This window comes from Zalophus californianus, chromosome 14 (assembly GCF_009762305.2).
Source record: "Zalophus californianus isolate mZalCal1 chromosome 14, mZalCal1.pri.v2, whole genome shotgun sequence".
NCBI lineage: Eukaryota > Metazoa > Chordata > Mammalia > Carnivora > Otariidae > Zalophus > Zalophus californianus.
The window spans coordinates 26491972-26552919 of NC_045608.1; the positions used below are offsets into that span (position 1 = coordinate 26491972).

General features: G+C 51.8%; 2 protein-coding genes, 1 non-coding gene and 1 pseudogene across 3 annotated transcripts; 2 read left to right on the forward strand and 2 right to left on the reverse strand.

The window, feature by feature from the left end:
• The first annotated feature begins 16261 nt into the window (after positions 1-16261).
• TRNAE-CUC lies at positions 16262-16334 on the forward strand. The gene has a single exon. It is a non-coding gene; the product is annotated as a tRNA-Glu (tRNA).
• Positions 16335-22292: 5958 nt separating this feature from the next.
• On the reverse strand, positions 22293-23174 carry MIF (macrophage migration inhibitory factor). The gene is made up of 3 exons (XM_027577268.2): positions 22919-23174; positions 22570-22742; positions 22293-22481 (listed from the first exon to the last, which is right to left on the reverse strand). The coding sequence occupies exons 1-3, from the start codon at positions 23024-23026 to the stop codon at positions 22415-22417; spliced, it is 348 nt and encodes a 115-aa protein (XP_027433069.1). The 5' UTR covers positions 23027-23174; the 3' UTR covers positions 22293-22414.
• An 11500-nt stretch (positions 23175-34674) lies between these two features.
• LOC113913065 lies at positions 34675-36215 on the forward strand (annotated as a pseudogene).
• A 2286-nt stretch (positions 36216-38501) lies between these two features.
• SLC2A11 (solute carrier family 2 member 11) lies at positions 38502-55988 on the reverse strand. The gene is made up of 12 exons (XM_027577269.2): positions 55795-55988; positions 51331-51429; positions 48889-49049; positions 45575-45699; positions 44883-45012; positions 44169-44317; positions 40777-40964; positions 40574-40684; positions 39902-40003; positions 39744-39819; positions 39365-39492; positions 38502-39150 (listed from the first exon to the last, which is right to left on the reverse strand). Exons 1-12 carry the CDS (start codon positions 55813-55815, stop codon positions 38950-38952), a joined length of 1491 nt encoding a protein of 496 aa, XP_027433070.2. The 5' UTR covers positions 55816-55988; the 3' UTR covers positions 38502-38949.
• Between the last annotated feature and the right edge of the window lie 4960 nt (positions 55989-60948).

Genomic DNA, 60948 nt, shown 5'->3' on the forward strand with positions numbered 1-60948 from the left:
GTAAAGATTAAGAGGAGTAATCCTCCGTGGTGTCTATGGATCAAGGACAAGGGACGAAAACATAGAAATGGACTAAGTACTTTGATAAGATAGGGTGCACACATTGTAAGCTGCCTTTGGAGAAAGAATAAACTTTAGATAAACCTTTGAGCAAGAGTAAAAATATAACTTTTTCGCTTTAGCACACAATAGCAGATAGGTCACGCTTTGTCCCGCACTGTCCCGCTCTGTTTAGCACCTTTGTTTTTAAATCCAAAATGGTTGCGATCAAATGTAAAAAACAAAATCACCTGTTATGAAAGAATGCAAAACCAAGGAGATATTCTAATGAATAAATAAAGTCCCTCCGAGGCTATCAGGAGGAGATGCTTACAACCTGATCCTGTGTCCGTGTCTCCTCGCTCGCCGACGCCGTCCTTTCCTTCAAGGACCCTTCCCCTGCTGGAGCTGGACTCCGGCAGGAAGCAGCTCAGACCAGCTGTTCGGCAAAGTGCGGAAAGGGAACCCAAACCACCGTTACCTAAGAAAATTCCACCAAGGAAATTTGGAGCTCTAATTGGCTTTATTCAACGACTCATGAATGGGCAGCATCCCATCTGAGGAAGTAGACAGGTGCTCCAAGGGGTTGTACAAAATGGAAGGTTTTTATACAAGGACAGTAGGGGCAAGAAAAGTTCTCAGCAAAAGAAAAGTCTTGTTCCAGACGAGGCCGCTTTCTAGGGGGAAAAGCAAGTTGTCTTATGCAGATTACCTCATCTTTCTTTGGAGGGTAGAGAGGACCCAGGTGGCCAAGTCACTGATAATGATTGAAAGATTATACTCGATTACTAACTGACCAATTTAAGGCTACATTTCTGGGGGGGGGGGGGGGTTGACATTGCCATTAGAATATGTGTTAAGCCCCCAGTTTGGGAAGTCGTTCTAAATGGGGCCTGTGGGTTTGTGTGTGTGTGTGTTTTAAGATTTTATTTTCAAGTAATCTCTACACCCAACATGGGTGAGCCCAAGATCCAGTCAAATGCTCTATTGGCATTCCCCCACCCTCACGTTTCTGGAGTTTTTTGTTGTTTTTTTTTAATACCATGTAGGAGAGGCAGAATTTTACCTCTACCCTCTTAGAGTTTTTTCAGGAGAAAAGTAAATGACATAAGGTCAACAGGAGAAAAGCATACAGATGTATTTAATACAAGTTTCATGTGACATGGAAGCCTTCAGACCCAAAGAAATGGCAGAATCTACATGCTTTTATATTAGTTTGAGCACAGTGAAACAATTGTGGGAAAGTAAACTATGTGGGGAGGCTTAAGGAAGATAACTGTTTTAACAAGGTCTATTTATACAGAGTTCCCAACTATTTTAACAAGGCCTAATACAGAATTTTCTTGGTCTGAACTTCTCCATAAGAATGTTATTTCCCTTCTGCTCCAGGGAGGTTATCTTCTGCATGGAATTTCATCTCCTGTTTTGTTTTTCTTTGTTTTTTGTTTGTTGTTTTTTGTTTGTTTGTTTGTTTTGAGATAGAGTGAGCATGAGCTGGAGGGAGAAGTAAGACTTCCCGCTGGGCAGGGAACCCAATGCAGGGCTCGATCCCAGGACCCCGGGATCGTGACCTGAGCTCAAAGGCAGATGCGTAACCGACTGAGCCACCCCCATGCCCCCATCTCCTGCTTTTGATGGAGGTAGTTACACAGGAACTGGAGGCAAGGACGGTGATAAATAGTGACACATTAGAAGCCTGAGGGCAGGGCGCCTGGGTGGCTCAGTCCTTAAGCATCTGCCTTCAGCTCAGGTCATGATCCCAGGGTCCTGGGATGGAGCCCCATGTCGGGTTCCAGCTCAGCGGGGAGCCTGCTTCTCCCTCTCCCTCTCCCACTCCCCCTGCCTGTGTTCCTCCTCTTGCTATCTCTCTCTGTCAAATAAATAAAATCTTAAAAAAAAAAAAAAAGGAAGAAGCCTGAGAGCACAACATCCTGACGTGGCTTCCGACACCTGGGGACTGACGGACCGAGAGCCACAGGTGCAGAATATGCAGTCTCTGATTCAACCTCTGCCCCAGGGTAAGCTATAGCTTCTTTATATTTACATTGCGGTTCACACACACACACCCCATGGGGGAAGATGGCCATGACTGTTAGGGCAAGAACCTTTTAGGGCCAAAAACTCCCCCTTCCGACTGGTAAAAGGAATCCCTCAGATGATTGTCAACAACTTCCCGCCCACTGTCCATCTTGAGAGTGTACTGTCCTTAATAAACTGCTTTGTGCTTGCTCCTTTCCTTCTGGCTGACTTTATTCCAGCGCAATCCTCATGTAAATCTTGCGGTAAATCTTCCGTGGGGAATCCAAGATCTGAGACCTCCATTCACATGACGCAGACTCTCCCACCTGTAGCTTTTAAGAAAAAGGAAAGTCAGAGTGGTTTTTGGAGAGAACCAAGGCAAAAGAAATGTAGATAAAATTGAATTTCCTTACAACTTGCAGCCCTTTGATAGATACCTGAGACAGGCAGAGTGTGACATTCCTCCAAGAATTCACAGCTGCCTTAATGTTAATGCTTCATTAGAGGCAAAAAGCAACCTTAGCTCGACAATAGCCAGACCTCCAGGATCCTGTTAATCCTCTCTGATATGAAAATCCTTCTGGGGACACCTGGCCAGCTCAGTCCGAGATTACACGACTCTTGATCTTGGGGTTGTGAGTTCGAGCCCCACTGTTGGTGTAGAGATTGCTTAAAAATAAAATCTAAGTACAAAAAATACTTTTGGAAACTTCCTCTATTTCTATCCACCCCCCAACTCAAAAGTAATCAATTGCTCCTCAAAATCTGTACTATATGGATGGAGGTTACTGTGATGTATCCTGCATAACTGACCACCCGGAACTGCATGGGCACAGGCAGGCTAAGGAATGTTGTTTGTGAGACTTGTGCTGCGTGAATGACCTCGGGAGCCTGGTTATTTGAAATATATTAGCTGGCCTCCAGGTCAGAACTGACCCTTCTGTTCTGGACACCGAGAGCTATAAATCTTCCTTCATATCCCCTCCTGCTCCAAGCTGGTCTGGCCCCTGGGAATGGAACCCGGAAGGGGAGGCAGGTTCCCATAGCCCAGTCTCCTTGAAAAAGTAAAAACATGATAACATAGAAATGCAGTTCGCTCCAAACACGTAGGGGAACAAATGTTTAACTTCAAACACCGTCATTTGCCCTCTAAGTAGGGCCTTTATGGGGATGGTCCCTCTGCCCAGGTCTCTCCGTTGGACCTCCTGCCCAGCTGTTTCCACTGGGGCTTCCCCAGCTAATGAGGTTGGATGTTGTTAGGTACACGATTTGATGTAACTTTGTCCCGTTCTCATTTACTGATATTACCCTCATCTATGTGCAGATTTCCCTTTCTGTTTCTATCAGATTTTTATATCAATAAAGTGTTTTTCCCTTTCCAAATCGAAAGTACCGCTGCCGTGAATCTTTTTTTTAGAACACAATCCCAGGGGCGCCTGAGTGGCTCAGTCGGTTGGGCGTCTGCCTTGGGCTTAGGGTCCAGATTCTGGGGTTCTGGGATCCAGTCCCACATCCAGCTCCTTACTCAGCGGGGAGCCTGATTCTCACTCTGCTTGTGCTCTGTCAAAGAAATAAATATTTTTAAAAAGAGAGAGTATTTTTTTTAAAGATTTTATTTATTCATGGGGCGCCTGGGTGGCTCAGTTGTTAAGCGTCTGCCTTCCGCTCAGGTCGTGATCCCAGGGTCCTGGGATAGAGCCTCACACCGGGCTCCCTGCTCCGCGGGGAAGCCTGCTTCTCCCTCTCCCAATCCCACTCCGCCTGCTTGTGTTCCCTCTCTCGCTATGTCTCTCTCTGTTATTCATTTGACAGAGCGAGCACAAGCAGGCAGAGCAGCAGGCAGAGGGAGAAGCAGGCTCCCCGCGGAGCAGGGAGCCTGACGCGGGGCTGGAGCCTGACGCGGGGCTCGATCCCAGGAGCCTGGGATCATGACCTGAGCTGAAGGCAGATGCCTAACGACCGAGCCGCCCAGGTGCCCCAAAGAAACAGAATTTAGAACACAATCCCAGTACAGCTCTTTCTGCCTTTGGACCCTGTCGCCCACTGTACTTTAATAAAAACACCTGTTGGGGTGCCTGGGTGGCTCCGTAGGTTAAGCGCCTACCTTTGGTTCCTGGTATCTAGCCCCGAGTGGGGCTCCCTGCTCAGTGCGGAGTCTGCTTCTCCCTCTCCCTCTGCCCCCCTCCCCCGTGCTCGTTGGCTCCCCCCCTCAAATAAAATCATATTTTTTTTAAAAAGATTTAAAAAAATTTTTTTAAGATTTTGTTTGAGAGAGGGCGCCTGGGTGGCTCAGATGGTTAAGCGTCTGCCTTCGGCTCAGGTCATGATCCCAGGGTCCTGGGATCGAGTCCCGCATCGGGCTCCGTGCTCCTTGGGAGCCTGCTTCTCCCTCTGCCTCTCTCTCTCTCTCTCTCTGTCTCTCATGAATAAATAAATAAAATCTTTAAAAAAAAAAGATTTTGTTTGAGAGAGAGAGCACAAGCAGGGGGACTGGCAGGCAGAAGGAGAAGCAGGCTCCCCTCTGAGCAAGGAGTTCAAATGCAGGGACTCGATCCCAGGATCCCAGGATCGTGACCGCAACTGGAGGCAGACGCTTAACCTACTGAGCCACCCAGGCGTCCCTTGTACATTATTCTTTCATAACAAATTTAAATCAGGATGCTAACAAGAAGGTCACTGTAAAAATAAAAATTAAGTCAGATAAGCTTCCTCTCTGGGCGCCTGCCTCACTCCCGGCCCCCCAGCGTAGCACCGTGTTAGCCACCACTTTGCCCGCTGGGCTGGCGTGGCCAAGGCACCCGACCACCGGGGAGGCTTGGGAAGCTGACCACGCTGGTCCCGCTTCGGCCCCGCCCCGCGCGGAGCATACTGGGAGCGACGCGACCGCCTCACCACGCCCGCCCGCGTCCTGCGCCCTGCTTGGTGCGCGGAGCCTGCTGGGAGGTGGGGGGCGGGTGGGGGCGGTAGTGGGCGGGTTGCCGTGGCAACAGGCGCCGCTAGCAACGGGCGGCCAGGGGCGCAGGGGCAGTTAGGCTTGAGTGATCGGACACTGCCACTGTGCCCAGCGCCTTCTTAGGGCGCCGAGTGTCTCGGTTATTGCCCGGCGGCCCCCGAGACTGGAGGGAAGGGGCGGGAAAAGCACCCGAGACTGAGGAACATGCCTAGTGCTGGGGCCTCTGAGGCAGGAAGGGAAGGGTCTGGGGGCCCCAGACTGTTTCAGACCCTGGGCAGAAGGCCGGGGTAGGAGACTCCCGCTGTGCCCACCGGGCGAGGGAAAGTATCCCCGCCAGGCCTTCAGCTGGAGGCCAGAACCTCAGGTCGAGCGAGTGTGGCGTGGAGAGAACTGCGCAGGGTCCCAGAAAGAAGGAAAGAGAAGGGAGGACAGGAAAGCTTGAGGAGGGGTGGACTCAATAAAAAAGTGGAGGGGGAAAGGGGGCGATGGAAGAGACTGAGCTGGGGAGGTCTCCCGGCAAAGATGAGCCTATGGCATCATTCCCCAGCCTCATAAACCCAGTCATTGAACAAACCCTGAAAGACTCCCTACTGATTTTTGGAAGGGGTAGGGTCAGGGGAAGGGGGGGAGGGGCATATAGGAGAAAATTTTTAAAAAGCTCTTTTGACCTGAATCAAGAGCCTAGTTCTGGAACAGGAAGAGACCTCACAGGTTGCTTTCACGTGTAGTTGGAAGTCTGACCACAGCTCTTTCTGGTGCCTAAATCTCCTTCTTACCCACCCTGAGACTTACCTTTACCTTTGGGAGACTTCCTTTCCCGTGTGAGGAAGAGGAAGGGTCAGATGGACAGTGGCAATGCAAAGAAGGGATGCCAATGGGAGGTGAGGGCGAGAACGCCATGGGGACCAAGCCTGGTGACAACTAGACACTGAGAAATCTGTGTCATGAATACCCCTTCCCATTTCAGGGATTCTGAGTGTGGTGGACCAAGTGGACCAAGACGAGGAGCTCAGGAGAAGACTCCTCTGGCGTAATTCTTGTCAACAGGGAGACTTCACATGGGACCCACTTCTTGGGCGTGGCCTCCCCCTCCGCCCTTCATTTGCTCATGCTTTGTTCATCCTTTGCCAGGGTGCCCTGGGGTCTCAGCCCTCCTCCCTCAGGGAGGATGATGGTGGGCATTTCCCTACGGAATCTGCTAGGATATTAAGTGAATGGCCCCTGTGCTTGTGTCCCATTACTGCTGATTACACTAGGGAACATCCAGATTGGGGAGGTTATTGAGCTCCCAAAGTTTTCGGAGGCTCCTTTGTCATCTGTAAAATAATCACGGCTCTGCCCCCTCCTAGATTGTTATAGAGACCTAGTGAGACACCGAAAGTGCCGTTAAAGGGTGGGGGGCCCTCAAATGCCAGGATGTGGTACCAGAAAGTTCCAGCCACATGGCTGGGGAGCCACTGAGGAAAGAAGGGGCTGGAAACAACCTGTTCAGGCTGTGGCCTGCTGTCCCATTTGCCAGGAGGGCCAGCTCAGCTTCATCGGCTGCCAATCTGTTTGCCCTCATTCTCCCTGGCCCTGCTGAGTCCAGAGATCTGGATTTGAAACCTGGATCTGTCACTTACTAGCTGAGTGATCTTGGGCAAGTCATTTCAGCTTCCCTGGTTACGTAGAGCTAAGATGGCCTGTGAATGAAACCATAGAAACCAAGGCATTTCTGGCTCCTGAAGGATGTCCCTGCTGTGGGGGAGGGAGCCCTGCTGGCTGGGAATCTGTTAGAGACAGTTATTTTGTCACCAGTTGGAATGGCCCTGGGACAAAGCACCGCAGCTGGCCGTCTTGACCCCCTTTAGCCTTAGCATTGGCCTTGGCCTCAATTTCCTCACGTGTGACTTAGGGCTGATGATCTGGAGGAATCAGTAAGCTTAGGATAAGGAAGCTTTTCGGTCACGTTCCAGTTTAAATGCGTTAAGTGGGCTGTTCCGTTCCAGAGAGCAGCAGATGGCATGACATGGGAACAGAGCCACGCAGGAAGTTTGGGGCCTCCTGAATAGTTGGCCAATAAACACTGGGGGACATTGAGTCATAAGTGAAGAGGTGGTTGGAACAGGAGGCTGAACAGATAACCGGTTGGCACACTCAAAATGCTAAGTGATTCTTGTTTATGTAAAGCAATTACGAATTTTAGAAACAAATACAAATATCACAAAGTCAAGAACATCCTGACATTTTTATTAACTGCCAGACACAGCTTCACCTTGAAAATATTCCCTACTCCCATATCTTTTGACTGCTGATCACCTTTATGTGACAACGATATTGTAATATTTCCTACAGAGTGATTAGAAAGATAATTCCATCTTTCCTTTGGCAAAAAATGTCCCTGGAAGCCATTTATGAGCTAAGATAGCTGTAATTAAGTAGACCCACGAGTGACTTCAAAGCACATAAATAATCCCACTCAACCCATTAAGGACCCACCCAGTTTTATCTCCCTCCCCCTCCCCTGCCCTAGCCACACCCAAAACCCCCCGCAGCTCCTCCCACAGGACGTGTGTGACAGAATTTGCAACGGAAAGAGTGAGTGGCCCTCCACCAACTTGGAAAAATTAACTTCTGCAAATTTCCCCAACACATGTGACAACTGAAAGTATTGCTGGGGCCCCTCAGCGGGCAAACAGAGGCCCTGACCTTTACCACCTCTGCTCCAAATAACTGCAGCTGTGCATGGCTCAAGGTTAGCCCCTGGAGAGTTCAAGAGAAGCTAGCACAAGCCTTTGAACAATCCTGGGAGCTGGCTGGTTCACTCTTAATTTTGGCTAATTTTGCATTGACATACAAGCTACCTCACCCCACTCACCTGCCACACACACAGCAGGGAAGTTCCTGGGATTGGACCCCCCCACACACACACACCTCAAAGAACCATCCTCTGGACAGGAAGAGGGTCCTTATCTCTGAGCAGGGTTCTCCCTGCTGAGCCCACCCTGCTCTCTCTCTCTCTCTCTCTCTCTCTCTCTCACACAGGGAGGTAGTCAAGCTGACCTTTGAACCACAGGAGCTCTTCCTGAAAGGGCAAAGGGCGGGGGCCAGAAAAGCCAGTTAGGGTCCCAGAGGGTCCTTTCGGATCCCCGTGCCAGCTCCCTTGTCCCCGGCCTGTTCTGAAACAGGACTGTCGAATGAAGCTGTAGACCACTCATCCGCAAGTATAAAAAATACATAGCAGCAGGGGAAGGAAAACAGCTGAGAGAAAGCGTAGAAGAAGAGGAATTGGAAAAAAGGAAAAGGTGGTGGCTTGGAAGGGGCAGTGGGAGGAGAGTGCAAAGCTGTGGGGGCCTGAGGGCGGGCTCGCTCCCTGCTGCTGGGCCTGAGGGCAGTACTGCCCAGCACTGTCCGGTTCATTTGCTGTGTGACCCTGGGAGAAGCCTCCTACTTGACCTCTCTGGGCCCCAGTTTCCCCTTTAAAGTAGAGCTGCTAAGACCTACCTCACAGGGTTGTTGTGAGGATAACAGGAGGTGATGTGGGGGAAATTGCTGGGGAAATTGCTGGGGAATTTGGGAAAGGCCACTCACACAGGACCCTCTTGCAATCCTTTTGGCCAAAGGGGGAAAGTAGAGTCAGCGGCCCTGAACCCAGGCCTGGGCCTTGCCTCTTTGGGAAAATCACCCTAGCCTTTACTCAAAGCTGACCCTGCCTTAGGAGGAGTGGCCCTGCTTGACAACCTTCCACACCCTGGTGCAGGTGGGTGCTCCCCGAGAGAGCACTGACAGCGAAGTCAGAAACTCTGAGCTGTTTGTGGGCACTCCAGGACCCAAGCCCCGACTGGCCAAGGCCCATTGGAGAAGCCTGGAAAACTGAGGAGTTGCTGTTCTGGTCTAGCCAGATCCCAGCTGTTTGGGGTAGCCCAGCTTGCTTCTGCAAGGGGCTCCAGGGAAAGGGACCAGGATGAGGAACCCTCCCCCCCAAAAAAAGTGCATGCAGGAGGACAGTCAACAGAGACCGTGACAGGGAGGCCGTACGGCTGGACCAGGCATCGAGGAGCCAAGGGGTCCAATTCAACAGGGGATTGTAAAGCCGAAGGTTCATTTCAGGCTCAAGGCCCACAGATCAAGATGTCGCCACTGCCCAAGGACCCAGCTGCAGGGTGGCTCCAAGGCACCCTAGGCCCTTGGCACCTTGGCCCATGGCAAGGCAGGCCAGACCCCAAGAGGGGACCCGAAGAAGATGAATTGAACTGGTCCACTTTCTTTTCCCAAACTCGTGGGTCCGTGATACGGCTGCTGCTTGCTGAGCAGAGTGGAGGGTGAGGCTGGATGGGGAATGAAAAGGTCCCCTAGGGACGGGGAGGCCGTGACCCATTCCATCCACTCCTGATTTGGGGGTTTAGTTTAGATCCCCCCTCCTAGGCCTTAAGATGGGTGAGAACCCAGCGTTATTGGACCCCAAACTAAAAATTCTCTCCCTACTCTTTCCCATCCTAAATTAGGTCCAACCTCAAAGACCAAATGTGGCTCAGAGGTTGTGCAAAGAGATAAAATGACAAAGATACACTAGTAAGAAAGTCAACGTAGAAATGCCCTCTCTCATTATGAATTTCCTAGGGTGAAATTCAAATAAAAAAAAATTCCCTGCCCTTTTAGGTTCAAGTTCAAAGAAATAAAAACTGAAGTCTTAAGGGCAAAGGATGAAAGCCTGAAGCAATTCACAAAGAGCCTCGCTGGCTAGAGAAGCCCAGGGGTGTTAACTGCCTGAGGCTCCGTGCCCAGCCTCACCCCCCACCCCAGCAGGCACACAAGGGGTGGGTGGCTCCAGGAATAGGGTCCTTCTCCACATCCCCACATTTTAATTAGACTCTGTCCTGTGCTGAGCTTTTAAAAGACCCTGAGTTACTAGGATGAAGTAGATGGTGACACCCTCATAGGCCTGCCTGCCACAGGGACATCCCTAGGGCGGGCTGCAGGCTGCCGGCTGTCCCCAGAATCCAGTGATCAGCCCCACGTAGGCACCTCTTCCCACTGCCTCCAGGCCCTGGTAGAAATGCCCCAGCAAATGATGGAAAATGGACAGAAAAGAGTGATAGCCCAGACACCACGGCCTGGAGAGGTAGCTTTAGCCCCCTCCACCGTGTTAGGTGGGGCAGGCGACAACCTCCACCCTCCTCCTCCTCCGAGGCGTATCTTCTTTCTACCAGTATATTCGAAACTTTGTCATTTCCGTTTCCCTGTGTGCCCAGCGCTGAGCTCTGCCCCATGACACGGTTTCTGAGTCTGGGCTCGGCCCAGTGCTGAACTCCCTGCCCATGTGGGCAATGTCCCACGTGGAGCAGGTTCCAGAACCAAGGGCCAGGGATCTGCCGCTCTGCCCCATTGGTTCTCAGGACACTAGCTGTCCTCCATTTGGGACGCTTCTGGCCTTGAGTGGCATTTATTTTTGCAACACAGTTTCCAGGGAGCCAGGATCTGTCTCCACTGTGTGCTTCCTCACACTCACACTGTTTACGGCTGGCGGCTCCAGGATGGTTCGGCTGAGCCTCTAGCAGTTGCATTGTGCTGGCTCCTGGCATTGGTTTAAAATCCCTTTTCTTGGGCACCTGGGTGGCTCAGTCGTTAAGTGTCTGCCTTCCACTCAGGCCATGATCCCAGGGTCCTGGGATCAAGTCCCACATCGGGCTCCCTCCTGGGCGGGAAGCCTGCTCTCCCTCTCCCACTCCCACTGCTTGTGTTCCTGCTCTCGCTGTCGCTGTCTCTCCCTCTGTCAAATAAATAAATAAAATCTTTAAAAAAAATAAAATAAAATAAAATCCCTTTTCTTCACCACACAGAGGGCTAACTGCTTTGGTTGGCTTCCGGTGCCTTCCCTCCTTTTCCTTTTTGCTCTCTGGCCCAAACTTGTACTTTTTTCCTGACCTATTCCTCTAGACTTTGTCTCTTGGGGTCTCCTATGGCAATAGAAAAAAAAAAGTCAATCTCGAGTTCGTCACAAGTATCCACCGTTGAGACACTCTCATGGCTCCACCCAGGGGATGCCAGCCAGTGGCCACTCAGCTAGTCTCTGACGCCTAGGTCTGCCCTCCCCCGGGCAGGAGGGCTCGGCAGAACCTTCCTTGAGCCTACCCCATACATTTTAAAACATACTCCCTAAAGGTCTGAGCAGTCCCCAGACCCCCACCCAAAACGCATGCCAAATCTCAGTATTTGATGTTGATCTTCTGTCCTTGAATTTGCTCAGATCCTCCGTGGCCTCTTCAGAGCTGCCAGGCTCATGGGATGGCTTCTAGATCTTAACAGAGTTCCTGCCTGCGGCATGGGCCAACCCCTCAAGAGTGTTCTGGGTCACTTGGCTCCCAGGTGGCTGTGTGTTGGGTTAGGGCAGGGGGAGGGCAGGGGAGGGGGATGCCAGGGGGAGGGGGAGGGAGGTCTTGCCTCTTCCCCAAACCTCCACCCTCCCTTTTCAGCAGGGGACTTGCCAGTCTCCTGACACCTCACACCCTGAGGACATTCCTCTTCCACAGCTGGTCTCTCTCATTTCCCACTGCTCCTGTTCTGAGAGTAAGATTGTGGCATGTTTTTCAAACCATTCCAGTTCCTTCTGGATCTTCTGAGAAACCCTGACTGCCTGGGACAGACAGCCCCCAGCACAAGGTTTTGCACGGCCTTGCTAGCTTTGGGGTGTGCAGTGATTTCACTGAGCTGTCTTTCTATCTCAATGCAAGAAAGTGGTATATTCTCTGAAGGGCCCTGATTCCTTTGAATGCGTCCGTCCATGAACAAACCACCACCCTTCAGTGGGTGCATCCGGGCCTTCAGTCTCCCAGTTCCAGGGGACTAATCCTCCAGAGCTTCTGATGTACTTGGAGGATGCAGGAGGGACCCTCCATAGCCCCTGTGCTAGCAGAACTCATCGGTTACCAGGCTACCGCCTCCCTTTGTGTGGCCCAAGATTCCCACCCAGGTGCACTATGCAGTTGAAAGTGCCTACACGTGACCTACCTGAGAACACCCCGCCCCTACCCCAGCCCAGCCTCAGCAAGCCCCCTGGACCTGCCTCTGGAACAGGTCAAGGTTCTCTGGAGGCCTGCCTCTGCTCACCAAACCCCAACGGCCAAGGCTTGCTGAGGCCTTGCTAATTAAAGCACACAGCTGTGAGCTTGTGACTGCCCCCAAAGCACCAGACCCTGACATGGGACCCTGCTCATGCGGTCGGGGAGGGCCTCTCACCAGGAATTCGACGCCAACCCCTGGACCACTTCCAGCACCAGAGACTGTGGGGAACAACCAAGGCCAGAAGCCGGTGTGGTCCGTAGGAAGCTCCCACGAACACACCAGGCAACTCCCACGACTTCACTGGTGTGGACTCAAAGCTCAAAGCCAGTGCACAAGATGTTGGGCTTAAGGGGGCCTAAACAGAACACTGTCTTCTTCCAAGTCCCACCTCGGGGCCTCTCTGCGGCGCGGCAGCTGGGGGAGTCCTGGCATGTGCCGGAGGGCAGGCACACTGCGGAGCAGGCCCAGGAGGGCCAAGCCGGGCAGTTCAGGGGTGCAGAGGGGGTCCTGGAGGGTTTCTCCAAGGATGGAAAAAGCTCACAGGGAAACGTGAGGAGACGAGGGGGAAGACCCCCTGAACCCTAGCAGGAACACCAGTAGCAAGAAGCTCAGGGAGGCTGGGGGAGGGCCGGGGAGACGGCAGCGAAGTGGGGGCAGCCCTTGGCATGGCACGCAGTGGGGACAAGGTCTCAGAGGGATGCAGCTGTTGGGCGGCACCTCTGTCTGGTATGCTGGCCGTGTTCTTCCCTCTGTTCTGTGTGTGTGCGCAATGATCGAAGTACAACATACACACAGAAAAATGCATAACAGTTTAACAAATGCAACACAGACGCTTGTGAGAATGAGAACAGCAAGGAAAAAAATACCGCCGCGCATGCGCCCGCGCCAGTCTCCGCCCTCCCTCCTCCTCGGGGACACCACCGTCCTTGACTGTGACGGGGACGGTCTCCTGACCTCCATCACAGCTTCACCCACAAGGCGCCGACGTCTGAACCACGAAGTCTGGCATTCCCTATTTTTGAACTTTAAATAAATGAGCTCGTATTAACTGTATCTTGCATCTTTTGCTCAACATCCTATGCTTGTGAGACTCATCCATGGTGATATGTGTAACAATAGCTTACCCGTTTCACTGCTGCGTCGTATTCCGGCACATAAATATACCACAACTTATTTATCCATTCTATTCTTGGTGGACATCTGGTGTCCAGATACGAGTTTCTTTACAGTATATATACCCAGGAGTGGGACTGTGGGCGTATTAATTATAGCCACCGTGATGGGTGGTTAGTGGTATCTTGCAGTGGCCTCCATCACATGTCCCTGTCTTCTACTGAGGTCAAGCACCTTTTCCATTTGGATATTCTGCTTTGTGAAGTGACCGCTAAAGTCTTTTGCTAATTTTTTATTGGGTTGTCTATTGTAGGAGTTTAAAAAAATATCTTCTGGCTATGAGCCCTTTGTCAATCACATGAGTTGCAAAAGCTGGCGTGGCTTTTCCTTCTGTTCATGGTGTTTTACTAATATAAGGTCAAAGGTGTCCGTCTTTTCCTTAATCACGCGTGCTTTGTGTATCTCATTTAAGGAATCAGTAAGATGATGTTCTCTTATACGATCCTTTAAGGTTGTTGTGATCTTTTCTTTATGGCTTTTATTTCACGGAGAGCTGATTTGTGTGTGGATGTGAAATAGGTAGGATCCAGTCTGATCTTTCTGCCCGTGTGGTGTGGCAGTCACCTGCCAAGCCCCCATAATTGAACAATGCTTCCCTTCACATAGACCTCAGTGCGGCCTTGATCACGTATCGGGTCCTTATATGTGTGGAGAGCTCTGCTTCTGGGATTTCTCTTCTTTCCATTGGTTGGTTGTCTGCCCCCATGCTGATTTCACTTTGCCTTGATTACAGAACTCTGGAACTCGATAACAAACCTTGTTATGGGGAAAGCAAGTCCTCCCACCTTGTCTTCTTCAAGAAAATGTTTTGGCTCCTATTGGTCCCTTGAATTCACATGTAAATGGTAGAATTGGGTTCTCAAATTCCATTGAAATGTGAGCATTTCTAGTGGGACTGTGAGTCATAAACCAGACTGGGGAGAAGTCACATCGTTACAATAAATGGTCCCTCCATTTTATTTAGCCCTTCAGTGACCCCCAGTGTGTCTGTTTTCTAGAAATCTGTACATCTGGGGTTTATTCCTAGGGACAGGGCAACTTATTCGCTAATTGTTCACGTGTTTCCTTTACCCCACCCCCAACCCATCTTCTTTCTATGTATGAAGTCCTATTCTCTCTGATATCTGTAAAGTCGTATCTTATTCTGAAAAATGTCCGTTTCTGCATCAATACTCAATGCACATATTCTAAATATTCTTTGTCTTGCTTGTCTGGTAAATACGTTATTATAGTGACTCCTCGTGGGCTCAAGATGTTAAACTTGTATAAATTCACACCCTTCTCTCATGTCCTTCTTTGGCTTTTTTTAAATCCACTCATGATCACCGGCATCCTTCAGTCAACACACAGGTGATCCTTCTCTACACTTTGAAATGGCAATAGAGGGACTGTAAGGACTGAACTTTCTGCCTCGTATAGCTATGTTTTGTTTTGACTGGCGGCAACTCACTAAAGAATCACCCCAACACTGAAGGATTTATTCCTGGAAACAGGGCTGGCTCCTTTCCAGAACCTTTCTTGGTACACAACTCTCATTCGTACTTTGCTGTTAGAGGAGAAGCCTTGTGGATGGATGGGGTTCAAAGGCTCAGAGCCACTCACCTCTTGTCATAAAGCTTTATGGCCCTGCTTGTGTGTTGTCCCCTGTTTGTGTGTTGTCCGAGAGGGCTAGGCATTCCAAGTTACGGTCTGAATGTAGAAGGTTGAGGGGAAGCTTCGTCCACCTCTTATCTGGCTGCTTCCTCTTGTCTTTTCTCTTCAGTCTGGCTCCCCAAACAGGACGCTCAGGAGCAATGTCACCTGATCTTCATCAGCCCCACCTTCTGGCTGGTGGATTCAGTCACATTCTTCTCCAAAGCTCAGTGCTCCCTGGAAGGGGTCTGGCTCCGGGTTCCCCTTTCCCTCCAGACCCAATGTTGGAGTGGAAGTCTGGGTATTCGCCAGAATTTTAAGAGTCGAAAGGAATTCAATCCAAAGGGTCTTTTCAATTCTCTCTGAACAAGATGGAAATGGCCTTATTTTATAAGCCAAGAATATTATCTTCTGAGTTCTCAGAGAGCAAAAGAGGACACTCACTACCTGAAGTCAAGTGTTGTCCTGAAGAAAACCTGGAAGGTTCTGACAGAGTTCAACCCGATTTTCTTCTTTGTAGAGGTCCTGACTGTCACATTGTTTTTTTCCCTATCTTCGAGAAGGTCCAGGACACTTTGAAATTCATACCATCTTTGAGGATCATATGTTAAAATAACCATTGTAGATGGGCATTGCCTCCCCTGCTGGCATAAGGGAGGAGGAATCTGGCACCAGCCAGAGTTCCTAATTCATAAGCCAAGTTGAAAACTTTGGAATTTGTTGTAGCTTTTTTGTTTATTGCTGACAGCATCCACGTGTTGTGAGAACACTTTGTCCACATGATCCTCTGGACATCTGAGGTCCTTGTGCTCTTGCAGGCTGTCTAATGGACACAATGGGCAAAGTCCCTCCAAGACAGCAAGAAAGGTGGACATTTGGGGCGCCTGGGTGGCTCAGTCGTTAAGCGTCTGCCTTCGGCTTGGGTCATGATCCCAGGGTCCTGGGATCGAGCCCCGCATCGGGCTCCCTGCTCAGCGGGAAGCCTGCCTCTCCCTCTCCCACTCCCCCTGCTTGTGTTCCCTCTCTCGCTGTGTCTCTCTCTGTGAAATAAATAAAATCTTAAAAAAAAAAAAAAAGAAAGGTGGACATTTGGCAGGTGGGAAGGCAGGCTGTGGGGGAAACTGAGGGCACTGGGGCGGAGCTGGAGGAGGGAGGGCTCTGGGAGGGTCAGGATAAGATTTCCCCTCCCAGGTGCCGGGCAGTCTGCAAACAAGCTCCGTCTGTTACAAAGGAAATCCAGCGGACTCCTCAGGGAAACAGAATCGAAAGCTTTTGTACCCAAGTACAAAGCAGATTTCATTTGGAAAAAAAGTGGCATTTCATCAGTGGGGTAAGTTGGATAATTTAGCAGATGGTGAGGGGACAGACGGGTAGGTGTGGCTATAGTGAAGATGGATCAGGGGCACCTGGCTGGCTCAGTCGGTAGAGCATGTGACTCTCAATCTCAGGGTGGTGAGTTCAAGCCCCACCTTGGGCATGGAGCCCACTTGAAAAAAAAAAAAAAGATTAAAAAAATAGATGGAGGGCGCCTGGGTGGCTCAGTTGGTTAAGCGACTGCCTTCGGCTCAGGTCATGATCCTGGAGTCCCGGGATCGAGTCCTGCATCAGGCTCCCTGCTCAGCAGGGAGTCTGCTTCTCCCTCTGACCCTCTTCCCTTTCGTACTCTCTATCTCTCATTCTCTCTCTCTCAAATAAATAAATAAAATCTTTAAAAAAAAAATAGATGGAGCCATACCTCAGACCTGACACAGGGGAAATTCCAGAAGCAAGAACATCAATGTGAAAACAAGTTTACATGACCTCTTGAAAGAAACCAGGGCAAATTAGTTTGATAATCATGGAGTGGGGAAAACCCAGGAATGACATAAATCCCCAGACTAGGCTGATAAGCAATGTGTCTCCTGCATCGACCCAGAGTCAAAATCCAGATGACAACCTGGGAAAAATATGTGCAACTCATGGCAATGGGTTAATTTCTCTAATATACAAAGAGCTTTAAAACAAACAAAAAAAACCAATCCCGTGGGAAAATGGGCTTGAGGATTTGACTTAGTCCCCAGAAAAGGAAAAGGGAATGACCACTGACACTGTGAAAGGAAGCTCAACTTCATAGTAAGAGGTAAATTAAAACCATCTGGCTGGAGAGAAAAGCATTTTCCCCATCAGGTGGCCCAAAGTCAAAACCTGGATTGGGAGAGCCTCCCTCACCCAGCTGGGTGGTGCCAGAAGCCCCACCTCTAAGCAGGACGTCAGGTCATATTAAAACAGCATTGCCCTTGGCCAGACGACTCTACTTCCAGGAGCCTATCCTACAGATATACTTACACATGTTCAGTTCAATATATCAGAGCTGAGAATGGAAGGCTGGAAACAGCCTAACCTTTCAGGACAGAGACTAGTTGAAAGGAATTGTGGCTGGCCCTAAACAAGGGAATCCTGGAGATTCTTCAGGTACTAACATAAATTTTCAAGTGTAAGAAAAAGAAAAGTAAAGTGCAAAACTAGCCTAGAATATGCTACCACTGGAAGGAGATGTTATGCATATTTGCTTGCATATGCAGAAAATATGGGGGAGGGGTTCTGAGAGGCTAATCCTGTGGAGGGAGGGAGTGGGAGGGAGCCTTCTCTCTGGGGATCCTTGGAATGCTTTGAATTGGAGCCCTGTAAAGATATCATTGATTAAAATGAGAATAAAATTAGGTACACAGGAAACCGGTCACTGGGGTGGGGGATGCAGTCATAGGGAAACAAGGGGCCTGAGACTTCTCACTTGTAGCTTTTGGATTTGGAGCCCTGTCTTCGGTGTTGACCTATGGGCATATTGAGGCCAGACCCCATTGTTCCGAGACGGGAGACTCAGGTTCCAGGAGCAAGGGGACAGAGCCAATTTCCGAAAACTCACAGCTTTTTGTCTCTTTTTTGTGCCCTTCAAACACAGAAGAGAGGTGGGCTCACTTAACAAGGAGGGGAAATCTGGGCAAATGGCTGGTGGGTCTGCATTGCGCCACACCCCTCCCCTCCCCCTTCACCCTAGTTCTGGAATTCTCTCTGGGAGGCCTGGAGGGTTGGGATCTGGTTTGGCAACCGCTCAGCTGGGAAGGGAGCTGGGCCGGCAAGAGAAAGCTTTACAGAAACACAGTTTTGGGGGCCAACACTTAGTTGCCCAATGGGGCAAGAAGTCAAGGAAGATAGTAGCCCAGAAACGTTGGAAACCTCCTAATCTCTGGGGAAGGGGGGCGGTCAACTGACCTCCCCCAGAAAACTGCACTATTTCTACTTAGTGCTTTCGAGGCAGTAGGGTAAGCCCCATGGTCTGACCCACCAGCTCCTGTGGTTGGTGGGCCCCTCGGTGTGGGCTGGAGTCCACAGTGAACATTTCAGCTGCATTCCTCTTCCTGCAGAGGCCATGTGCCCTGCCCCCTTTCAGCCCTACCCCCTCCTTCCCCATGGGCACCTCCAAGCTCTGGATGGGGCCTACCTTGAAGATACCTGCCCACACCCCCTGGTCTTTTCTCTGCCCACCCAAGGAAGGGGCTTCACAATTTATCAAGACCGAAGTCCAGGCATGGGCTACCTGCTAACCTTGCCCCTTCGCCTAGCCCTGGCTCCCAAAAGTGGTGGAGAGAGGGGAGGTGGCCCTGAGGGCAGGGGTCTCCTGAGGCTGGGGGAGGGAGCAGTGGGGGCTCTGCAATGAAGGCATGTGGGGGTGGGGGTGGGGGTGACAGGATGGGAGGCTGGGGAGAAAGCCTGCATTGCCCGGCTCTCCAGAACAGACCAGCTCTGAGAGGCTCCTGCGGCATGTGCCCAAAAGTCAGAGCTAGGGGCCACCACCTCGCCATGCGCACAGGCTGCTGGGGGATACAGGAAGAGAAACCCCAGCTCACAAGGCCTAGGCTGAAGCAGAGGGGCCTTGGTGTCATCCTGCACTGGGTGGCTTCAGGGAGGGCTTCCTTCCAGAAAGTCATGGCGTGGGGCTCAAAGTGGGCAGATGGGACAGGCATTCCATGCAGAAGGAACAGCACCTGCAAGGTGAGGTCGGAGGCTGTCAGGGCCGGCCTTCTCTCGAAAACAGTGGCTGAGGACAGTCAGGTTTTTATTGGCAGATGACATGGTACCACTGGAGGGTTGATGGAGAGCAGGAGGCAGTCTGTGTCCCGCCGCCCCCATTCTGTTCCACACTTCACTTTGACGTATTATTTGGAAATGAGTTTCTGCAGCTTTTTTCAAGGATGCCCTGGGGCAGCCACTGGGGTTTAAGGAAGGGACAGGCTGCTTAGTGGGCACCGGAGCCCACACTTTGGAATAAAGGGGGCTGGGCAGGGCATGACTGGGTTGAGGGGGGGCAGGATATGGCTTGAATGGGATGCAGCCATAGCCTTTCTTGGCATAAGGGGCATTGCCGGTTCCAGGGAACTTGGGAGCGTGGTGGGCAGGGCCAAACAAGGGGGTTCCTGACTCATAGATGCCCCACCTTTTCCATGGATTCCAGGGAGCCACTGCCTTGATGCCCCAGTTGGCCTCAGCCTGACACTCCCCAGTTTCTTGGGGGTGGGGTGGGGGCAGCAGGCTGTGCTCAGCCCTCCTGGTTGTGGGCTTTGGCCTTCCCAAACAGAGCGGAAGCCCAGACTGTCTTGTCTGCACCTTCAGCCCTGGGAGACCCCCATTGCTCATGTGAGACCACAAGGTGAGCCCGAACTGGGAGTACTAGGGGTAACGTGTGGCTGAGTCCTGGGAGGTGGCCAGGCCAGCTGGGGTCGATGTCCTCATCTGTGAAATGAGGGAGTTGGGCTCCATACTCGTGGAGACCCATGCCCCTGCGCTCTCCTGACCAGCTATGGTGCAGAATCTGAGAAGCAGACACAAATGGCAGGTCTGCACACAGCCAGCAGAGGAAAAAGGTTCTGCGTTGGGAGCAGGGGTCACATGGGAGCTGAGGGCTTGTGACAAAGGCCAGGGCTGGGGTGGGAGCAGCAGGTGCTCAGACCCATGGAGGCCCCAGCTCACAAGCCAGACAGGAGACCTTCTGGCTTTAGCTGGAGCCATGCCACCATCCCTCCACCCCCAACCCTGCATGGACACAGATATGGGGCTCCCCAGCCCTTTCACTGAGGGAGCTGGAGCAAGACCCTCAGAGATCTTTGTGGAAGAGGAGCATCCCCTCTCCACCCCCAAAGATGGGCAAACACCCTTCCAGATTCCCTTGAACCGACTTTCCTTCCTCTTTTGAAACGTGGCCCCAACCATCACTACTACTATTCTCTGGAAATAAATCCTTGCTACCTAGGCCTGAGTTGACATGGGGCTGAAGGGGAGACTACCCCCCACCCCCACCCCCCAGACCTAGACTGAGAAGCAGAGCAGTCCTTAAGCATCTCAACTAGCAAGCTGGTAAGTGAGGATGGGCTAGCTCAAGAGGACAAACTGCCAAAAATTCCCTGATGGGAGAGGAGGGAAGGAGGGAGTAGATCCCCGTGTGAAGTGCCGGCTGACTGGGCTCCATAGCCCTGGGGCCTGGGTTGTTCTGAGGTTGCCGTAATTAGAGGACAAGTGTGTCTTTGGCTTCAAGCCTGGGATGGGCACAGTGATGTTCATGGTGATGCCGCAGAGGTGACTCATGCAGGGATGGTGAGTGCTGCAGGGGCTGGACCGCTGATAGCCATCTCAAGGAAGGAGCCCGTGGCCACCGCAGGCCCCAGGCCTCTCTACACACACAAGGCGGCCCTTGTCACCACCTGTGGCTCAAAAGGCAGGCCTGTTCCTCAGTCCCAAAGTCAGAAGGGCAGTAACAGCCTCCAAAGGCTTGGCCCAGCAGCAACCCTTTCCCCCAGAGCCCCTCAACTTTCGAAAGCAAATTCACTTAAATTCAGTGTTTTTAAAAAACCATCTTCGGGCGCCTGGGTGGCTCAGTCGTTAAGCGTCTGCCTTCGGCTCAGGTCATGATCCCAGGGTCCTGGGATCGAGTCCCACATCGGGCTCCCTGCTCAGCGGGAAGCCTGCTTCTCCCTCTCTCACTCCCCCTGCTTGTGTTCCTGCTCTCGCTGTCTCTGTCAAATAAATAAATTAAAATCTTAAAAAAAAAAATTAAAAACCATCTTCCATCTAAGATAAGCTGGCCTACTAGAGGCTGAGCAAGAAAGAGCAAGGGGTTCCAAAGGCGCAGAGCCAGCAGGAGTCCAGAAGTGAGGCCCCCACCTCTCCTGAGACCCCAGGAATGGGGTTTCATGTAGGCAGAGGAGCCCCCTCCCTGTGCAAGCAGGTGAAATGAACTTGACTTCTCCCACAGGCCAGGCAGTGCAGGAAGGGTTGAGCTGGTCCTCCCTGGCTGACCTGGGCCAGCTTCAGGCACATGAATTCCCAGGGCTAGTGGCTGGGGCTCACTTGGAAGGAGCTGCTGCCAGGGCACATGGAGCCTCTCACGCTGTAGGCTACCAAGGCGTTCTAGTGCAAGGGCACCTGCTCTGGGAAGCAGCAAGGAAGCTGAGGCCCCTACAGCCCAAGTGTGGGCGCAGAATTGCCCACTGCCCTGTCACCCACCCCCACAGGGGAGCCCCTGCCCTTGGCTGGAGGGCCCTTGGACCAGTTAGACTCCAGGAACATTGTGCCTTGATACTGATTTTGTTGTTGACAGTGCCCCCGTGGCCAGGACCTTCCACTGCAGGGTTGACTAACACCTGAAGGCTTTCCAGAGCCATTGTTCGGTAAACATGAATGGCACCAAAACTATAGGTCACGTGTTGTCTCCAGCTCCACCACCACCTCCAGCTGTGGTGGTGACCTGGGTGCCTGAGGAGACCAGAGCCCAGATTCTGGGGCAGACAGGGCAGTATAACCACCGACTCTGTCTCCTGTGCACCTCCCCATCCCCACTGGAAAACTGTCCCAAAGTTCCAAAACAACGGGACTTTCTAGGTCAAGAAACTAGGGCATCAGCCTAGCAGGGTTTGACCCTGTGGCACAGCGGGGAAGGCTTTCTCTCTCAGGTACCCTGTGCCCATCTGGAAGATGGAGTATGGTGGCGCTGGGAGAAAGGTCCAGACCAAGGGACTCTCCAACCACTCAGGCCAATCAGATTTTGATCCCCACCTCTACCTCCCACTCTTCTTCCCCAGCCAGCCAGCCGGAGCCCACGTGGTTGCCTTGCCCCTGTGGGCGGGAATGGATTCAACTCTGGGTTCCGGGCAAGGGCAGAATCAGGAGCCTGCCCTGGGAGGGCAAAGCTGCAAGTTGAATGGGAGGCTCCGATTTTAGTCTGATTTCTGGGTCTGTGGCCCCGGGCAGGATGCCAATCAAGGCTGGGGCCTCTGACGGGGCAAAACTAGGAGAAAGGACCGTAACAGTAGATTCCAAGGGGGCAACCCTCCCGGCCTCGGTTCCCAGGTCACTGTCCCAGCCCTGCACCCACTCCTCCGAAAGCCAAGGAAGCCCGAGGCAGATGCAGCCTCCAAACCGTTTATTTATCTCGACTTGGGGGTGGAGGTCGCTGGGGCGGGGGGGGAAGTGGGCATACTATTGCGGGGTGGCAGGGCCTGGTGCAGGCGGGTCGGGCAGGCGTGGTCTTCACGCGAAGGTGGAGCCGTTCCAGCCCACGTTGGCCGCGTTCATGTCGTAGTAGTTGATGTAAATCCTGCGGGACGTGGAAGCCAGGCTCAGGGGGTTGCGGGCCCCCCTCCCCCCCCCCCCCGCCTCTCGGTGACCCCCGCCGCCCCACTCACCTATCCGGGCTGACGCGCAGGCGCTCGGCCAGCAGGCCGCACAGCAGCTTGCTGTAGGAGCGGTTCTGCGCGCCTCCGATCTTGCCGATGCTGTGCAGACTGCAGAGCGCGCACGGCTCATTTGAGCCGCCGAAGGCCATGAGCTGGTCTGAGACCACGTGCACCGCGATGTACTGTGGGGAGACGGGGTGCCGTCAGGCGGCCCAAGAGACCTCGCCGGGCTCCGGGCAACCCCCCACCCCATCCCTTCCCCGTCCACAGCCTCAACCCGGAGTCGCCTCCCCCGCCCCGCAGCCCGGGACCACCTCGTCCGGCCGGCACCCCCTCGCCCTGTTCGCTCCCGGCAAACCTGAGCCGGCTTGCCGGTGGCCTGCGCCAGCTGCTGAGTGAGCTCGGAAAGGAGCCCGTCCGGCACGGAGGCGCGGGGGACGTTGGTGTTCACCACGAACATCGGCATGCTGGCGGAGAAGCGGCGGGGACTGGCGCACAGGAACTAACCGACGCGTGCCCGGCAGCAGCCCGGGAACCTGAGCTACGTGACCGCCGCGCGGTACCGCCCCCTAGGGCGGCCGCGGCCCCGCCTCCTGCGACGCCACCGCCGGCGAGGCTACGCCTCCGTGCGACTGCGGGTGTCTTCCGACTGGTGACGCCACCGCAGGCAGAGGCCCCGCCCCTGTGCGGCCGCAGCCGCCTTCCGACTGGTGACGTAATCACCAGCGGACGACTGCCCCCCCCCCCGCCCCGCCCCTTGGAGGGACTTCGGGCGTTGTGTCCCGGCCCCACGCACCCTCTGAAAGCCGTTTTCCCCGCGGCGGCCAGAAATCTGCCTATCTTTCGTTTCTTTGTGAGTCCTGCCATTTAGTCACTCATGTTTCTCACGTCTGCTCGGGGGCATCTAGTGGGTGCCAAGCATACAAGGGACACAGAGTAAATATTGGCTGAATGAACGAATGGATGAATGAAGATAGCCATGACCCGGCAGGAAGAGGAGAGAGCAGTGGCTGGACTGGGGCCCTGGCCATGCCTGCAGGCCTTGCCATCACTGGGCAGAAGGGCCTGTGGCTAAGCGGCCACCCACTCCCCCTCTGAGGAGCCCCGCTGGTCAGGGTGCTGTGTTGGGGAGCAGATCTCTCTCGGGTTCTGGAGGGGGCACAGAGCTCTCCTTGGCATCTGGCAGGTGCTATCTGGTTAAGGGGGCACAGCACACACTGGCCTTGACTATGGCCATGTGATAATAGCAAGGCCACTCGTGCCTGTGGGACCAGCCAGCATCCAATCAAGTAGGTCCCATGGCCCGGTTGTGCAAATAACCTGCAAGTGTTGCTTCCTCCGGCTGGGCCCCAGGCTACCTCCCTCCTCACTCTCACACTTTACACCCAGTGCTCCCTTACCATTGATGGTCTGATGCACTCCATGCCATGTCTCCAGCCCGGGGCCCTCCTCCAGGTTCAGTAGCCAATTTGGCACTTCCTGTTCCCTGTGTGCAAATCCAAGTGTGAGACTTTTCCTCCCACACCTGTTGGCCTGCCAGTGAAATGTGCTTCCCTCCACTGTTGCCCTTAACCTCCCTTCTCTGCCCCCCCCACCCCGATCCCAGCCCCTCTCACCACCACCATCTTAGTTTAAGTTAGCTGGCTTCACCTTTGGCCTAGCGTGGACACTGATAACACCATGGTAGACTGCTCTTCCTGGGGGAAGAGTCTATTTCTCTGCCTCCCACCCCCCACCCCCGGCAGCAGATCTGGCCATATGACTTGCCTGGCCCAATGAAATGTGAACAGCAGGGACAAGCGTGACTCCAGGCAGAAGATTCAAGAGCCAGCACCTGGTTCTCTGAGATGGTGGAATGTGTGGAGATGGATCCAGACCAGCAAACACGGGCGATGCCCCTGTAGGTGAGCCACTGCAAATTTCAGGTTGTTTCTGTAGCCTGGGGCAGTCTTCTCTGATCCGGACAGCCTCCGAGCTATTTATCATTTACTCTGACCCTCCCCAGTAGCAGTCAGTGCTATCTTTCTAGAAGGGCATCTGGGGAGGTGATCTCATTCCCCGTCCCCCCCCTTACTAGCTTGGACACCTCACTAACCTGTCTGAGACTCAGTTTCCCCACCTGTAATTTGAGGATGGTAGCGTCTAACTTTACAGAGGAGTGTTGTGAGGACCAAGTGGCCTAAATACTGATGAGAGTCCCCACTGTTATGGGAGGTGATACTGTCACGATGCCCTGGGTAAGCAGTTCCCCGCCCCACATCTAGCAGCACCCTCCCTTGTTCCCTGAGTCTTGTGCACTGTCCTTCAGTACCATGCTCCTGGCTCTTGGCTCTCGCATTGGTCCTGAAATGCGGTTTGCATTCACTTTCCCTCACTTGCCTCAGTTCCTTGGGAAAGCCCCAGAGCTTCAGGCTGTAATGTGGTCCTGTAATGTGCCCAGCACCTCTCCTGTCCTTCGAGGCCATCACCACATTTCTATTTGTGAGTTAGTGTTTCCTTGCTGGGTGGTAAGCTCCATAAGAGAGGGGACTGTCTCTTTTCGGCCATTGCTGTATGTCCACCTCCTGACTCGTTGCCTCAGTGGCAGGCAGAGGGCCTCCAAAGATGTCCACGCTCTAATCCCTGGAACCTGTGAATATGTTATGTTACGTGGCAAAAGGCACTACACAGATGTAATTAGAGTTATAGACCTTAAGATAGGGGGATCATCATGGATTATCCGGGTGGGCCCAATGTAATCACATGAGCCTTAAAAGCAGAGAATTTTCTCCAGCTGGACTTGGTGAGATGTGGCAGAAGGGGAAGTCGACTCGAAGCAGGAGAAGGACTCAGTGTGCCATTACTGGCTCGGAAGATAAGGGGGCCAGGAGCCTCAGTGGTACGACCACAAGGAACTGAATTCTGCTAACGACCTGAATGAACTTGGAAGTGGGTTCTTCCCTAGTTGACTTAGAGACATCTTGACTCCAGCCATACAAGACCTTAAGCAGAAGACCCGGTCACTTGATGATGGACTTCTGACTCAAACTGTGAGATAATAAATCTGTGTTGTTTTAAGCTGCTAAGTTTGTGGTCATTTGTTCCAGGAGCAATAGAAAGGTAATACACTTGGCCCTGATAGGGGCTCGATAATTATGTGCTGAACAGCAGGACGTGTGCACAGGGTGGTGTCGGCAGGCTGACCTGCCTGGGATCCTCTCTGAATTCATCCTCGCTGACAGTGACTGTCTGGTAAGAATATTCGCTGCCCCTGGCAACCAGGCATAGCCACATGAAGCTCATGCAACGTGTGGGGTTTATGGAGAAGCAGCCGCTTTGCTGATGGAGGCAGGGTTGCGCCTCTTTCCTCCTGCCCCCACCCCAGAACTTGGACATGACCCTCAGGTGTGCAGCAAATGCCAGGCAACACTGAGCTGGAAAAACCCCAGGCGAAGGAGCAGGAAGTGGCAGCCCAGCGGAGCCTGGGGCTCTGACAGCTCTGCCCAGCCCCTTCAGCTGCCTTTCAGTCACAATAGAAAAAGGAGCCCCTCTCTGCTCAAAGCACTGCTGGTCAGGGTTTGTGTCATCCACAGCCCCACTGCAGGTCCTGGCTGCTGCCGAGGGCTTCCTCAGTGGCCACGTTCAGTGGCACGGCAGGCATTCTTACTGCAAGCATCCTCGCCACAGGCATTTTCATGGCAAACATCTCTGCCACATAACTGGCCAGAAGGCAGTGTTGCCATAAAAGATAAAATCAAGAAACGTAAAAGAGGGACATTCAGCAAAAAGGACCTAATGAAACATGGAAAACAAAATTACCAAGACTTTACTAAGAAATACAAAATATTTGAATACATTTAAAACGCGTGCGGCGGGGGGGGCACCTGGGTGGTTCAGTCGTTAAGCGTCTGCTTTCGGCTCAGGTCATGATCCCAGGATCCTGGGATCGAGCCCCGCATCGGGCTCCCTTCTCAGCGGGAAGCCTGCTTCTCCCTCCCCCACTCCCCCCTGCTTGTGTTCCCCTTCTCGCTGTGTCTCTCTCTGTCAAATAAATAAAATCTTTAAAATAAAAAAATAAAATGGGTGGAGATTCTGTGCAAATAACTGGTTTTGTTTTGCGGATTGTACCTACATGTACTTGTTTTCAAAATCTAGTATTTCGCATTTTTTTGGTCTTATTTTTATTCATCTTGTATCACTTTTTTTTAAAGATTTTATTTATTTATTTGAGAGAGAGAATGAGATAGAGAGAGCATGAGAGGGGGTAGGGTCCGAGGGAGAAGCAGACTCCAGGGAACCCGATGTGGGACTTGATCCCGGGACTCGATCCCGGGACTCCAGAATCATGACCTGAGCCAAAGGCAGTCACTTAACCAACTGAGCCACCCAGGCGCCCACATTTTTTCCTCTTTTTTTGCTAAACTTTCTTCCTTCATTAAGAGAGCTGTCTGTCGGGCGCCTGGGTGGCTCAGTTGGTTAAGCGACTGCCTTCAGCTCCGGTCATGATCCTGGAGTCCCGGGATCAAGTCCCGAGTCGGCTCCCCGCTGAGCGGGGAGTCTGCTTCTCCCTTTGGGCCTACCCCCCTCTTGTGCTCTCTCTCTCTCATTCTCTCTCTCAAATAAAATCTTTTTAAAAAATATGCATCCTAGTGTTTGGAAACAGATATCTCTCTCTTTAGAATCAATAGAGCGATTCAACACTTCCATACAACACCCATTGCTCATCCAAGTGCGCTTCTTAATCCCCATCACCTATTTCACCCATCCCCCACCCACCTCCCCTTCTGGTAACCATCAGTTTGTTCTCTATGGTTAGGAGTCTGTTTCTTGGTTTCTCTCTCTTTTTTTCCCCATTTGTTCATTTGTTTCTTAAATTCCACAGATGAGTGAAATCCCTTATGGTAGTTGTCTGACTGACTTACCAAGTACCCTCTAGCATAGTACCCTCTAAGTTTTATCCACATCCTTGCAAATGGCAAGATTTCATTCTTTTTTTTTTTTAAGATTTCATTCTTTTTGATGGCGAGTAATAGTCCGTTGTATATATATACCACATCTTCTTTATCCGTTCGTCAGTCGAAGGACACTTGGGCTGCTTTCACAATTTGGCTATTGTAGATAATGTTGCTATAAGCATAGGGGTGCATGTGTCCCTTTGAATTAATGTTTTTGTATTTTGGGGGTAAATACCCAGTAGTGTGATTACTGGATCGTAAGGTAGTTCTATTTTTATTTATTTATTTTTAGTCTTAGCTTAGTTTTAGTTGGTTTTGTTTGGTTTTGTTTTACATTGTGAAAGCTTCTACACTGTTAATTTGGTTTTGGCGGATTGTCACACGTCCGTTGATAGACGTTCCATAGTTCTATGGGAAATGTTGGTTCAATACTCTGCCCCACCGTATAGACCATCATGAGGGCTAAGATTTATGTAATATACAAACGGGAGGACTGTGTCAATGGAGCATTGAAACCAAACTGCCCACCAGTTGATGAAACCAAAGAACTCAACCAGTTATTTATTTTTTTTAATCTTTTATGGCAAAACTGTCTCACAGCCAATTATGTGGCAAAATACTTGCAGCAAAGAAGCTTGCAGGAAAATTACCTAGAACTGTCCAGTGGGTAAGGGCTGCTGGGCACAGAAGTGGGAGGGAAGAAAACCTCCCAAAGAAGGGAAAGGCCAGCTGGACAAGGGGGAATATGGCCCACATGAGCACCCAGCAGACCCTGAAAGCAGAGAGCATCTCAGGGACAGGATCTGAGTCATGGAGCTGGAAGGAGGGTCTCGGGAGGAGAGAGGGCTGCTGGTACCCCACTGGGGGGCCACCTGCTCTTCCCCTTGCTGCCTCCCCCACCCCACGTGGCAGCCCCTGTCCATGGGCAGTCCGCTCTTCCACTGGCTCCCACCAGCTTCGGTTCCCTCTGCATCCCTCCCTCGGTCACGCAAGGCTCATCACCTCTACAGCAAGAACCCAGCCGGCCCTGAGCCCTCGACCGTCCCCGTGCCCTTGTTCATTGAATGTGGTAACTTGGCAGCACAGACAAGCAAAGACAATTGTCGCCCCTTCTAGTCATAGTGGTAAAAGACCTGGGGTGTCATCACCCCCACTGGTGATGGTGTACCTAAAGGTACAGCATTGCAAAGAGGGCTGTCTGCCAGGAGACCGCCACATTGCAAAGGGGGGGGGTGCCTAGGCATGGTGGGGGAGCCCGCAGTCACAGCCACCTAACCCCCACAGGACCCTGAGACATGGTTCAGAGCAGGTGATCTGGGTGCAGTCACTTAAACGCTCTGAGCCTCAGTTTCAGAATGGGGCGGGGGTGGGGGGTTCGGGTGGTAATTCCTTTCCCATAGACTTGTGTGAAGGTTAATGGAGCTGAAAGGACAAGTGCAAAGTCCCTGACTTACTTACAGTGGGGGCTCAGTAAATGCTACCTGTACTTACTGTATTGTAACCAAGTGTCCTGGAGCAGGAAATGAACTAATAGGTCTGAACCCCAGTGGCGGGCCTGCACAGAGAGCTTGACTGTGCTTTCCTTCCATGGTGTCCCAAGTCCTGCCCCACCCGCTCCTACCCTCAGGGGATCCCCTCAAAGCTGAGGCCAGGCTTTTCAGGAGCCCCCAGGGCACTAGCCTGCCCACACTGCCACACTGGAGGTGACGATGGTGCAGCCCGACTCAGACCCACATCCTCAAGAGCTCACAGCAGACGACAAAGGTGGTGTCCTGGGCTCCTCGGAAATCCTCATCTCCCAGAAAGGGCATAAGTCTGTGCCTTGATGGGGTGGGCACCTCAGAGAGTGTGGGGCCACTGGTCATTGGAGTGTCGTGGGAAGAGACCACTGGAGGGTCTGGCACCCTATGATTACAGGATAAATTCTCTATCTGGCCTTCAGGGCCCCTCACCTTATCTCAGAGCTCTTCTCCCCCACGGATGCTGGGCTTCCCCTCCTGCACCTCTGCTCGGTCCCGGGCTTTCCTATCTCCATCCAGCCAGCAGCCATGGCCCCCAGGAAGCCTTCTTGACACCTCCAGCTGGAAACCCACCCCTCTCTAGGCCTCATCACCCTGGGTCTCTGTGGATACATTTTCATGGTCAGCCTCCAGAGAAAACTGTGTGTGTGTCGGGGGTGGGGGGGTGAGTGTGTGTGTGTGTGTGTGTGTGTGTGTGTGTGTGTGTGTGTGTCTGCAAAGTTGGCACCTGCCCCCGGAATTTTGCTCCACTCCCAGAGCCTTGGTTGTGGGACCTGGGATCCCCTTCAGTGTCCTTGTCCTACTTTGGGTGTCTCTCACCTTCCTTTCCTGCTGCCTACAGAATGGAGCCACGGAACCCTTGGCACATGACTCTGACCTCCTGCAGGCTCTGTGGGGAAGGGCCATGCTGCAGAGCCTGAACAGTGGCCACGTGGCCTCCTTGGCCTCCACGCCCTGCCACCAGTCCTGGCCCCACCCTTAGCACTGGCTGAAGCCTCGGTTCCACCACTAATCCACAGTGTCACCCTGGCCCCCTCAGGTGGCTTTTGGCCCTCCTCCACAGGATGGGATCAGGGAGCGAAACAGCCAAGGCAGCGGAAGCGGGGTGGTCCCCGCCCCAAGCCTGTCAAGACCACCCAGATGCAGTCCTGGCCCGCCACCTAGTGGTGTGACCTTGGGCCTTAGACAAGCCACGGCCATCGTGTGCCTCCCTTCTCCTGTGTAAAACAAGGAAATTAACGGTACTTATTTCTGGGGCGCCTGGGCAGCTCAGTCAGTTGAGCGTCTGCCTTCAGTTCAGGTCCCACGGTCCTGGGATCGATCCCCCGCGTTGGGCTCCCTGCTCAGCTCTGCTCCTCCTCCTGCCTGTGCTCTCTCTCTAAAATAAATAAATTTTTTTAAAAGATTTTTTTAAAGATTTTATTTATTTATTCATGAAAGACAGAGAGAGAAAGAGAGAGGTAGAGGGAGAAGCAGGCTCTCCCCTGAGCAGGGAGTCTGATGCAGGGCTCGATCCCAGGACCCTGGGATCATGACCTGAGCCGAAGGCAGATGCTTAACCATCTGAGCCACCCAGGCGCCCCTTTAAAAAGATTTTGTTTATTGGGGCTCTTGGGTGGCTCAGTCGTTAAGCGTCTGCCTTCGGCTCAGGTCATGGTCTCAGGATCCTGGGATCGATCCCCCACATCGGGCTCCCTGCTCCGCGGGAAGCCGGCCTCTCCCTCTCCCACTCCCCCTGCTTGTGTTCCCTCTCTCTCTGTGTCTCTCTCTGTCAAATAAATAAAATCTTAAAAAAAAAAAAGATTTTGTTTATTTATTCATGAGAGACACAGAGAGAGAGGCAGAGGAAGAAGCAGGCTCCCCAAGGAGCAGGGAGCCCGATGTGGGGCTTGACCCCAGGACCCCAGGGATCATGACCTGAGTCGAAGGCAGATGCTTAACCATCTGAGCCACCCAGGTGCCCCATGTGTGACTGACTTTTTTCTAGGGGAGGGTCACGGCTCCTCCCAACCCTGGTGCAGCCCAAGGACAGGGACAGTGGTGGACACCTTGGGATGTAGCGGGTCCTAAGAGAAGATGGATACACTGAAGGAATCAATGAAATCAATGAATGATTCAGCTGAGGCATGGAGAGGACCACCTGTGTCCCATCAAGAGGGAACCGATTGTCAGGGTTGGGAGAGGTGTGGGTGAGGGCAAACACAGAATCAGACGCAACCCTTTGGAAGCCGTGCGGTCCTGACCCTTGTGAGCAGTGCATGGGGCCCAGTAGCCAGGTTTGCTGGCCCAGCCTCTCCCTGGGAAGCTGAGGTTCAAAATCCAGGTAACTACCAAGCGAGGAAGGGAGGGGTGTGGGCCGGGAGAGGGAGCCAACCTGGTGCTCTGGAGGAGGGGAGAAGCCACACTGTATCTGGGGTCCGGGCAGGTGAGTCAGAGCTGGGGGACCTTTGGCTGTGGAGGAGAGCATTTCAGGGGGATGTGGGGACTGACGGACACCAGTACACAGGGATTTGAAGGGGCCAGCTGGAAGGACCATTCCATCAAGAGTGGTCTGGGGGCCCAAGTCAGGGATTCACCCACCAGGCAGGCCTTGGTGCCTCTGCAGTCAGGGAGGAGATAGCCTGGGCTTTCAGGGAGCAGGGGCAGGGAGGCAAGCTGGAGTACCACTCCCAGGGAGCAGGGCCCAGGCCCATGGGTCACCCAGGAGCTCCCTGGGGAGGCAGAGGAGAGTCCAGGCCAGATGCATCCTTGCTAGAACCCTGCTTATACCCCTCGTTCCCTTGCTCCACGCCTGCAGAGGGTCTGCTTTGTCCGGTGCTTCTTCCTAACCAGCTCGAGATCAGGATGTCAGCCCAGGAGGGCACCCAAAAGAGAGTCAGTGGGGCAGAGTTTCTCCTCTCTCACAGTGTCATCACCATTTCCCCAGGGACCTAGGCCCAGCCTCTCCCTGTCTTGAGAAAACAAGGCTCTGAGGCTTGCACCCAATCTCTCCATCACCATCACCCCGCCTCCTACCACCACCACCACCGTCCCTGCCCTGTGGAGCCTCACTAGGCAAGTCACACTCAGATGGGAAGGCTAATGACAGCCTTAACCCAAACTAGGAGATTACAAGCCACAGGACTTAAAAAATCATTTGAGAACAGAAAGACTTACTGGTGTTCCCAAGCCCCCATGCAGCTGGTGTTGGTTGCCCAAGTGTGACCTGTCCCAGGCCTGGGAAGATGGCTGAGGTCACTATCACAAAATTATCTCATACCATACACAAAAATTAATTCAAGATTGATCCTCAACATACATGTGGGTGCGCCTGAGTAGCTCAGAGGGTTAAGCGTCTGCCTTCGGCTCAGGTCATGATGATCGAGCCCCGCATCGGGCTCCCTGCTCAGCGGGAAGCCTGCTTCTCCCTCTCCCACTCCCCCTGCTTGTGTTCCCTCTCTTGCTGTGTCTCTGTCAAATAAATAAATAAAATCTTTAAAAAAATACATGTAAAAGTTAAAACCATCAAACATTTAGGAGAAAATCTTTGCAATGTTGAGATAGACAAAGATGTCTTAGGGCACAAGAAGCATTAACATACAAGATAAAATTGATATATTGGATTTAGCAAAATAAAAATTTCTGCTCTTAAAAAGACACTATTAGGAACATAAAAAAGGCAAGTTACAGACGGCAAGAAAATATTGGCATTACATATATCTGACAAAATACGGACATCTAAAATGTATGAAGAATGTCCTCAACTCAAAATTAATAAGATAACCCAATAAAAATGGTGAACACTAGGAGAATATCTAGGTGACCGACCATGGGTTTGGTGATGCCTTTTTAGATACAACACCAAAGGCATGATCCACGAAAGAAAGAAGTTGGACATCCTTAAAACTAGAAACTTCTGCTCTGTGAAAGACACTGTCAAGAGAATGAAAAAAAAAAAACAAACCACAAGCTGGGAGAAAATATTTGCAAAAGACCTATCTGATAGGGTCGCCTGGGTGGCTCAGTCGGTGGAGCAACAGACTCTGGATTTTGGCTCAGGTCATGATCTCAGGGTAGTGAAATCCACCTCCTCCCCCTGCGATCCACGCAGAGTTTGCTTGAGATTCTTCCTCTTCCTCTGCCCTGCCTCCTGCTCTCTCTCTCTAAATAAATAAATAAAATCTTTAAAAAAAAAAAAAAAGACATATCTGATAAAGGGCTGTTACCCAGGACATACACAGAACTTTTATTTTATTTTATTTTATTTTTAAAGATTTATTTATTTATTTGACAGAGAGAGAGAGAAGCGCACAAGTAGGCAGAGCAGCAGGCAGAGGGAGAGGGAGAAGCAGGCTTCCCACGGAGCAGGGAGCCCGATGCGGGGCTCGATCCCAGGATCCTGGGATCATGACCTGAGCCGAAGGCAGCCGCTTAACAACTGAGCCACCCAGGTGCCCCCATACACAGAACTTTTAAAACTCAACAGTAAGAAAATGAATAGCTTAATTTAAAAAATGAGCCAGAGACGTAAACAGATATATACACACAACAAGCATATGAAGAGGGGCGCCTGGGTGGCTCAGTCATTAAGTGTCTGCCCTCGGCTCAGGTCATGGTCTCAGGGTCCTGGGATCGAGCCCCGCATTGGGCTCCCTGCTCAGCGGGCAGTCTGCTTCTCACTCTCACTCTCCCTTTGTGCTCTCCCTCTCTCTCTCAAATAAATAAATAAAATCTTTTAAAAAAGGCATATGAAGAGATGCTCCACATATGATCCAGCAATCACGCTCCTTGGTATTTACCCAAAGGAACTGAAAACGTATGTTGACACAAAAACTTGCACATGGATGTGTATAGCAAATTTATTAATTATTGCCCAAACTTGGAAGCCACCAAGATGTCCCTCACTGGGTGAGTGGATAAATAAACTGTGGTGTATCCAGACAATGGGATATTATTCAGTGCTAAAAAGAAATGGGCTAGCAAGCTGTGCAAAGACACGGAGGAAACTTAAATGCATATTACTAAGTGGAAGAAGCCAATCTGAAAAGGCTACAAACTGTTGGATTCCAACTATAGAACATTCTACAAAAGGTAAAATTATGAAGACAGCAAAAACTCAGTGGTTGCCAAGGATCAGTGGGAAGGGAGGGATGACTAGGTAGAGCAGAGAGGATTTTTAGGGCAGTGAAAATACTCTGTATATACCACAATGGTAGTGCATGTCACTCTACATTTTCCAACCCAGAGAATGTACAACCTGGCCTTATGGGTGTTAGTGATGCGTCCATGTAGGTTCATGCATTGTAACACATGGACCACTCTCGTGGGGGGATGTTGATAATAAAGGAGGCCCTGCATGTGAGGGGGTAGGAGGTATATGGGAAGTCTCTGTATATTCCTCTCCATTTTGCTGTGAAATGAAAACTGCTCTGAGAAATATAAAATCTCTTAAAACATTTTTAAAATTTATTTACTTTAGAGGGGTGGGGAGGGGCAGACAGAGAGGGAGAGGGAGAGGGAGAATCCCAAGCAGACTCCCTGGCTGGTTGCAGGCCTCGATCCCACGACCCTGAGATCATGACCTGAGCCGAGATCAGGAGTGGGTCACACCCAGGCGCCCCCCCAAAATAAAATCTTAAAAAAAAAAAATAGTGGACAGGCTCTCCCTCTGCTCTGTGAACATGGTGGCAGCCTCGGGGACAGCCCTGCTGGGAGGAGCAGTCGGGGGCTGTTGTGACAGCCACTGGCAGGGCCCCCCCCCCCCACCCGGAGTGTGACTTCAGCCTCTGTCAATCAGGGCGCTGGCATCGGGGAGCACTGGTGGCCGGCCAGGGCCAGAAGCTGTGCTGGTAGAGGACACCAAACACGGGCCTGAAGGCAGCCTGGAGCTCCTCCTCACACAGTCGCTGGAAGGACTTGGAGTCTGGGGTGACCTGGTCTCGGGGAAGAAATCTTTGGGCCAGAATCCACTGCTGCCTCAAGGTCTGGCTGTATAGGCATCCCCTGCAACCGAGAAACCGGGTGAGGAGGAGACACTGACGAGACAAGAAGGAAACTTAAGATCCAGAGCAGGGCCGGTGAGCTGACGGAATTTCTGAGAAGCTGCCACCTGCAGGTGGGGATGAAGAACAATGTCAAATGGAAACTCAACCCGCCATTTCTTCAAAAATCCTGGCATTGTGGTCAGCCCATATGCATTAAAGTTACCAGAAGAGGGGCGCCTGGCTGGCTCAGTCGGTGGAGTGTGCAACTCTTGATCTCGGGGTTGTGAGTTCAAGCCCCACGCTGGGTGTAGAGATTACTTAAAAATAAAATCTTTTTTTTAATCTCTTTCTAAAAAGATTTTATTTATTTATTTATTTACTTACTTATTTGTCAAGAGAGAGCGAGCGCACAAGCAGGGGGAGCAGAAAAAGAGGGAGAAGCAGACTCCCCACCGAGCAGGGAGCCCGATGCGGGGCTCAATCACAGGACCTTAGGATCATGACTTGAGCCAAAGGCAGACGCTTAACTGACTGAGCCACCCAAGCACCCCAGTTGTGTTCTTTTTATTTAGTTTTTAGTTTTTTAAATTACAGTGATACAGTATGTACTACGGTTTATTTTATGCAGTTACGATTTGGTATGGCCCCTTTATGTTTGCTTACACTTCTCTCAACTGCAAATGGTGCCATGGGTCTTTAAGTGTTTATGTGCATAAGTTTGTTTGTTTGTTTGTTTGAAGATTTATTCATTCATTTTTTTTTTAAAGATTTTATTTATTTGACAGAGAGAGATAGCAAGAGCGGGAACACAAACAGCGGGAGCAGCAGAGGCAGAGGGAGAAGCAGGCTTCCCGCTGAGCAGGGAGCCCGATGCAGAGCTCAATCCCAGGACCCTGGGATCAGGACCTGAGCTGAAGGCAGAAGCTTAACCGACTGAGCCACTGAGACTCCCCATCAGTTGTTTTTCTGTTCTTTTTCTGAAAGGGGGCAGGACAGCCCTAGTCACACCTGCTACCCCACTGGGGTTACCAAGACCACCCCTCCACTCACCAGTGCCCTAGCTTAGACAATCGCTTCTAGGGTTATAGTCAACCCACTGCAGGGCTGCTTATGGCCCCGACTTGTCTCCTTGGCAGGACAAAGTCAGGTGTGGCCCTCTGGCATCTCTCTCCCTCCCCAGCCTGACCAGACCACCGCCTGCCCCGCTACAGTGCTCTGCGTGTCTCAAAGATCCTTAAAGCAGGGGTGTCTGTGGGCACAGGGTCTGGAAGCCCCCACGGGAGCCATGGCAGGACACAGGCCACTCATGGCAGCTCTCACCCAGGAACACACACACATTTGCCCAAGGACTTCCAGAAAGCCCTCCGCAGACAGACCTGCAGAATGACCATTTCCAGGAAGGAGATCCTGCCTGGTTAATCCCATTGTGTCAATGCTCGTATACACATACAGCAGTCTCAATCCTCCTAGCAGGCCTCATTTGATAGATGAAGAGTCAGAAAACCAAAGCGTTTAGTGCCATACTTGGCATTCCCAGTTGGAAGTCCAAAGGTAGGTCTGCCTGCTAAGTTGTGTGCATAAGTTTTGATAAATTTTAACTTCTTTTTTAAAAAACATTTATTTATTTATTTGAGGGGTGGAGGGGGAGAGAGCATCTCAAGCAGACTCCGAACTGGGCCTGGTGCCCCACGTGGGGCTCGATCCCATGACTCCGAGATCACAACTTGAGCCGCAACCAAGAGTCAGATGCTTAACTGACTGAGCCACCCAGGCGCCCCAAATTTTAACTTCTTTAAAAAAATAGTGGACCAAAGATTTGAACAGATTCTTCACAAAAGACACCTGAATAGCCATGTTGAGCACATGAAAAGATACTCAATTTTATTATGATGAGCATTATGATGATTAGTCATCAGGGAAATGCCACCGTTAAATCACAATGAGACACCATTGTAGAGCCTGCTGCATGGCTAAATTAAAAAGATGGACAATACTAAGTGCTGATGAAGATCTACAGCATCCACAACTCTCATACATTGCTAGTGGGCATTTAAAACAGTATAATCAGGGGCGCCTGGGTGGCTCAGTCGTTAAACGTCTGCCTTCGGCTCAGGTCATGATCCCAGGGTCCTGGGATCGAGCCCCACATCGGGCTCCCTGCTCAGCGGGGAGCCTGCTTCTCCCTCTCCCACTCCCCCTGCTTGTGTTCCCTCTCTCGATGTGTCTCTCTCTGTCAAATAAATAAAATCTTTAAAAAATAATAATAAATAAATAAATAAATAAATAAAAGAGTATAATCAGGGACGCCTGGGTGGCTCAGTCGGTTGGGCATCTGCCTTCAGCTCCAGTCATGGTCCTGGAGTCCTGGGATCAGGTTCCCTGCTCAGCAGGGAGTCTGCTTCTCCCTGTGACCCTCCCCCTTCTCATGCTCTCTCTCTCTTTTTCTCAAATAAATAAATAAAATCTTTTAAAAAAATAAAACAGTATAATCATTTTGGAAAAGTTTCTTCTACAGTTTTGTTTGTTTTCCTTCTATAGCTAAACATACATTCACTATTTTTAAAAGCTTTAATTCATTCATTTTTTGGTGGGCAGCAAAGCAAGGTTTATTGAGCGATAGTAAAGTTTATTAACCAATAGAGTACAAAGCTCCCAAAGAGGGAGGGGACCAGTGAGGGTTGCCCTTAAAGCTTTTATTTATTTATTTATTCATTTATTCATTCATTTTTTTTTTTTTAAAGCTTGAATTTTTTAAGTAATCTCTAGTCCCAACGTGGGGCTTAAACTCATGACCCAGAGATCAAGACTCACACACTCTACCGACTGAGCCAGCTAGGCACACCTAAACATACATTTGCTATTAAACTCAGCAATTCATTTACCCAAAAGAAATGAAAACATTTGTCTATACAACAACTTGTGCAGGAATGTTTATCGAAGTTTTATTCATGATGGCCAAGATTCAGAAACAGCCCAAAATGTCCATCAACAGGTAAATGGTAAACAAGTTATGATACATCCATACAGTGGAATACTGCTCAGCAACACAAAGGAATAATACTAATACATGTGACAACATGCATGAAGCTCAAAAACTTTATTTGGAGCAAAGCCAGACACAAATGCATACATATAATACAGAATTATATCAAACTCTAAGAGAAAAAGCAAATGTGACCTATCGTGGCAGATGGCAGGTCAGTGGGTGCCTGGGGCAGCAGGTGGGGGGCCTACCGATTACAGAGGGGCATGAGGGACCTTTTGGGATGATGCGAATGTTCTACTTTGATTGTGGCAGTGGTTTCATGGCCATATACATCTGCCAAAATTCATCAAATGTATACTTTTTTTTGTAAGGGGTGGAGGTTGGGGAGGGGCAGAGGGAGAGAGAGAATCCCAAGCAGGCTCCATGCCCAGTGTGGAGCCTGATGTGGGGCTCAATCTCACAAGCCTGACATCATGACCTGAGCTGAAGTCAAGAGTCGGACGCTTAACTGGCTGAACCACCCAGGTGCCCCAAGATTTTATTTTTAAGTAATCTCTATACCCAACGTGGGTCTCAAACTTATAACCCCGAGATCAAGAGTCGCGTGCTCTACCAATGGAGCAAGCCAGGCACCCCCAGAAAATTTTTTTCTGGCCACCCTCCTCAAAGTAGGTCAAGCTCCCTAGTATGCCCACACTTCAAATCTGTATTTTTCTCTCACTGCATTTCCCTGAGTTTGTGATTGTTTTTATTGGTTTCCTGTTAACTGCCTCTAGACAGGGAGCCACCAGCAGGTCCTGATCCCCCTCTCTGGCTCACCACGGATTGCTAAGCACCGGGCACCAAGCCTGCATGCAGTAGGTGCTTAATAAGCACTCATTAAACAAATGGATGCAGGAACTAGGGAATGCAGAGGGCCAAGAGCTTCGGCAGGAAGCAAAGGAGACAGCAACAGCTGGATCTGGGCCCCCACCATACCTACAGAGTTACAGCTCTGTGGACAGGACGACTTCTGGGCCCGTCCACTCAGGGCCCTGGCTCTGCCGGGAGAAGTTGAGTCTGTGCAATTCCTCAGAGATCTCCAGGAAGGTCTTGCCTTTGGTCTCCGGGAGGAAGAAGCCAGTATAGATGGTCCCACAGACACAAACACCGAGGAAAGGCATATAAAGGAAGGGGGACAATCCCTCCTATGGGTGAAAAGAGACCCGGAGACCTGGTGTAGCCGTGTTCAGCCACCAGACAGAAGGCCTCATGACAGGTGGTGATGAGGGATTTGTCCATCTTGGTTCAGATGAGTCCCAACCACTCCAGGCTCAGGCTCCCTGGATGGAGACCTCCCGCTGACAGAGGTAAAACCTAAGGCCAGGGCCTCAATGCTGGGGGAAGGCGGGGCAGGCCTACCTTGAGGAAGGGAAACCCCAGCCCGACCAGGAAGAGCAAGGTCCACATAAGCGCCCCGCCGACCATATAGGCAGCAGGCCGGGCCTTCTGGTCAAACAGCTCCGTGGCCAGAATCCCTGTCACTCCGGCTAGAAGGAGGAGCGGGGACAGGGTGCTGCCAGCCGGGGCTCCCTGCCCAGGCTTCCCCCCACCTTGTCCCTGACATGGGAGTGGGGACCCCTCGGCCTCCTCCAGCCACTCCCTCCCAGAAGCCTCAGTACAGGTAGGTTGGGGGGAGGGACGTGGGGGTGACACTGCATTCACATCCACCCATCATGCACACAGACATTCGAGTTCCTTCCGAAAAGCCCGAAGCCCAGGGTTCCTGGGGCCCACTCACCAGGGCCAATGCCAAAGCTGAGGATGAAGGCAAAGATGCAGGACATGGCCAGGTAGGGCATCCAGGTGAAGAAGCTCTGTAGTAAAGGGGCAGAGGGCGTGGAGTGAGGTGGAGATCAGGCTGCCCCAAGCTGCAACCCTCACGTCCAGCCCAGCTACCTGCAGGCACAGGGCCGCTGTGAAGATACTTCCCCAGCAGGTCATCAGGCCGTACCCTCCTATCAGCAGCAAACGGCGGCCCACCCTCTCGATCAGCACACACTGCAAAGGAAAGGAGCCCTGGTCACTGACCCCGCACTGGAAGCGTGCTTCCCTTGGTTTAAAGGTGAGCAGTGGGAAGCTGGTTGTGTGGGGAGGGGGGACAGTTAGGAGCAGTTGATTGCTTCAGGAGATTAAGACACTATTAATTTTTTAAAAGACTTTATTTATTTGAGAGCGAGAGAGCACGAGCAGCGGGGAGGGGCAGAGGGAGAGGGAGAAAAGCAGTTTCCCGCTGAGCAGGGAGCCCAAAAGGGGGCTCACAGTCCCAGGACCCTGAAATCACCACGATGGGAAGGCTGAAGCTCAACCGACTGAGCCACCCAGGCGCCCCTATTAATTTTTTAATTATTAATTTGGTCACTCCATTCAGTTTCCTCATCTCAAAATGGTGTGTTAAGGGCACGGTCAACAGTTGGTGCTCAATAAATGCTAGCTAAGTCGCCCCACTTGAGCATAGTGAGCTGGAGTGGAGAAGGGCTCAAGGCAGAGGGCTTAAGTCCTCCGAGAGTCAGCCCCCCCCCCCCCCCGCAGGGCTGATAGAGGGTCAGCCTGAGCCCACGACAAACTCACACTGAGGCAGGCCGCGAGCAGCTCGCAGCTCCCAGTCCCCAAGACGGCGTACTGGACCTTCCCCTCGGGAATCCCGGCCTCCCGGAACACGGAGGAGGCGTATGCGTACACCTGGAGACGGAGGGCAGAGGGGCGCCGGCTGCCAGTGGCCTGCGGTCCGCAGCCTCCTGGCCCGGGGCGGGGGACGTGGCGGCGGGCCTCACCGAGTCGTTCCCGCAGAGCTCCAAGGCACTGGCCAGCACCACGAGGCTCGTCACCTGCCTCCGCAGGCCGCGATCCTGGAACAGCTCCCACGGGCGCCGCGCGCGCTGGCCCTCGCAGGCGGCGCGCTCCTCCTCCAGCTCCTCCAACTCCCCCGCCACGTCCGCGCTGCCCCGCAGCCGCTGCAGGGCTGGGGTTGGGGGGAGAGGGCGCTGAGCCCCACTTCCCCCAGACCCTCTTTGGTCCCCCACAGTGAGCTCCCACCCTCAACTCTGTTCTCTCTCTCTCTCTCTCTCTGGGGCCCCCTGATCAGATGGGGATGAGCTTCCCCCGTCCCTGTCATTTCAGGGCATCACGGACCAATAAAGGCTTTAGGAGCTCGGGGTTCTGCGGATACATCAGACCGGACACGATTGCGGCAGATTGCCATTATCCAACGTCCCCAATTCTCCACCCGTCCCTGTAACCAGGCCCTCTGCTAGGTGATTTTTGCAGCAGCCCCCACCAAAGGGGCAAGTATGTATCCCGCCCCATGGCATTGGGCTGTGCCATGTGACTCTCTCTGGCCAATGGAATGAGGTGGTGGGGTGGGTATGCAAATTCCAGCCCAAGCCTCAAGAGACCTTGCTCATTTCTTCTTGCTCTTCTCCCATCATCATAAAAAGGTGTGGTGGGGCTAGCCCACTGGTCCCAGAAAGAGCAGAAAGGTCCCAGAAAGGCCCAGCTGGGACCCTCCTAAATTAGCCAATGCCCAGCAGACCTGCATGAGCGACCAAGACCAGCAGAGCCACCAGCCAGGCGCAGCCTACATCAGCCAACCCCAGGGAACTCACAGAGGCTTGAACTAAGTGATTGCTTCTTTGGTCTGCCACTGAGACCAGCAACAGAAAACTGATGTCAACAGATCAGGCAGCAACAGAAAACTGATGACTTAATTAATGGGTACCAGGAGGGGGTGCTATCATACTAGGACCTGTAATCTATGGTACTGATTCCAATACCAGGCAGAGATGGTGAGGAGCCTAGAACAATGAATGCCTGGGTATGCCAAGCAGTATTGAGGAAGAAAGAAAACAGACCTCATGAACTCCTGGACTCGAGGGAAGAGATCCCTATGTGGTGAAAGCATGAACTGGTTGCTTTTAGCTCAGTATTCCAAGCTTACTATAAGTAAAACATGAGGGGCGCCTGGGTGGCTCAGCTGGTTAAGCATCTGCCTTTGGCTCAGGACATGATCCTAGGGTCCTGGGATCAAGCCCCGCATCAGGTTCCCTGCTCAGCAGGAAGCCTGCTTTTCCCTCTGCCTTTGCCTGCAGCTCCCCCTGCTTGTGCTCTCCCTGTGTCTGTCAAATAAATAAATAAAATCTTAAAAAAAAAAAGAAAGAAAGAAAGAAAAAGAAAAACATGAGCTCAAAAAGACCTTCAGAGGGAACAAGATTTAATTAAATTTAACTTATCCCGAACTCACTAGGTTGGTTTAATAAAAAACGAAAACAAACAAACAAACAAACAAAAACCTGTTTCTCATCTCTAGCCCCTCCAGTTAGCAAAAAGAGTTCCACGTTAAGTTCCGGCCTGAAAGCAAAGATCAAATCCAGAGCCCTGCCGCTGAGCCATGGACTCAGGGTAACAATCAAATTAAGGGTGTGGCTTAATGCCAGTGCCTCATAGACTCTCGTGGCTGGAAAAGGAGCATTTGGGGGGCCTAAGGGTGTTGGTCCCCAGCAGCCTGATATGCCCCAAATTCCAGTCATTCGGTCTCAAGAGGGAAGCAGGTCTCAAAAAGACTTATGGGTGTGGCTTTTGGGCACATCAATCAAATACATAGAAAAATCACATCGTTTTTGAGAAAATTACATTGACAAAAACTCCGCCAGCCCGGGGGAAAAGGGACCAAGACAATTTGAAATATAAAGACTTGTGTGCCCCAACTTTCTATGAGCACATTTGCAATGCCCTCTTCAGAAGGTGTTAAGGAAGCCTAGCTCAGAGGGCAGAAGCCAGAACCTGGGGACAGACACCACAGCCCGGGAGCCCCTCCCAGGGAGCAGAGCCAGAACTTGATCATGGAACATTCCCTACCAGCAAGGCAGGGAGGTCTGGCACCATCTTCCCAGGAGCACCCAAGCATTAAGGACTGGTGATGGCTTTCTGCTCCCTTTGAATTGAGGCTGAGTTCTGGTTACACCATCCCACTTTCACCATTTTGTGTTGAGTTCAGAGGGGCAGAAGACTTGCGTTTTTAGCTCGTAGGTCTCTGGATCAAGAAAAGGCACATATAGAGTTGATGTGATCTTAAGATCTGGGGCTGCAAGACGGATGCCATGATCGGATGAGACTGTGGGGCCCCAGATGACACTGAGCATGTTTTGCACAGGGGAGGGGTATCAGTAATAGCTGTGGCCACAATGGCAAGCTGAGGGGGTGCATGAGTGGGCCCTGGTCTTCACCTTTCTCTAAATCCATGCCCTTTGCCATGTGGAGAGGATAGGCCATTGATTTTCCCATCCCTTGACTTTGGGTTCAGTGACATGGCTGATGGCATGTTCATGGGCACGGGGAACACAGATTTGCAAAATGCTTGTGCAACTGGATCTGCTTTCTTGGGCCTCTGCCATCACCTTAATAAGAACATCCCCGGGCTAGCCCATTGGTACCAAGAGTGAGAGGAGAGGCGTGTGCAGCAGAACTGAACAGCTCGGGCCCAGACCAGCCTGGACTGGCTCACCGGCTGATTCCCAGAAACCATGAGCCACCCAGCCGAGATCAGCAGTCATGCAGCCAGCCCAGCAAGCAAATGAGTAGAAGACGCAGTAATGGATTGTGTTAAGCCAGAGATTTTGGTATTGTTCTTGGGCATCATTATGGCCATAGCGAATGAGTCAGCCCATCAGCACCCAGGTGACACAGTGTTTCATCTTGCATATGTGGTAGAGGGTTCTTTATTGGCACCATCCTGCAGTTCCTAGATGCCAGGAGCCAGGTCTGCCCTGTCCCGCTGGCTTGGCACTTAGGATAGCCCCTTGGTAAAGAGTTTTTGGGTTTTTTTTTTTTTAAGATTTTATTTATTTGACAGAGAGAGAGAGAGCGAAGCGAGCCTGAGCCGGGGGGAGGGGCAGACGGAGAGGGAGAAGCAGACTCCCTGCTGAGTGCAGAGCCGGACTCGGGCTTGATCCCAGGACCCTCAGATCATGACCTGACTGAAAGTCAGATACTTAACCAACTGAGCCACCCAGGTGCCCCAATAAAGAGTTTTGAAGAGATGGATGGATGGCACAAAAGTGAGGGACAGCTTTTCCCTGATAAATGAAATCCAAGAAATGGGGATTCACATGCTCCAGACAGATGTGCCCTGGGTCAACGGTGGTCTGGGGACCCAAGGTCAGGGACTCACCCACCAGGCAGGCCTCGGTGTCTCCACGGTCAATGAGGAGGTAGCGTGGGCTCTCAGGAAGCAGAGGGAGGGAGGCAAGCTGGAGCACCCCAGGCACCAGGCAGCTGGCCAGCAGCAGGGGCCAGGCCCCTGGGTTACCCAGGAGCTCCCTGGGGAGACAGAGGAGAGGTCAGACCAGGTGCTTCCTTGCCAGGGCCCTGCCCACTCGCCCCCTAATCCCCTGACCTCCCCGCCCCCCCACCCCCGGTCCCCTGCCTGCCTGCCCTCCTGAGGGCAGAGGCCCTGTATTGCTCTCTGCTTCTTTCTAACCAGTTCTGGGTCTGGACACCAAGATCCCTCCCATCCCATGGCCACGGCCCCACCTGATCCGTAGCAACTCCTCTTCCCAGGGTGCCAGGCTCTGCCCTCCCCTCTCTTTTCTGGGATGACCAGGACATGCTCCCCTTTAAAAGCCCAAACCTTCACCCTCTCTCTTTTTAAGACCTGTTCTTTGCTCCCTGATCTAGAGAGGAGGGAAAATGCTGATTCACACTGACAGGTAGTTGGCTAATACCCATTTTGTGTATTGGCCAGATGGGTGTAGACAGGATTTCAATACAAAGATTTCTTAATTCAGAGAAGCAATGCCTTAATACACTTAATGAGAAATTTAGGCAAAGGGCTTTTTCTGGCCCCCCTCAAACCATTCAGGGCACATGGAGACAGGGTGTTTACCTGAGTCCGACCACCTGACCTATCACGATCCCCAGGGCAGCGAAGATGGCTGGGGTCATGGCCACGGCTCCTCGGAGCTCCCTGGGGGCACTTTCCCCCAGGTACATGGGCTGGACATTCATGCTCAAGCCTAGATGTGTGCACAGCCACTAAGTTTCAGAGTACTTTCTTTCCCAGGAATAGATAACTAATATAGACAGAGACACCTGGCTGTATAAACAGTAGCAAGTCAAAAGGGGATTTGCTGATGGGTGTCCCTAAAAGCCCAGGTAGATGGGCTTCCTCACATGCCAAGCCCCAGAAACTGAGGGCCCCGAACAGGCTACTCTGCCTCTATAGGGAAGATCTGAGAGCTCATCCTTGATGCCTTTGTACCTTGGCTGCCAGGAAGCTCCTGGCTTAGAGTGTGGCTCAAATACAGGATCTCTGTTAGCACAGGCTTGGGGATGCTTGTATTCACAGCCCTGTACAACTTTTTCATGTTTCTATATCCACTTGAAGTGTCTAATTATATGAGCCTTTTGAGATAAACCATAATCATTTTGCTAAAGAAGAGGTGGGCATGAATGAAAAACGTGAAGAAAGAAAATGCATGAATGGATGAAAGAAATAAAGAGAACAAATGAATGAATAAACGGAATACATGAATGAGTGGGTATAGAGAGGCAGGATGAGCTGCCCTCCCTCCATACCTGCACTGACTCCCATGAGCAGCCTGCCCAGCACGATCATCTCAAAGGAGCCTGCTCTGCGGCTGAAGCCAAACAGGGTCGCCGCGGCCACCACGAAGATGTTATTCACCAGGAGGGACTTCTTCCTGGGGGAAAGTGGAACGCAGACAAGAGAGGCTCAGATTCAGTCTGGGAGGGGGGACTCTCCCTGGGGACCCCCTCTTTGCAGCTCCAACCAGCCCGATCAGACCTGTGTGTGCGCGTGTGTGAGCTTTGTCAAGGAGTCTAAGCTACTCTCCTTTTGGCCCGCATCATAGCTTGAGAAGACAACATTTGTATTTTATGCTTCATCTCTTCAGATAAAGCATTTCTTTCTTCCCACTCCTTTGTAAGATGAGCGGCCTACTGATTTCTCAGACTCAATAAAACTTTTAGAGTAAGGGAAGAGATGAAAGCCAAGTACAGTCCCTGCACATTTTCTTCCATGTATTATAGAGTCACTTCTCAGAACTTTCAGGATGGCTGGGTGGCCCATGCCTAGTTCAGCAGGACAGACTGCAGCCCAGGGAGTGGCCACTAGAAATGTCAGCTGCTCCACCAGGATGAAGCCTCAGGTCTGGGGTTCCTGATATTGAACACAGAAGTGCTGTCATACAGGGTGCTCGGGAGAGCTCACTGTACAGACAGGGAAACTGGATCCTAGAGGAGGCCAGTATTCTGCCCAAAGTCAGTGGCACACTGGCAAGAGAATCCAGACTAAAGCATAGATCTCCTGTGTCTAGAGAACGGAGAATGGCATAGATTATAGCAAACTTGGTCCAGTGGTAACTCCAGTTGAAAACCACATATGGTTTCCTTGTTGCTGTAAGTTAATAAAGTACTTCAGTTGTGGGGTATTTATTTGGTAAATGCATTTTGCTCCATTTCCGTACACAGACAATACCGAAAACGCTTAGCTTCCACCTAGCAGGGGCAGTAATACACCTTTACTGACCTGCCTGAGGATGGAGCAGCTTTCCAGCTCGGGGCCACAGTCCCTTCCACAGGGCACCCTGCTGGCCCACTTCTCTGATAACTTTATACTGAAAGGACAGGGAGAATGAGCACCAGAAGAGTCCACTAGAGGTCTTGTAAGGCACGAGCATGACAGAGTGGAAACTTCAAACGGAGTGGGCCGCCCCATCAGTGAAGTTCCCGAAGCTCACCAGACTAATGCACATCAGCCTATTTCCTCCAAAGTGCATGAGAAATCACTGCCCCCCCCCCGCCAAGAAGGAAGGGCAAACCTCAGAGAGCTCCTTCCCATTTTGGAGAGAGCACGTACCACCCTGGGTGTCACGCTCTGGCACAGAAACCAGGTAACTTGAAAACCTGGCAGTTTTGAGTGGAGCTGAGCATGAAGAGTATTCTCCAGTGGGTCCCCCACTCAGTGCAAAGAGCTCTGCCACTCGCCCCTGTAGACCGAGGAGAGCCTATGGTGCTCCGAGTGGCTGTGGCAGCTATCTAAAAGGAGACTCACAATGCAAGACCTACAGCTTTGGAGCAAAGCCACTTTCCTTCAGCGAATTACCATCCTCTTAATTAGAAATATTCTGGCCTTGTCAGTAGTCCCTACCCCAGCCCTGGTGGCCGTGTATCCATCATGCACTGCGTGCCATATGACACTCCTATGCTAAGGTGGGGTGTGCCCAGTAGCACTTGATCACTATTTCAGTGATGCCCCATGTGGGCCCCAAAGGTTCTCATGAGCAAGTTACTCATGTCAGCATGCCTACGTGACCATACTGCCACCCTTCCCCCAAGGCACACCAGGGGTCAGAGCTAATTCCTTCTCTTTCGCAGGAAGAGCCTAAATTTGTTTGGGAATGTGCCCCTACCCCTTAAGGTTCAGGTATGAACTCGATCATCTAACCCAGACTTGGTGATCCCATTCTCTATGTTAGTGACCCGGTGCTGGGCAATGAGACATGGCACCTTTTTGAAAAGTTGTTTTTCTCTCTTTCTGATATAAAGCATCAGCCAGGAAGAAGTCCCCCTTCTGCTTGATAATGTTGCCTCTGGGTGAGGCACTATGGTAGCTTTCCAGACAAGACAAGGCTCTAAGTGGTCTCCCTCAGGGAGAGGTGAATACATATGATGGTGTATATGATGAGATGGTTGAGGAATGTTAGGAGGGGCACGTATAGAGCTGAATACATGGGAGAAACATGTCCACGTGTGCAGGGTGGCTAGCAAAGGGGTGGACCGTGGTAGCCATTTGCTTTTTCTGCCCAGCACTGCTTCATGGTTGTAAATGTGTGACCCACGGTGGGTCAGTAACAATCTGTCTTCCTGGATTCTGAATCTGGAATGAAGACATTGGAGACAGAATGTAGTTGGAGCTAATGCACTCTAAAGGCATCCTCACTGGGAGGATGGCTCAAAGCTGTGGCTGTTGAGATCCTCAGCACCGCCCTGGATCCTGCCCTTCTGAAGACCTGGATTCTGAGCATTTCCTTTCATTCTATGAACTGTTCCACCATCTTTCCAGTTATTACAATTTTTGAGCAGGGCAGTCCAAGCCTGTCTTTCTCTCTCTCTGTCTTTTTAAAAGTAGACTTTTAATTTTTAATTATTTTATTTTATTTTTTTAAAGATTTTATTTATTTATTTGACAGAGAGAGACACAGCGAGAGAGGGAACACAAGCAGGGGGAGTGTGAGAGGGAGAGCAGACTTCCCACCCAGCAGGGAGCCTGATGTGGGGCTCAATCCCAGGACCCTGGGATCATGACTTGAGCCTAAGGCAGACGATTAACAACTGAGCCACCCAGGCGCCCCACCTTAAGTAGACTTTTTACAAAGTTTTATTTAAGTAGGCTCCCTGCCCAACATAGGGCTTGAACTCACAACCCTAAGATCAAGAGTCCCATGCTCCACTGACTGAGCCGGCCAGGAGTATGTATGTATGTATGTATGTATGTATGTATGTATTTAGTATGAGCCTGTCTCTCTTGTTTGCACCCCAAGAACTGCATCAGTTGGATACAGAAGGGGAAATGAGGCCTGAAGAGGACCTAGTTTGTGGTCCAATAGCACTTGCCCGCAGACATGGAACTAGAGACCAGGCAGGAGTCCTCTCTCACTCAGAGCACAAGGCTCCTCCCTCTACCAAATCAGCTTAGACATGTGACTCTTGTGATGAAACTGCTGGTATGGTAGGAGGCGGCGGCGGGGGGCGGGGGGGCAGGCCTAGGCCTGGGCTTACAGGGCCTCTCCTTCTCCCACATTCCTCAGCCTACAGACTGGGGCACCTCTCATCAAGGGGCATCTGGGACACACACAGAAAGCACTTACCTTCCCAGCATGACGGCCAGGGGCCCAGCCAGCAGTGCTCCAAAGAGGCCCCCCAGCGGGTACAGAGACACAATGAGGGACCACACCAACAGAACTAGGTGATTGGGTAGTGCCTGGCCGGTGCGCACCCACCATGTCTCATTGATGAATTCCTGAATGTGCTGTGGACAGAGATGCCAGTCAGCCTCCCAGCGACAGGCCAGACAGGCTAAGACTTCTCCCCCACAGGGCTCTGCCTCTACAGAGCAGGCACCAGGGCTCCCGAGCAAGACTCTCTCTGGTGGGGCAGGAACAGAGTCACCAGAGCTCCTCCTCTTTGAGGGCACCGGACAGATCTCCTTCACCTACAATGTCTCCTGGAGCCTAGTGCTGGCCAGTCTCTGTTTGCCCTTCATTTATTTATTTATTTATTTTAAAGATTTTATTTATTTATTTGACAGAGAGAGACACAGCGAGAGAGGGAACACAAGCAGGGGGAGCGGGAGAGGGAGAAGCAGGCTTCCCGCCGAGCAGGGAGCCCGACGTGGGGCTCGATCCCAGGACCCTGGGATCATGACCTGAGCCGAAGGCAGACACCCAACGACTGAGCCACCCAGGCGCCCCTCTGTTTGCCCTTCAGAGCCCATGATCACCCCCCACCCCCGGGCCCCCACTTTTGGCCTAAGAATCCACCCATATGGCTCACATCAGTGGGCCCCCTGCTGACTGGCTTTCTGTGGGACTTAGCCAATGGTGAGCACCAGCAGGACATGAGAGAGAGGCGGGAGGGGTGTTTGTTTCCGGGTCACTTCAGGCTGGGGGGTCACCTCAGGCCAGCTATGACACTCAACCAAACGTCCCGGCTCCTCTCAAGGGGTCCTACGCCACACGGCTCTTTCCTTCCAGGTTCAGTAACCGCTCCTTCCACGTGTCCCTTTGGGGGTAGGGGCAGTGGTAATGACTCTGGCGTTACTGAGCTCTCCCTGGTCTTGTGTGCTCTCTCTGTCACACTCAATCTGTAAATTGTCCCTGGTGGCACCTAAACCTACCTGACTTCTCTGGACTGTGCCACCTGTTTCCCCGGGACCCCAACTCTGACGACCCTCAGAAGTGTTCTGTTAGATACACATCACTCTGTTCACTGTTGAAACTGGGGATTAGGCCCAGAGAGGTGAAAGGCCTTGCTCACGGCCTCCGCCACAGGTCAGGGCTGCGGGGGGTGGTCAGGGCACCCCAGGCCCCCACCCCCAGAGCTGCAGCTTTAGGTAAGTAAACAGAGGCCACAGGGTTAGGAATGACTGCACTCGGGGAAGACCTGGACACACTTCAGCGTCTGACTGGGCTCAGGCCTCCCAACAGGATGTGAGGGAGGACGCGAGGAGGGCAGCGGGTTTAGGGGTTGGGACAGCTCTCCTCTGCTCAGGCCAGCTCAGGGTAATGACTGTCAGCCTGGTGCCTGCCCGGTCCCTCTAGGGGCAGGACCATCTAGGGGAGCTGGGACCAGGCCCAGCCTCTCCTGTCCCTGGCTGGAAATCCCTTTGAGGGATTAGAAGGAGTCTCTGAGGCCAAGAAAGTCCCTTGGGCCAGGTCAGCGCCAGGCGCTGGGGGCACAAGGATGACTCAGACACTGAGAGCAAACCAGCAGGAGGATGATATGGGCCCCAACACAACCCATATGCAACCTGAGCGGGGACAGCCCGCTTGAAGGGCTGGGGAGGGAGGGGTGACTTCCAGCTGGGGTGGGGTGGGGCTGTCGAAGGAAAGCTTCAGGATGGTGACGGTGTTTGGGTGGTCCTTGAGGGGCTTCTGCAGGGGCAGCAGAGAGAGCTTCCCAAGCAAAAGAGGCTTAGAGAGAGGGCTGTGTGCATTTGGGGAACTGCATTTAACTTGCTTTGCTAGTGGGGTTCAGGGAATGAAGGTAGGAGAAAGGTGGACAGGTTCTGATCTAAGGAGGCCTTGAACTTCAGGTGGATGAGTCTGTTCTTATCCCTATAGGTACTGGGGAGCCACAGAATGTTTTTGGACAGGGCAGTGGCTTGGTCAAACTTGCGAGGCTGAAGGAAGGGAGTCCAGTAAGGAGGCTAAGCCAGGGATCCAGGTAGGAGAGATGGGTCCTGAACTGGAGTCACGGCAGAGACATGGGGAGAAATGACTAGCTAGAGGTAGTTAGGAAGGGCTCGGTGTTTGGAGGCCGGGGGGCAGAATCAAGGCTGGCCCCCCACCGGGCAAGCAGTAGAGTTATCCGCTGACATCAGGGACCCGGGAGGACATGCAGGTTCAAGGGAGGATGTAGAGCTGGGTTTGAGCCTGGATCTGCAGGACCTGTGGGTCATCCAGTGAAGGTGGATGCATGGGGCAAAAGCACCACCAAGTGGATGCTGGCCTGAAGCCCCACAGCGGGCAGCCGTTAGCCCTCACCCCGCACCCACTGGGATGGTGAAGGTGGGCACAGAAAATACATACCAAAGTTGGGGCATTGATGATGGAGAGGTTGTAGCCAAATTGAAAAGTCCCGCCAATGCCAGCCGCGCAGATGGTCAGGAGCAGGACCCTGCCCTGAATCTGAGGAGAGAGGGGAGGACACAGAGTGGCCTTTAACAGCCTCCGCCTCGCTCCCAGGGCTGGAACCTAGCAATCACAGCCCTGCAATCTATTTGAACCAGGCAGTGAAGTTTCCACTGTGCAGCTGAGGCACAGAGGAGAGGGGTTACCTAGGTCACATGGCCGGCAGGTAGCAGAGGAACCCCAGGACCCCGCCACCCCCTCCCGCCTCTCCCCCATCAGCATTTTCCCGAAATAGACAACAGTTCTCCGGCCCTCCGTGCCAGGCTGGGCCTGCTGTGGTTCTGGAGCACAATGCTCTGAGCTGGGGCCCCAGGAGAGTGAAACTCTGCCACTAGAGTCCCCCCCAGTCCCAGTGGCTTGCCCCAGCAAAACATTCTCCAACAGAGCGGCTGTGCCTCCTTCTCCCACCTGCCAGCCTGTTCTGCAGTAAGGCTAACAGAAGGGGCTGCATGGACCTGTATGTGTGGGGACTTGTGGGGCATATGAAGCAGCAGAATGGCTGCAGCTGGTGGCCGTGCTTGGGTCCTAATGCAACCCCTGCTCCTACTCACTTGTCCTCTCTCAGTCACTTCTTTGCTGGACCTGGAGATGATCATGCCTACCTCCAGGGGAGTGGGGTGGGGGGAGGCAACCAAGGGACACGTGTGCCACACACACTTGGTACAACAGAGAACAGTTTTCATCCCCATTAGAGATGGAGAGAGAACTCTCCAGAGTACCCAGCCATGAGAGCTCAGCACTCTGAGGTTCCATCCCTTTAGGTCAGTATATTTTTTAGGGATTCTCAATTTTTTAAATAAAGATTTTATTTATTTGTGTATGTGTATGAAAGAGAGAGCACAAGCAGGGGGAGCGGCAGGCAGAGGGAGAGGGAGAAGCAGGCTCCCACTGAGCAAGGAGCCCGATGCGGGGCTTGATCCCAGGACCCCGGGATCATGACCTGAGCCGAAGGCAGCCGCCTAACCGGCTGAGCCACCCAGGTGTCCCAGGATTCTCAATTGTATTAATATTTTTCCTTTTCTAGTTTTTAATGACAAAACAACATGCTTGTTCAAATGTTCGAAAATTCAGTATATGCTGAAAGTTCTCCACTGACCCGAAGGCATAGCATTGAACCTGTTCCTCTCAGATACTTTCCTAGGCATGCACAAAGTAGTCGACCACACAAAAATCAAATCGTTGATCTTTTCCTAGTAAATCACACCGCCTTTCTTGTTCTAGCAAATCATCCTGCAAATCTGAAGCCCCATAAGTCAAATTTATGACTTTTTAAGTACCTACATACAAGTTTCATGGCAGAAGGATGTTTGGCTAAAGATTTGCAGAGGAATTTCCAGAACCTGAGGACTATTTATTCATTTTATCAAACACCCAGTGTCTGTCCCAGATAGGAGCTGAGCTAGGGGGCAGAAACAGCTGGGCCAAAAACTGATGTGCATTCTCCATTTGGTGAGATACTGTACTGGCGGTGGGGAGGCTGAGGAAGAGGCTCTGGGGGGCAGGATCTTGCCAAAGATCTTGCCACAGGTCTACAGACAGGTCCAGCAGAGGACCTGCCCACAGATTCCATAAGGCCTAAGTAACTTCCTTCTGGAAGCCAGAAGAGGCAGCCAGGTGAGGACCCAGGACTCTGGTCTCACTGGAGTCACGTTAAAGCTCCAGGTGGGCTGCATGGAGGTGAGCGTTCCACTAAGATAGATCTGCAGGAAGCAGCAAGAGAGGGGTGCCTGGGTGGCCCAGTTGGTTCGGCTCAGGTCATCCCAGGGTCCTGGGATGGAGCCCCTGCTCAGCGGGGAGCCTGCTTCTCCCTCTCCCTCTGCCTGCCACTCCTCCTGCTTGTGCTCTCTCTCTCCCTCTCTCTGTCGAATAAATAAACACAATCTTAAAAAAAAACAAAAGGGAAGCAGCAAGAGGTGACTGGCTCAGTTGGAAGAACATGTGACTCGATCTCAGGATCATGGGTTTGAGTCCCATGTTGAGTGTAGAGATTAGTAAATAAATTAATTAATTAATTAAAAAAAAAGAGGAGAGACACAGAGCCTGATGACGATTAAGCCCATGGGGCAGGAGATGCTGGTGGGTCTCCAAGATAGCAGGAAATCTTTTTTATTTTTTTATTTTTTTTTAAAGATTTTATTTATTTGAGAGAGAGAGAGAGAGCACATGAGAGGGGGGAGGGTCAGAGGGAGAAGCAGACTCCCCGCTGAGCAGGGAGACCCACGTGGGACTCGATCCCGGGACTCCAGGATCATGACCTGAGCCGAAGGCAGTTGCTCAACCAACTGAGCCACCCAGGCGCCCAGCAGGAAATCTTTTTTAAAGACTGATTGATTGATTTGAGAGAGAGAGAGAGAACGAGCCAGAGGGGCGGAAGGAGAGGGAGAGAGAATCTCAAGCAGAGTCCATGCTGAGTGTGAGCCCCACTCGGGATTCGATCTCAGGACTCTGAGATCAGAACTTGAGCGGAAACCAAGAGTTGGAAGCTTAACTGTACCACCCAGGCCACTCAGAAAATTATTTGATTCACTGAGATCATGCATGAACATTGCCTAGTCCTGTGCCTGATCATGAAAAGCATTTACAATATTAGCTATGATGGTGATTTATCAATTCAGTGAACAAATATTTCTTGCCTCCCTACTGTGGACAATAAACCAACTGTTCTAGGTGCTACTGATATAACCAGTGGAACAGGAGACAAAATCCGTGACCTTACAGAGCTTTACTTCCAGCCGGGGAAGACGGGCAATAACAACATGAACAAGGAAAATACATAGTATGTCAGCTGGTGTGATGGAGACATAAAGCAGGGAAGGGTGTGAGGGAATGTTTGGAGAGGGCGGACAGGGGTACGCCCTGTGAAGGTGACATCTGCACAAGGACTTGAAGGACATGGGGGAATGTGCCATGCAGGTATTTGAAGGAAATCAGTGCGGGCTGGCAGAGGAGTGGGAGGACTAGGGGTATGGGGGAGGGGGAAGGGGCATCCAAAGATGGGTGGTGGGTGGCGTGGACGTTCTCTTCTGGCTGCCCCCCATTTCTCTGTGAAGCAGGACATCAGGACAGGGCTCAGACGGAGCGTGGAGGAAATGAAGGTTGGGGAGTGAGGCGAGAGTGGGAAACGGTCGCAGGAGGGGGCGAGGCGACCAGGACTGCAGTGCCCAAGGGCTGCTGCCTCTCCGGGCGTGTCCGACCCGCCAGAGGGCTCCAGAACAGCGCGGGCAGCGCGAGGGCTGCTCGCGTGGGATGCGGCCGGGCCACCGTTCCTGCAGACACTTGACCCCAGGCAACCTTGCACTGGCCCCCAGGCCATCCCTGCGCGCGACCTCCTGCTTATGCTCCTCTGAGCCCAGCACCTAACTCCACTGGACAAACAAGCGCCAGCTATTTTTATACACTTTTATACACTCCGTTAAGCCTTCCAGAGTGGCTGCGCCCGTGCATTCCCGCCGGTCTGCAAGCCCTCGTCAGGAACGCCTGGGCCGGCCATGTTTCGGAATTCAGACCTTTCCCGATCGCAGGAGGGCATCGAGCACGTACACATTTCTCGAGCATTCGCGGCGACACTGGGTTTGCGATACAGAACTGCGGCTGCCGTAACCGCGCGGAGCGGAGGGAGAGGCCGTCATTAAGCCGGGGGAGATGCAGTCACTCCCGCAGCACCCCAGACGCGGACGCGGCGGTGCATGCGCAGTGGGCGTGGTAGAAGGCGCCTGCCATCTTAGAGGCAGAAGCGGATGCGCAAGCGCAGTGGGTGTTGAGGGCGGCCTGGTGGGTGGGAGGCTCGCGCAAAGCGTACCTCTGGGCCGAGCGCGCGCCCGAGACACAGGCGCAGGCGCACAGCGCGGTGAAGGGGTGTGCGGTGCTTCCAGCCGTCACCTGGGAACGAGGCCCAAAGGGCCGTTACTGTTCACCTCCAATCCCGCCCTTTCCGTAGCTTTGAGGCTGAAAACCAACACACTCCTCGGTCGGCGGAGCCTGGGGCCCATCTCCGCAAACCGGAAGGGAACTCTGGTCCGAAGTCACCACAGCCAACCCCTTGCAGTCGCCCCGGGAGGTCCCATTGAGCTCCAGATTCACCCGAAACCCGGTTCTGGCCTCTCGTCCCCTCTCCCCCTGCCGCCCCAGGTGTGACTCTCTGCCGGTCCCTGCCTCGTTCGCCCTCGGACCTCCGCCGCTGCCCCTCCCGGCCCCTCTTCCCCGCTTCCTTTACGCCCCCCTGCCCACCACCAGGGCGCGGGAGCCCCCAGTCCTGGGGAGGCCCCTGTCCCCACCGACGTCCCCAACCTCCCCCAGGCCAGGTGTCCCCACCCTTGACCCAGTGGAGGGGCAGAATTAGGAGGGACCGGAGGGCAGACCCACCAGTCTCTGGAGCGCTCTCATCTGTCAGTCGCGGCAGAGCCAGTGATTTGGGTGCAGAGAAGAACCGGTTTGGGGTTGAAGGCATGAGAGGTTGGCCCTTGGAGGTGAGGAACCACAGGGTCCACTGGGTCTGGTTAATCTTTTATTTCTCGGGGCTTCTCAGACCCTGCATGGAATCCAGGACGTGGGTAAAGGCCAAACCGAAACCAGACTTGCCAAAGGACGTAGAAACGTATACCCGAAACGTCTGTGGTCATAGAAACGTATACCCGAAAATGGCCTTAGGAAGCTCTCTGAGCGAAGACTGTGCTAGGACATACACCAGAATGGAGACCGCAGTATCTCTCTTGCTCGTGCCCGGTTTTTGTTTGAGTTTTGCTGCTCTGAACTTTTTTTTTTAATACATTTTTAATTTTTTTTAGAGCGGGAGAGATGGAGCGAGTTCGCGGGAGTGGGGAGGGGCAGAGGGAGAGAAAGAATCCCAAGCAGGCTTCCCGCTCAGCGCCCAGCCCAGCTGGGGGGCGCCATCGCAAGACCCTGAGATCATGACCTGAGCCAAAATCAAGAGTCGGCTGTTTAACTAACTGAACCACCCAGGAGTCTCTGCTGCTCTGAACTTTTAAAAGATTTCCACTAGGACGCCTGGGTGGCTCAGTCGGTTGGGCCTCTGGCCTCGGCTCAGGGCATGATCTGAGAGTCCTGGGATCAAGCCCCGAGTCCAGCTCCCTACTCAGCGTCTGAGAGTCTGCTTCTCCCTCTGCCTGTTCTGCCCGCTGCCCGCCCCCTCGCTTGTGCTCTCTCTGACAAATAAATAAAAATCTTTTAAAAATGTTTCTCTAAAAACACCATGCGTTTTTAAGGAAAAATACAATAAAATAGTAGCAGTTGCTAATTGCATGCGTTTTCTGCACCTGAGATGATCATATGGGTTCTACTTTACTGTTTATGAGCTCAGTTACATCAACAGAGTTTCTAAGGGTAATTAATCCTAGAATTCTTGGGATAAACACAACTTGCTCATAGTGTTGTCATTGTTGCTATTAACACATTGTTGGGTTTGGTTGCTAATATTGAAATAGTTTTTTTTTTTTTAAAGATTTTATTTGTTTGACAGAGAGACACAGTGAGAGAGGGAACACAAGCAGGGGGAGTCGGAGAGGGAGAAGCAGGCTTCCCGCCGAGCAGGGAGCCCGATGCAGGGCTCGATCCCAGGACCCCAGGATCATGACCTGAGCTGAAGGCCGATGCTTAATGACTAAGACACCAAAGCGCCCCAGTAGATTTCTTAAAAAAAAAAACAAAACTTTTTTTTTCCCCCCACAAATAGCTGTGTTGGTCAGCTAGGGCTTATGGATATTTTGAGGTGGGTCACTTAATGGGCCTGTTTGTATTCAGCCACGGGGTAGGTGGTCACTGTGTGCCCTTCTACCTTACTCAGGTGTCCATTGTTCAAGTTGGTGCCTAAAAGTGGCCTCTACAATAACCTCAGGATAAACAAGGATAAAACATACAGGTTTCTTATGAGGATTTAACATCATTAAAAATAAAAATCTAGGGCGCCTGGGTGGCTCAGTTGGTTGGGCGACTGCCTTCGGCTCAGGTCATGATCCTGGAGTCCCGGGATCGAGTCCCACATCGGGCTCCCTGCTCGGCGGGGAGTCTGCTTCTCCCTCTGACCCTCTTCCCTCTCGTGCTATCTCTCATTCTCTCTCTCTCAAATAAATAAATAAAAAATCTTAAAAAAAAATAAAAACAAAAATAAAAATCTAGTGGCACTTGGCTGGCTCAGTGTTCCAGCATGCGAATCTTGATCTCAGGGTCATGAGTTCCAGCCCCATGTTGGGCGTGGAGCCTACTTAAGAAATAGTAATAAAATTATAAAATTAAAAATCTAGGGGTGCCTAGATTGTGTCTCTCTCTGTCAAATAAATAAAATCTTAAAAAAGAAAAACTTCTCTATACAAATACAGCCTTGTTTGTAATATTAGAAAACTGTTAACAACCCAGATGTCAATCATCAGGAAAACAGAGAAGTGAATTGTGGTTTATAGGAGAATACCTCTCATCAGTGGAGAGTGATGAACTGGAGGAACAGCATTAACATAAAGTTAGGTGAATCAACACGGCATGAATAAAGTTGCAGAAAATTGCACAGACTATAAAGCCTTTATATATGTATATATATATATATATATTTAAAGATTTTATTTATTTGAGAGTGAGAGATAGCAAGAGAGAAAGCATGAGCAAGGAGGAGAGGGAGAAGTAGACTTCCCATCGAGCAGGGAGCCTGACCCCGGGCTCAATCCATCATGGCCCAAGCCAAAGGCAGATGCCCAACCAACTGAGCCACTTAGGTGCCCCCCCCCTTATATTTATTTTTAAGGATTTTATTTTTTAAAGTAATCTCTACACCCAACCTGGGGCTCGAACCCACAACCTCAAGATCAAGCATTGCATGGGGCGCCTGGGTGGCTCAGTCGTTAAGCGTCTGCCTTTGGCTCAGGTCATGATCCCAGGGTCCTGGGATCGAGCCCCACGTCAGGCTCCCTGCTCCATGGGAAGCCTGCTTCTCCCTCTCCCACTCCCCCTGCTTGTGTTTCCTCTCTCGCTGTCTCTCTCTCTGTCAAAAAATAAATAAAAATCTTAAAAAAAAAAAAAGATCAAGCATTGCACACTCCACCAACCCAACTAGCCAGGCAACCCTAAAGCCTTTATATTAAGTTTGGAAATATACAAAATCATGACTATGTCTTAGGTAGGAATATATGCATATGTAGTAAAACCTTGAGGGTGTGCATGGGATAAGTACCAAATTCAGAACTGGGTTTTAAATTTTTTTTTAAGATTTTACTCATTTATTTGAAAAAAATACATTTTATTCATTTATTTGAGAGAGAGAGAGCATGAGCAGCAGGGAGAAGGAGAAGCAGGCTCCCCGTTGAGCAGGAAGCCTGATATGGGGCTCGATCCCACAACCCTGGAATCATGACCTGAGCTAAAGGCAGATGCCCAACCAACTGAGCCACCCAGGAGCCCCTCTTTTTTTTTTTTTTAATATTTATTTATTAGAGAGAGAGAGAGAGAGCATGAGCGGGGGTGGGGTAGAGAGAGAGAGAGAAAATCCCATCAGACTCCCTGCGGAGCACGGGGCTCCACAAAGAGCTCCATCTCAGGACCCGAAGATCATGACCTGAGCCAAAATCGAGAGTCAGACGCTCAACAGACTGAGCCATCCAAGCACCCCTGGTTTTAATGTTCTGTGTCCAGGACCACAACCAGTACTTGGATAATACTCAGTTGCCCCTCCCTTCTCCCTGAAATGCCACCTGACACCTCACCCAGGTGCCTGGGTTCCCCAGCCTTTAATTATTATCCTTAAGCCAGGAAGCTTGAGGTTTCTCCTCAGCAAACATTAACTGGGAGTTTAACCTTGAACATGAAGGTCAAGGTGTGAGTAGTTGGTGGCCCCATGCTATATGCTAATCCTCTCAGCAATTCTTCTGTGGGAGGCTTCAGTCTCCTTTGCAAATGAGTCCCTGATGAGGTAGAAATTGTTGGGGTTCAGAGCCAGCGGCCAAGAAACAATTCTTGAGGCATCTTGGGTGCAAAAAGGTGGTTTTATTAAAGCATGGGGACAAGACCCGTGGGCAGAAGGAGCTGCACTGGGCTTGTGTGACAGGTGGCTGATTATATACTTTCAAGTCGGGACGGGGTTAGGGAGAGCGTAAGTCTGTAAGGAATTCGGAAGCAAGGTTTCCAGGACCTTGCGAGGCTAGCTGCTGTTAGGAAAAGGTCATTTATTACTGTCTAGTAAAACCCTAGTCATGAGACCCTTCAGATGTGTATCCGTGGGCCAGATGCTTGGGGGATGATTGCCAACGTGTATCTTGGGGAGTAGAGATAAAGGATGTTTCCAAAGGAATTTTTATGTTAAAGAAGACTTACAGTGTCCTGGGGGTTGGGCCTTTTGCCCTTAGCCAAGTGTTAACATGGAGGTCACTGAGCTCCCAGAGGAAGGTTACTCTGCCTGTTTCAAGGACTTGTCAATGGGCTATAGGTAGTAAGGATTTTTTTTTTCCCTTTTGCCTGTGTTTCCCACATCATCTGAGACTCCACAAGGTCAAGCATGAACCCGAAACAACCCTGCCAGAAGTCGGAGCTGGTTTTCCTCAGATCCCAAGTCAGGCATGCAGACCCTGCCAGTTGGGGGAGCCCTGCCTGCCCAGCCCCAATAGTGCCGCCAAACCGCAAAAGAGTTGGGGGGAATGTCAAAAGAACACTGCTTGACTCTTCCAGCCCTTGGCTTTCTGCATTTGATCCTCACCTAGCTGGTTTCCTGAGAAGGTGGAAGTGAGGGGCAGGGGAGAGGGGTGACCTGCCACAGCCACCAGCCGCTCACAATAGGCGCAGTGACCACTCTCTCCCTCGGTGCAAGTCCACACCTCCATGCCCCCTCGTACAAGGTAGGGCCTTTGACTCTAGAGATAGGGAAACTGAGGCCCAGAGTGGGCAGGGATCTGCCCCCGGCACTCAGCAGAAAGCAGGGAGGAGTGCTGCTTACACTAAAAATAATCAATACAGGGCACCTGGGTGGCTCAGTCGGTTAAGTGTCTTCCTTTGGCTCAGGTCATGATCCCAGGGTCCTGGAATCGAGTCCCACATCCGGCTGCCTGCTCGGCGGGGAACCTGCCTCTCCCTCTCTCTCTGCAGCTCCCCCCGCTTATGTTCTCTCTCTCTGTCAAATAAATAGTCTTAAAAAAAAAAAAGCGTTTGTTTAAAAATAATCAATACAGGGGCGCCTGGGTGGCTCAGTTGGTTAAGCGACTGCCTTCGGCTCAGGTCATGATCCTGGAGTCCCGGGATCGAGTCCCGCATCGGGCTCCCTGCTCGGCGGGGAGTCTGCTTCTCCCTCTGACCCTCCCCACTCTCATGTGCGTGCTCTCTCTCTCTCTTTCTCTCTCTTTCAAATAAATAAATAAATAAATCTTTAAAAAAAATAATCAATACATGCAACGACCTGGATGGAACTAGAGGGTATTATGCTAAGCGCAATAAGTCAATCAGAGAGAGACAATTATGATCTCATTGATATGTGGAATTTAAGAAACAAGGCAGAGGATCATAGGGGAAGAGAGGGAAAAAAATGAAACA

Bases quoted from the DNA above. Each gene is read 5' to 3' on its own strand.
- SLC2A11 (XM_027577269.2), bottom strand. From the start codon at position 55,815: ATGAGAGCGCTCCAGAGACTG. The intron at 51,430-55,794 runs GTGGGTCTGCCC...CTCTCTCCTCAG, and splicing joins TGAGAGCGCTCCAGAGACTG to ATTCAGGGCAGGGTCCTGCT. The intron at 40,685-40,776 runs GTGAGGCCCGCC...CTCCGTCTCCAG, and splicing joins AGCTCTGCGGGAACGACTCG to GTGTACGCATACGCCTCCTC.
- MIF (XM_027577268.2), bottom strand. From the start codon at position 23,026: ATGCCGATGTTCGTGGTGAACACCAACGTCCCCCGCGCCTCCGTGCCG. The intron at 22,743-22,918 runs GTTTGCCGGGAG...GTCTCCCCACAG, and splicing joins CCACCGGCAAGCCGGCTCAG to TACATCGCGGTGCACGTGGT. The intron at 22,482-22,569 runs GTGAGTGGGGCG...CACGTCCCGCAG, and splicing joins CTGCGCGTCAGCCCGGATAG to GATTTACATCAACTACTACG.